This window comes from Eretmochelys imbricata, chromosome 4 (assembly GCF_965152235.1).
Source record: "Eretmochelys imbricata isolate rEreImb1 chromosome 4, rEreImb1.hap1, whole genome shotgun sequence".
In the NCBI taxonomy this organism is placed as follows: domain Eukaryota; kingdom Metazoa; phylum Chordata; order Testudines; family Cheloniidae; genus Eretmochelys; species Eretmochelys imbricata.
In genome coordinates this window covers 69,036,336-69,097,283 of record NC_135575.1, presented here as the reverse complement: position 1 = coordinate 69,097,283, position 60,948 = coordinate 69,036,336, and the positions used below count along the sequence as shown (strand labels likewise).

Genomic DNA, 60,948 nt, shown 5'->3' with positions numbered 1-60,948 from the left:
TGCCAAAACAGGTGAGTCACAGATAGTGCACTGTCCCACAGCCATTAGGCTAGAGATAACTATTCCCCATCAACCCATATCCAGGGGCTTGCACCCTGAAGAGAACCTAGAGTGGAAGAGGTAGGGGGGAAATGGAGATTTTCTGAAAGTTTTAAATTTTAAAGCCTTCATTTTTCTTTAAGTAAGCACCACACTGAATCTAACATGCTGCTTGCTGAAATCTCACTCCACAAATTAAGGCCAGGGTGAAGCACAACCAACTAATCAAATATTCAAGCCATGTCTTCTCAAATATAATTGAAAATACCAGCTTTATTTCTGCTTCCAGGGATCGTTCAAATAGGTTCCTGGCAGTCCCTTTCAGCTATTTTATCTTTCGTATCAGCTGGTGCTCATTAGTCTGTCTTTTGCTGCATCTAATTCCTCTTCAGCTTCCCCATTTGCCACCTCCGTCCTACTGCAAACAGCATTTTTAGTAGACACTTTTCTCATTTTAATGTTTGGCAGTTTCTTCAGATCGCCATCCCATTCTCTTAAAGAAAAAAGATATAATGAAAAATAATTAATGTTTAAAATTCAGAACCCAGAAAAATTAACTAATGTTGGTTACTGAAAAGGGTTTTCAGTCAGGTCAGGTAGAAGTATAAGTCTGGAACCAGAAAGGATTTGCTGCATTAGCCTTAGCCTCATATCAGTCCCAGTGTGCTCTGTCCTCTGCAAACCTTTACTGGTTCATGTGTGCGCAAATGATACATCTTTCTTCCACTTGTTCCACACTCATGCTGAAATCTGTAGGGGCGGGGGCGGGGCACATGTCCCTGGGATAGTATATCAGCAGGGGAATCTAAAAAAGAACCCCACGCCAGCAACTATCCAACTGGGAGACAAGAAAGCAGCAGGGAGAAGGTGTATACGATTAGCAGGAGTGGGGTGCTGGGTTAAGATAAGCAGATGGGGATGCTCAGGAGAAGTCAGTGCTTAAAGTGTTAACGAACCTAGTACTGACTGTATAGATTAAAGTTTGTTAAAATGCATGCTGCTGTATACCACACTAATTGCAGTGTTTACACATCTATACAGCATGGGACTCCAACATGGTAAGATCTCAGCCAAGAAAGGTCTGGTCTGTATTTTGATAGGTTATCACGAAGGGTTCTGCAGGAAGTGATACTGGCCATTTATAGCAGTGACTATCTTCTCTGACAGTTAGTACTTGCCCAGTGCACCAGCATGGCATATGGGGGGACGGTGACACTGTCTTTTTGATGAGGCATAAATCAAGAAACTTTTTAAAAGAACAGCAGCGTTAACATTTTTACAGGGGAACTGGATTAAGTCAAGCAAATCTGTCCTACTAATTTACACTATCAATTTAAATCCCCCCTGCAGTTTCAAATTTGATACAATGTTCTTCATTTCCTGCCCTGAACTTGTATACTGCTGCTGAGCACAACTAAAACCATTATGACTTTTCAACCCACATCTGGCTGCTTTCAGTGATGAATTAAGTGATTCATGTATCTATCTAGTTTGTAAAGTGCTTTAGAATTCTGTGGGATAAGAGACCCTGAAAAAATGTAAGTTAAATATTACTCATTCTACTCCTACTGTCAATTTCTATTCTGTACCCTTCTGACTATGAACCAGTTGGTTTTAGATTTGACAGACTTAACTCCTTTTGTGCAAAGTAATAACTGCAGTTGGATCAACTTCCCCATTTGGGTGCTCAATGTGCAGAGCTAATATTCCACCTACTGGAAAACAGTAGTTCATTATGATCTATGAGAAATGTTAAAATGTTGTATGAGTGATTCCAAGGAGATACAATGCATGTGTAATTTAAATTCACATACTGAATCTATTACTTTCTAAAGGCTAGAGGCTGCATAAAGGAGGAAGGATTCATTTAATAATCACATCAGGCCCAGTGTCGAAATTATAGATGTTTGACTATACTAAAGGCACTTGGTGGATGATTTTTCTCAAGGGCAACAGCCATTTTTTTTCCATTTTTTTTACATGGACAAATCTACTGTGGTTCTAACAAGGTAATACAACACAAACCTTCTGTCAGAATGTTCATGGTACGATAAGTCACTCTATGCATTCCTGAACTCATGGCAGTTGGAGGTTTAGTCCCTTTAAATTTAACTCCTACCACATAGATGAAATCCTCCAAAGCCTTCTTCCTAATGGACAGAGCAGATTGAGCTGTGGTAATTAATCCACTGCACTGCCCAATTCTTAAGATTTCTTATAGTTATTCCTAGATAAATGTAGCTCGACTGTATAGTTTGCCTTCAGTCTGACTGGATTATTGTTGCAGTTTTGCATTGCCATGGGGAAATGCTAGTTTATTATGCTGAATTTTAAACAAACATTTAAAATGCTGAGCACCTGTAACTTGCTCTGAGTAAAAAGGACTTGAAGGCGCTCAGCAGCTCTGAAAATCCATCCTTAAGGATTTCATTTTACAAATGGACACAGGAATTACCATATCAGATTGGACCACTGGTCCATCTAATCCATCATCCTGTACTCAGTATCAGGTCCGAGAAACTCCGATTATAGAATAGCCTGCTGTGGAGAAAGAGGGATTTATGTGTGGTATTTTTTTTTTTTTTTATAAATATCATATACCCATCAGACTGTCTGTAATATTTCTCCTGCCTCAATGCACAGAGTTAAATCTTTAGGATTGTTAAAGGAATCAAGCAGGAAAGGCAAAACAATGACACAGATAAGAATCCTCAAGGAAACAACAGGAAAATTGTTTACTGGCTCCATCTAGGCTACGAAGAGTTTACTCTCCCCCAGATTAGGCCTAGTTTGAAAGGGGATCCTAAAAATCTTTAAAATGCTAGCTTTGGTAGGAAGGAGAGGCTGCCCAGGGAGTGTCAGTGAGAGCTAAGAGAGACACCGAAAGAGAGCATGCTACGAGCAGGACAGTCTGCTTCTCCCCAGAAATAGGGATTAACTAGACTGAATGGAACTTGCAAATACTTGCAAAGGACTAAGGTGTAGGTATAGGAAAATAGGTATATAGGACTCTGTTGTTCTAACCCTTTGCTCAGCAAGCTCTGTGCCTTAGGATGAAAGAATAAATAATGTTTTGTTTTGAAGATGTTGTTTCTGTCACTGCAAACTTATATTGTCACAAGCTCCAGAAGGGAAACTCTTACAGATGCCAAACCCCGCAGAGCCTGTCACATTAACACAGTTAGGAAACAGGCTAAGGGGCTGCAGCACAGAGATCCAGTCCCAGAACGGTTGAACTCTGTGCTTCCACCCAGAGTATGCTGTAGAAGCCAGGCCTGTCACCTAACGGGTGCTCTGAAGAGGGACAAAACCAGTTTCACCTGTAACCATGACACCCGTCCATACAGAAAGTTTCTTCCCAGTCTCCATGACTTAGTGGCTGGCTCATGCTTTGAAATGTTATATCCCTCAAAAAATAAAAAATAATTTTTTTTTAAAAAAAGTTGTATCTCCTTTAATGTAATTGTCTGAGCCAGTTCTCATCCATATAAATGTCTAATCCCTTTACAAGGTCTTCTAAGTTGTTGGCAGGAATTATATTTTATGGCAGAGCATTCCGGGGCTATGCAAATCTTTGAAATCACATTGAAATCTTAGAGGGAAAAATCAACAACTGCATCTGGTGTACACATGTACGACTACTGATTTTACTGTATCTAGTTTGTATGATGCACCCACATATCAGAAGATAAAACAGTGCCCTAACTCATATTGGTTACTTAAGGGATATCTAAACAATACAATACTGAAACTACTGCATGATAAGATACATGAGATGCAGATAACTACTATTTATCTTTTTTGGGGGGAAGGGAGAAGAGTGTATGTGGCAGGTAGAAGTGGTGCTCGGATATCTTCCCATTTACCATTAAACTTTGTGCCTTGAGCCTATATATTGGCCTGCCCTCCTGGTTAAGAACTGGATGTTGGTCTCTCTGCAGCCAGAAGAGTCTCCCAAAATGACATTCAAGGTATGTTTTCTTCTTCAGGAAAGGAAGAATGCTAACTCTATAGTGCACCCTACTGAGCCGTTGCTGATGAATGGAGAAAAGAATCAAGCTCAGCACCATAACTCTGATCCCCTGAATCTCTCAACAGAGCATGGTCGAAGTTATTTGCTATATGAATTGCTAAAATATAGGCAGAGAATTTCCCATCTTAAAAGTTTGTTTGAAAATATCCAAAAAAAGTAGTCACTGAAGTTATATGAACTCAATCCTAACAGTCTCAGCATTTTAAACCTTACAATATTTCAATAATTGATTGTTACTAGCTAGTAAGTTACAATTTTTAGGCTGCAGTAGCTAAGAAAAAAAACTAGAACAGCAAAATACTGAGTACACTAATAATATGCCATCAGTTTCCCTTCAAACAAGAGAACACTGTCCTCCACCAACTGCTTTTTGTAGAATGCTGGGGTGGTTTGCTTTTTTATCCAAAAACAAAAAAAAATTGAGGAGACATGCCGTGCCATTTCTAGAGATGTCCAGTCAGGCACATACAGACCACAAATAATTAAATACAACAAAAAGAAACTCACCTGAAAATTTTAAGATGTTTGCCATTCACAATGTCAGGAATGTCTAACGGGAACAAAATTAAATACAGTTAGATTACCAGCTATAAAATATCCATAGCAATTCTCATTTCAGAGCAAACATTAAACTAGGACTTCAAAGACATATCAGGTATATGGTAGGTGAAGGACTGAACCCACAAGGTGGATACAGATCATACTGAGAATAGCGAGGTCCAATGGTAATAATCTAGCAGGAAGTCTACCTTTTCTCCCACAACTGCCAGGAAGGGGGAGGGTGCTGGGATTTCTAAAAGGTGCTGTTCCTGAGCCCATTTTACCAGGGTAGGGGGAGACTCTCCCAAGGTACTTTATCAACCTTTTAGCTGCCTCTAGTTGCTGAAAAGAAGCTACATTTTGTCTAAATGTTTGTGTTAAAACCGGCAAAAGATTTAGGCCCTTAAAAGGAAGCTGCAAATGCCATCAGTGAGATTAGCAACATAATTACGTTGTTTGTATTACAATTATACCCTAGAGTCCCCATTGTGCTATACATATATACACACACACACGAGTAAGAGACAAGCCTTACTCCCGAGAACTTACAGTTTAAACAGACAAACCAGTTAAACTATGGGAGAAGAGTTCCATTTCAAAACTGATTTAGGCACTTAGGCTCCTAAATTTCTGAATGTGGTCTGAAGATAGGACTTGGACACTTCTGAAATTTTACTTGAAGTGACTTTGAATCATAGAAGTGTAGAACTGGAAGGGACCTCAAGAGGTCATCTAGTCCAGCCCCTGCACTCATGGCAGGACTAAATATTACCTAGCCCATCCCTGATAGTGTTTGTCAACCCTGCTCTTAAAAATCCACAATGATGGAGATTCCACAATTTCCCTAGGCAATTTATTCCAATGTTTAATCACCCTGATAGTTAGGAAGTTTTTCCAAATGTCCAAACTACACCACCCTTGCTGCAATTTAAACCCACTGCTTTTTAACCTCTGAGGATAGGACAAGGAGAACAATTTTTCTCCCTCCTCCTTACAACAACCTTTTATGTACTTGAAAACTATTATGTTCCCTCTCAGTCTTCTCTTCTCCAGACTAAACAAACCCATTTTTTTTTTTTTTCAATCTTCCCTCATAGGTCATGTTTTCTAGACTTTTAATAATTTTTGTTGCTTTTCTCTGGACTTCCTCTAATTTGTCCACATCTTTCCTAAAATGTGGCGCCCAGAACTAGACACAATACTACAGCAGAGGCCTAACCAGCACAGAGTAGAGCGGAAGAATTACTTCTCATGTCTTATTTACAACATTCCTGCTAATACAGCCCAGAATGATGTTTGCTTTTCTTGCAACAGTGTTACACTCTTCACTAATATTTAGCTTATGATTCACTATGACCCCCAGATCCCTTTCCACAGTACTCGTTCCTAGAGAGTCATTTTCCATTTTGTGCATGTACAACTGATTGTTCCTCCCTAACTGGAGTACTTTGCATTTGTCCTTACTGAATTTCATCCTATTTACTTCGGACCATTTCTCCAGTTTGTCCAAATCATTCTGAAATTTAATCCTCCCCTCTTAGCTAGGTATCATCCACAAACTTTAAGTGTACGCCCTATGCCATTATCTAAATCACTGATGAAGATATTGAACGGAACCGGACCTAGAACTGATCCCTGCAGGACCCCAGTTGATTATTCCCTTCCAGCTTGACTGTGAACAACTGATAACTACTGTGACAGGGTCAGCCAGATGCCTACAGGAGCGTGACAGAAGGCAGATATATTAGCCCCAGGTTAAACAGGTCCCTTTCCCTGGGTAAGGTAACAAGGCAGTTCCAGAACAATCAGGAACTTGCTGGAACCAATTAAGGCAGACAGGCTAATTAGGACAACTGGAGCCAATTAAGAAGCTGCTAGAATCAATTAAGACAGGCAGGCTAATCAGGGCACCTGGTTTAAAAAGGACCTCACTTTAGTCAGTAGGGAGTGTGCAAGGAGCTGAGAGTGAGAGGGTGTGCTGCTGGAGGACTGAGGAGTACGAACACTATCTAGCATCAGGAGGAAGGTCCTGTGGTGAGGATACCGAAAGTGTTGGGAGGAGGCCATGGGGAAGTAGCCCAGGGAGTTGTAGCTATCACACAGGGGTTACATGAAACACTGTAGACAGCTGTGATCCACAGGTCCCTGGGCTAGAACCTGGAGTAGAGGGTGGGCCCAGGTTCCCCCCAATGTCCTATTGGATACAGGAGGAGTAGACCTGAACTGTGGGTCCCATCAGAGAAGAAGGTCCCTGGCCTGTTCTCCAACCCACTAGGTGGACCAGCAGAGACTGCGGGGTTTGTTCTCCTTCCTTTTCCCCATGCTGGCTAGTGATGAGGTTAGCTGAGTGAATGGCAGGTTTGAGCCACTAACAAAAGTGACCAAACTGAGGGCTGCCGTGAATCTCTGAGGCGAGCAAATCCACCAATAAGCACAAGACCCACCAAGGCAGAGGAGGAACTTTGTCACACTACTTTCTGGGAATGGTTTTCCAAACAGTTATGCAAGCACCTTATAGTAGCTCCATCTAAATTGTATTTCCCTAGTTTGTTTATGAGAAGATCATGCATGTCAGTACCAAAAGCTTTACTAAAGTCAAGATATACCAGGTCTACCACTTTCCACCTATCCACAAGGCTTGGTTCTCTGTCAAAGAAAGCTATTAGGTTGGTTTGACATGATTTATTCTTTAAATCCATGCTGACTGTTACTTATCTCCTTATTATCTTCTAGGTGTCTGCAAACTGATTGCTTCATTATCATTCTTGGTAATGAAGTTAAGCTGACTGGTCGGTAATTCCCCAGGGTGTTCTTATTCCCCTTTCTATAGACGGGCAAACACAGTGACCTTTTTCAGTCCTCTGGAATCTCTCCGATCTTCCATGACTTTTTGAAGATAATCGCTAATGGCTCAGAGATCTCCTCAGTCAGCTACTTGAGTATTCTACGATGTATTTCATCAGACCCTGGTGAATTGAAGACATCTAACTTGTTTAAAGAAAAGGAGGACTTGTGGCACCTTAGAGACTAACAGTCTCTAAGATGCCACAAGTCCTCCTTTTCTTTTGGCGGATACAGACTAACACGGCTGCTACTCTGTAACTTGTTTAAGGAATTTTTAACTTTTTCTTTCCCTATTTTAGCCTCTGATCCTACCTCATTTTTACTGGAATTCATTGAGTTGGATGTCCAGTTGCTACCAACCTTTTTGGTGAAAGCTGAAAGAAAAAGTCATTTAGCACTTTTTCTGTTATTGTCCCCCTCCCTTTCCCCCCATTGAGTAACAGGCCTCCCTTGTCTTTGGTCTTCCTCTTGCTTCTTATTTATTTATAGTATATTATCTTGTTACCCTTTATGTCTCTAGCTAGTTTAATCTCGTTTTGTGCCTTGCCTTTTCTAATTTTGTCCCTACATACTTGCGTTATTTGTTTATATTCATCCTTTGCAATTTGACCTAGTTTCCACTTTTTGTAGGACTTATTGAAGATTTCCTGGTTGAGCCAGGGTGGTCTCTTGCCATACTTCCTAGCTTTCCTACGTAGTGGGCTAGATACTTGTGCAATGTCAAACGGATCAGTTCCTGAACTGGGAATCAAACCTGGCTTTCCAGTTCAAATCAATTTTAAACACAGTTCTAAGAATGTAAAGATCAATAAAACATTAAGAAAAAATGGACATATATAAGACTGTATCTTCATGGAGGGGTATAATCATATCTTGCTGTTTGTCATTTGGATATCCGGGGGTTTAATCTCCCTGGCTATGGAACACACCATTTCCGCCACTGAAGCCATTCAACAGTCTTGGCCCCTATCAACATCTGAATTGCCTGGAAAACTTGAGGTAATGCCTGCTTGAGTGACAGGGCACCTCCACATCACTATCAATGTATCGGTTTACAGAGTAGTTGAAGTTTACACTGTTAATTATATATCATTATAAACAGAACTTTTGGTATTAAAACTGTAATTTTGCAATTATTGAAATTTCTATTTTTAAAAAATGCAGTTGTGTAATTTGTAATTTCAATGTTATGCTTACACAGTACATTGATATTTGTCCTCTTTCTACTTAAGTGATTTTACCTCTTGCTTAATCATAATAAATAGCAATAGCTTTTAACAACAAAAGCCCTTCATAAATAGGATGTAGTAATAAACTAGTAAAGGTTGGATAATGAGTGTAACAGAATGCAGAATATAGAATACAAGCTTCTTGTATATAGATGTATAGAAGAGATGCTTTTTCTAGTTTCTAGTTGAAATTACATGACCAAATTCTGAACTTTCTTGTATCCCTATGCATTCCTATTGGCATCAAGGTAGTTGCCCACGGTACAAATCAGTGCACGATTTGGCCAAGAACCTTTAGGAGGCTGCTTTATGTGACACACAGCCATTCCCTGTTTCTTGGCCATTTCTAAAATCTTACAGGTGACCTATTTCTCAAGCCATCAGTAATTGTGAACACTTTAAAGAGATTCTAATCCTCAGATGCTTTGAAGTTTTAGCACAGCTTGAAATGCCTTATCACTATCTAGAAACAACTATATAGATTTAAGGAGCAGAAAAGTGTCTCAACAAGGAATAATGCTACCTCTGTAGCATTAAATCTAAATTACTGCCTCATGTCATATAAATGTCACATTTCAGATGGCTCCCATGCAGTCTCTGATTGACCCTGAACGCATAGTGAAAGTTAGACGGACAAAGAATAGCTTCTATCAATTTTCTTCAGTCTCAAGGTAATAAGCCAGATAATACTATCAATACAGAATTACGTATCACATTTCTCCATGATAAAATATAGCATGTTACTTGCCTTGAGAAGTACTGGGCATTATCTCAACTGCTCTACCTATCTTGACTATTGCAACAGGGATATCTACACTACTCTACACAATCCCAAACCCTTGATTTTGGGTCCTGTATCCTAGGGAATAGCTTCAATGAGAGAGGAGTCCCTAAGGGAGTACTGACCCAAGACTTGTAAATCTGACAAATATCCTTGGCTTGTGAGAGAGTCATGAACAACTGGTGCTACTCTCGACTGAAAAGACAACATCTCATTCAGAGGTGGACTCTTCCTTTCCTTCTTCAAATATACAATAGTTTGACCAACACTGAAGAAACCCACCCTGGACACATCAGTTCTACCCAACTACTGCCCAATGTCAAACTTCCCATTCCTGAACAAGATCAAAGAGAAGCTAGCCAAAGGCCAACTACAAGATCATCTAATTGAAGCTAAAATTCTAGACATGTCATAATCTGGATTCAGGCCAGAATATGGAACTGAAACCACTTTAGTGGCACTCAGGAATGATCTCCTCCTGTCAATGGATAAAGGACAGATCCATTCTGATCCTGCTGGAGCTCGCTACAGCATTCAACATTGCTGACCATGAGATAGTGTTGTCTCACCAGGGAGAGGGAGTAGGGGTCCAGGGTAACGCACTAAAATGGTCTGAGCCTTCCTGGAGGGACACAAACAAGGAGTAGTGGTAGAGGAGCAATTTCCCATCACTAGACCCCTCACTTGTGGAGTCCCACAAGGATCAATTTTCTTCCCAGTCCTTTTCAGCATCTACATTTTCACCCTGCCATCTCTAACATAATACATAAAAACACGTATAGTTAAAAAAAAACAAACCAACCTAAAACCTTACCAAAACAAAGGCACTGCACCTTATTCTGAGGAGAGGATGAGAGAACAAACACTACATGACAGATGAGTAGTCACCTCATTGAATGTGAGACTGGATGCGGCTCACATAAGCATAGTATAAGGATGTTTATAGAACAGAATGATTGCCTCTGCTGCTGCTCCCAGCTTAACTGGACCGTAGCAAAGTGAAACTTACTCAACTCTAGTCCGTTCTTCTGCTGCTCACAGGCTTCTGAATAGCACCCGTGAAGACTCAAGATTCTGGTTAGTTTTCATTCTTTAGCTACTTGGCAGAACTCTGAGCATCAGAAGAGGCACAACTGTCTGAAGACTTAAGGTGACATCTCTGCATCAGTTTACATTTGGTTCATATTTAGAAGATTTTCTTCACGTAAGTGCTAAATTGGTTCTGGAGGGGGCTTTTGGTTTTGTTTTTTAAATGAGAATTTAGCTTCTTTAGAAGTAGACTGCACTGACATGCGAAAGCTTCCAACTTGTCACAGAAGAGTACATAATCCAAGCTTTTCTGGCTTATACAACATCAGTTGAAGATAAGTTTTGCCTTTTCCTGTATGTTTCATGGCTAACTCAAGTGCTTTACTCACACATTGTGCAACAACTGTTGTAATAATTGTCCCAGCAGATTTATCCTAATTGTGAACTCAACTGTAAAAAGTGAGTAGAAGTTTATATAGTGTCATAACCTATAATAAAAAGGTGCAAAAGGGAAACAAAAAGATTAAACTAGTCCAAATAAAAACTCCTGCGGATATCACTCAAGGACTGTAATTAAGATCATGCTGCTAAAGAAGTGAGAGTCCCAAAATCAACAGACCAAAATTGTTGTGAGAGTCCCAAAATCAACAGACCAAAATGGGGGTGTCAAAAATTAGGCCCAATATTGCCGGACCAAATAATTAGAGGACTGGCTATTCCACTCATCACTCCCTAACAGAGATTAGAGATGGGGAAGGGGAAGTGGGGAGTTTCACCATCATGGCTGCCACCCCTACCATCTTCTGGGACCTCAGGAGCCACCGTGACATTGCTGGGCTTTTGTCCACCTAATCCTGAGAGATGTCCTGACCAGTCAGGGCCAAGAGAGGGACCCAGATGACATCAACACCTTCACTGGCTCCAGCTACATCCCGAACACCATCTAGGATGTGAGACTTTGTCACACACACCCTGTGTATCCTTTTCCTGCCCCACCTTATTCCTTCTCTTTCCTATCCCTCTCTTTTTTCCTTCTGTTTAATAAAAGTCAGGCTTAGCCAGCCAGGACTATATATTTTGCAACACTGCTGTAAGCCTGTGACCAGAGAGAATAATGAAAGCAATTTCCTAAACTGCCTGAAGCTGGTGCAAGTTTACCAGGTCTCAGAGTGACTAATCAGACCACGTGCCATGCTGTTGTTTCTCCAGCAGTGAAGATGCTAGCGGAGACAACACAAAGACAGGCACCATTTTCTATTTTTCTTTTCCTGTTCTTTTTCATCCCTTCTTGTGTGCATTTGTCTTGTTTTGTCTTCTAGGAAACAGGATTAGTCTTTAACAACAGCTTCAGCTCATCTCAGCTAACTTTTTCTCTTCTCAAAAAAGGAGAGTTACCATCTAAAAGACTGTCAAAATAGGCAAGGTTTCCTTCTAAGAACTCTCTCCAGGGAAAGGGAACAAGAAATGTTGTTAAAATGAAAGCCTTACTTAATACTTCATTTTTCAAATGCTTTAACTGTTTTTCCCTCATTTTCTGCATCTTTAATAAAAGATTTTTAATGGTGTTTGCCATGAGACTAAGCAGGCTAAGGTACCTGTGTACCAAACACTTAAACCTTGTTTAACTCTGTTTAATGTTTGAGGGTCATGTTAACACTTTTGACTCTCTGGGCCCAAATTTTTCATCCATGTCACAGAAGATACTTTGTGCTTTGTATTTATAACAATGGGCGGGGGGAAGAGAGAAATGAATCATTTTCTTTTCTGGAAGAAATTCATAGCTAAAAAAGTCCCACATGTAGGAACCTACCTACTGTAGTACTGAGCATAGCTTCTGAGTAGCAAAATAGCACTAACAATGCAGTGAGTGGCTATAACCCTACAAAATTAATAGTGTAAAGTAATTAAATTATATTTGTACAGTTCTTTAAAGATCTAAAACAATACAATTAGTTTTGTACTATGTCAGATTAGTAGTTCAGGTAAATTGTGCAGCTATGCCATGATAATTTAGAGGGTCCCAATTCAGTAGTTTCCACACAAAATGTGTCTTAAATTTAAAGTATTCTCTGGAACCTAGAATTTTATTTATTCTATTACTCTGTCATTGAGAAGTGAAAATAGCTACTGCTGCTTTATTCTTGGGGCTGTGATTTTGCCACCAGTCCGCACAGAGTCCCTGAGGAATTAAAATTCACCTACCAGCCACTGGTCTGGGGTGCCTTTTTCACTCCTTTTAAAATTATCACAGAATTGTCTCCAGGTTCCTACTCTCCGTTAGCTTCCCTGGCAAATCGGGATTTAGTACCACAGCTCATAAGGCTCTCACTGGTTTGTTCAACTGCTTTCCAAACACTACCATCCCCACATACCCTTTGACATGCTTAGATTTGGGTTGTTGGGTTTCGGTTGTTTGGCTTTAAAAACCTAAAGACTGCAACAGCTATGACAAAAGTCCATGATTCAAAACACTGAACCTTTAGTATTTGCAGCCATCTGTAAAGAAGCAAAATTCAATAAACAAAACCCATTCCGAGAGCTTGCTCTATCAATTATGTTTAAAGACAACATAACAAACCAGACGGAAGTGGACTCAAGTGCTATAATACACAGAGGTGGCTAAGGGATGAGGAACCCCAATACTGGCCAAATAAAGAAATAGGCAGGGAAAGCAATTTGACTCTAAGATAGAAACATGAACAACAAAAGGCAATATGCCTTAGCATTTGTAATGAGAAAAAAAGAGCAGTGAACAGCACCAATAATTTCTTCTCCGGTGCAGGGATTTTTATATTCTAAGCACCAAACATGACAAATTGGGGCTTTTTCCGCTCCATTCTATCAGTTTTATTCCTATTCTTTATGGAAACAGAATTTGAGAGAGATGAAATAAATACGTCTCTACAGAAGTTGTTCTAAAATCTATAGGAGATTTAATAGAAAGTGAGAAACTTTCTAAAGGCTCTTTGAACCATCTATAACAGGGTATAATTTTCTTTCATTCTGATGGAATGGTTCAAAAACCTTTGGAAGTTTATTTTCTATTAAACTCTATAGGACTGTTCCATAAGGGACATGAGAAATTTCTGCTTCGGTGAAGTCAATGAAAGCCATGGGTATACACTTAAGGGCAAGATTTGGCCCTGAATTGCTAGTTATGGAAACATGAACAGCACTTTTAATAAATTAAAACATGTATCATGTTCAATTAATACCCTCCATCGAGTGATGTCTCAGCAGCAGTAGCAGAGTTTTCAAAGTGTGTATAACCAGGTCAACCATACAATACGACCAACTGAACAAGCCCACACACACAAATATTTCATGAGACAAATTTTCAAAAGTGACTAGTTCACATTTAGGTACCTACACTAAGTACTATGGGAGCTGCTAAACACTGAGTACTTTGAAAATCTGTTCCTTCCCTAACCCCAATTGAGGGTGCTCAGCACTTTTCATATACTGGTACGTTGTGTAAGAAACCACCACAATGAACAGGTCAGAATTAGGATTGTGTACTTCACTGTGATTTTCAGGTTTTATGTAGGAAACAAGGGTAATAGTATGTTGAATTGAAAGTGATTTGTATCAGAGTATTAGCATGTCAGTGGGGTAGAGTGTTGCAGTGGTACTAAATTAATGCTTGCAGATTGGCATTTTGTTATGTGTGTGTTGGCTTAATTTATTATTTCCTTGCCTTGTAGAGACCGAAGAAAATTAAATCTGTATGTTACGGAATCTGAATTTCCTGTGGTTTTTTTTTTTTTTTTTAATTTTAATGTAAAGAAATGTGTGGTCACAGCACACACAGCTGGAGACAAACTGATAACCTAAAGATGGGCGACGAAAGGATGTGGTATTGCAGAGCCATTAAAATAATCAGATTTCATTTGAAACTCTGCTTGACCAGTGGAAAAACCTTTAACATTCTAGCTTGTTTCTGGATAGAACTCAAAGCTTTTCATAAGACGACTGAAGACCCTGGCAACCTGAAAAACTCTGAGTACCAATCAGAGAAAGCTTAAGAAAAATTTTGCTTACCTTTTGATAAAAATGTTTCATTCCAGAAAAAAAATGCCATCTAAAATTTTACAATTCTAGCAGGTGGAGTGTCTTATTCTGTGTGGCAAAAGAAATGCTCTGCTTCACTTCAGAGTCCTCGAGCCATAGGAACAGAGAATTCATAAGCACCTTACAATTAAATTACTACCCCATAATTACTTGGTCAGACTAATCACAGAATCTATTACAATATACAGTTGGATAAAATAATATTTTAAATCAGAAAGTTAACCAAATACAGTTGTCGAATACATCCAAATAAAGTTGAATTTACAATTGTAAACACAGACTACAAATCTTCCGTGTTTCTTGGTCCATTATTTGCAATCTTGATCAATTCAATTACTGCCCTGTCCAGTATGTAAATATAAGATAATCCCATGTTTATTTGTGTTAAATAAAATCATTTCCTGAAAGACTGTGATAAAAGTCTGATTCATCTTGAATTGGAGAGAGGAGATTTGGTAAAAGATGAGATTTAAAAAATAAAATCTCAATCATTCCATACTCCTAATTAAAATGCTATTAAATGTGCTGGTATCTACCACAGCAACAACAGACATTTTACTTTTGTAAAATATAGGAAGCAAAAATCATTTAGATCTAGATTAACCTTATTCTACTACTGCAATATAATCAAAAGATTTATGGGCACCTATACACCTGGAAAGTGACTTAAGGTTTCCCAGGTTTAAAAAATGAACATCGGATCATCTACTGGAAGTGAAAGCACAAGGATTTATTGTTCAAAAAGAAAAGTTTTATTAATTAATAGGTATGCATCGTTAATAAGCCCATCAAAATAGTCCCTAGGCACGATACCAACACTACAGCAGTACTGTATTTTCTCACAAAAAGGATATACACTTGAGACAGACAGATGTGAGATCCGGGAACCATGAGGTGAAGTGTGCCAGACAGACATGGATTTTTGTGACAGTACATTTTAAAAATGTTTTTAGGTTCATGGCTTACTGAGATGTTTTCCTGGGGAATCCCTGAAGAGTGGTTAATGCAAGTTCTCCAACACAAGTTATACAAAAACTCAGTTTCTGAAGCTTCACCTTTTGAGGAGAGGGCCACTGACTAGTGTCACCTATTAAAGGCCCAAACTTCATAAAGAAACCCTTGAACTGTCCCAAGGTTGTTCTTGATCTGAAACCTGACATGAACTTTTGACCAAGAGAGCAAACCGGGCTGAGGGGTTTGAAAGACTAGCACCTTCCAGAGCCCTATTTGGAGTTGGGGGAGACCTCTATTAAGCTTTTAGCATGCAGGTAGTTCCTTTTATTGTGTTTTATATGTTTTCTCTATAATACTTTTGCCCTAAGAATAAATGTACTTTGCTCTGTGAAGGCTGACTGGTAACTTGTGTACCCTCCTGTAGCTCCTGAAAAAAGAGCAACCTAGAGATGCTGGATCTCAGTCAGACCTGATCCCTCCACAGTCTGTCTCTCTCTCTCTCTTTCCAGTCTGGAGGGAGAGACATGGGTCTCCATCCAAAAGAGGTGATGGCTAAGCCTGAAACCTTAAGAGAGTTACAACTGTGACAACAGGCCTTATGCTGTACCTTGAGGTTTACAGAGTAGTGCACCGGGGAAGGGTGGTGTGTATAGTCACGAGTCCTCCATCAGAAATGCCATGCCTTTAGATCTCAGCTGTTCAAATATAGGGTGTGTTAGCAAAAAACACAGAACACTATATGTACTCTTGATGGTAATATTAACCAAGATGTTTAATATTCTGTCTTACTAATGGATATTAACAAGATTTTTGAAAATGGATGCCTTAATTTTGGCTCCTAAATCCATATTTAGGCAACTTAATAAATGGCCTATTTTTAAAAAAATGCTGAACATCCAGCAGCTCCAACTGAATTCAATGGTTGCTTAGCATTTTTGAAAAGATCAGTTATTTTTATGTCTAAATATAGATCTAAGAATACATTTTTAGGCACCTTATTTTGAAAATCATGATATTAAGCTTCTGTTATAAATAAAGAGAACATATTTGGGGTTACGTTCAACCTAGCATCTTCCCAATCAGAATTTTTGATCCCATTGGAATCACAGATTATAACTTATATTATCTCCATCTATGCACCAACAAGATACTCAGTTCTGTACAGGACTATTAATACAGTCCCTTCCCAGAGAATTTATATTTTGGAAGATAAAGTGCACTGTGATATCTGGAAAAAGGAGCTACCTGAAGAATAAAAAACTGAAAACATCTAGGGAAGGTAAAAATACAACAGTAGTATTTTAACATAAGTATTAATAATGTATAGGTATTAATAAGGCCAATAAAGTCTTTACACACACAAACTTATATACAAATATACACAAATACACTCCTGAATGTGTCATCTCTTGGATCGCTGATTTAAATTTTCAAGATGAGCTCTGTGACAGGTATCCATCACATAGTGAAGATTTCTCACTGGAAATCATACTAAAGTTTTTCTGTGGAGTAACCTTAATTCTGTAATCTTACGAGGGTGTAATGTAAACAAAATACATTTATAACAAGAATCTAACACTCTCACCTCTTTTTGGCCTGGTTTAGATGCAATACAACTGATTTATTAATACCAGTTAATGTGATCTCTGAAAGGCTTTTTTCAAGATATCTGTTATACAAAAACAGACAAGGGCATATAACCTACAGTCCAATCAATTTTACACAAAAGCTATTTAAGTACAATTTTAACAGCAGCAGAGTCACCACAAAGGGCAACGTTCTGCCCTCAGATATGTACAGCTCCCAATAAACTCTTCAAGGGATAGCTTTTGAGCCACTGCTTTAGAATAATAAAGTGCCTACCCTTTGTAAATTAATCCACATGCCTTTACTTCATTTCCTTCAAATAATTTTTCAAAAACTGCTTAAATAAGTTCTCAAATTCTCCTTTCCCAGATTCATAGATTTTTAAGGCCAAAAAGGGCAATTATGAACATCTGGTCTGACCTCCTTCATAACACAGGCCATAGAACCTCACTCAAATTCTGCATCAAGCCCATAGTTTCTGTTTGAGCTAGCAGTGGTCCTCAAACTTCATTGCACTGTGACGCCCTTCTGACAACAAAAATTACTACACGACCTCATGAAGGGGACCAAAGCCTGAGCCCGCCTGAGCCCTGCTGCCCAAGGTGGGGGGGGCCAAACCCCAAGCCCCACCACCCCAGGCGGGGGAGCCAAAGCCGAAGCCTGTGCCCCACTGCCCAAGCAAGGGGCCAAAGCCCAAGGGATTCAGCCCTGGACAGGAGATCTATAATGTGAGCCCGCTGCAGAGGTCTGAAGCTGAAGCCTGAGCCCGGCCTCGCAGACTTTGGCTTCAGCCCTGGGCAGCAGGACTCAGGGTTCAGCTTCAGTCCCGGTCAGTGGGGCTCGGGCTTCGGATTTGGTTCCAAGCTTCGGTAAGTCTAATGCTAATCTTGGTGACCCCATTAAAACGAGTTTGCGACTCACTCTGGGGTCCCAACCCACAGTTTGAGAACTGCTGAACAGCATATCTTTTAGACTGCAAGTGATGGAAAATCTATCACATCTCTAGGTAAGATACTCCCATTATCAGTTATCCTCAGTGCTAAAATGTGTAGCTTATTTCTAGTCTGGATTTGTCTATCTTAACCTTCCAAACTTCTCAATATGCCTTTTCTGCTAGATTAGAGACCCTACTATCAGAATCTCTCTTCCACATAGGTACTAGTTGAGAATGATTAAGTTACCTCTTAACCTTCTCTTGGATAAAAACTCAACAGAACTGAGCTTCTTATGTCTTTTACTATAAGGCATGTTTTCCGATCCTCAAATTATTCTTCTAGCTCTTTTCTAAACCCTTTCAAATTTTCAAACTCCTTTTTGACGCATGGAAAGCAGAACCAGATACAGTTTTCTCACAAAGCTGGCTGGAAAATGGATATCCCCTTCCTGCAAAAAAAATTCCCAAGTTTGAAAATAAAATGCCCCAAACCTGGACAAAATGTCAAAAATGTGAAATTTTTAATAGGAAAGGCTTTCAAGAAAAAAATCTCTTTTGGGAGAACTGAAGTCCAGCACTCGTAAAATTGACAAGAGCCTTCCAGCCTGGCTGCCAGAGAGGCACAGAGACAGGGCTCTAAGCCACCCACTCAGCTTCAGGGCTGGAGAGGCCATTCAACTTGCACACCTTCCCCCCAGCTTCAGGGGCATGAGAAGCAGAGATTCCAAGTGCTCATTTGGGGCGGGGGAATAAGAAAGGAAGAGAAGGGAAGGAGACAAAGTCATGGAAGCTCAGACATGGCAGCCAGCTGAGAAAGCTTTTGTCAATTTCACTGGCAAAATGTGAAACTGACAAGGCCGGGGGGTGGGGGAGGGGATGGCAGATGGGTATCTGTTTCTATTTTCCCAATCAAAAAATTATGATTTTTTTTTTCTGAAAAACTGAAAATTTTCAGTAGAATATTTCAGTTTTGCATAAAGGGAATTTTTCATCCAAAAAAAAAATCATTCTAATGAAAAATTTTCAACCAGTTCTACTCACCAAAGCTCTACAAAGTAGTAATACCCCCTTCTCAGCTGTTTCTTGGTATTTCCCTGCTTATGCATCCAAGACTTACATTAGTCCTCTTAGCTTAGAGGTGGGCAAACTACAGCCCGCGGGCTGCTTCCAGCTCATGAGAAGTTTTTATCCGGCCCCTGAGCTCCCACCAGGCAGCAGGGTCGGGGGCTTGCCTCACTCCAGCACTCCCGCTGGGGAGTGGGGTCAGGGGGTTGCCCCGCTCTGCCAGGCTCTCCCCAGTCCCCGACTCACTGATGAGCACCATCTTCCTGGAAGATTCCTTCCAGCACGCAGAAGAGCCACACTGCGCAGGCGCAACTTAACCGCACTGTTTCCGGGATCAGAACCCCACCCCTACGCGGCAGGCCCCCACACACAGCAGCCCCACACACAGCAGAGACCTCCTGGTCTCCTATGGCCCCACCCTCGAGAGCCTCGAAACTGCCCAGGGGCTGCAGCCTCCACCCTTGGCAGTGCCTGGTACGGCAGCCTTGGTGTCACTGCCAGCAGGGCCCCTAGGTGTCCCAGGTACCGCCCCCGTGCCACACCCCATGACCCTTTCACCTTGGTAACATCCCTTACAGAGCCCCGCCGCACCACATCCCAGGAGTCCTCCCGCTCCACCTTGGTAACATCCCTTACTATGTAAACTTTTAATAAATACAACAGTGCAAACAGAACTCGAAGTACAACAGTAAGAACATTTCAAATACACCATTTTGGGGGGGAGGGTGGGGCACAAAGTTACAAGTGAGCTGACACCTGCCTCTGCCTCTTCTTGTCCACACAAGTTCTGGGATAGAGTGCCATGGCTCAAAATTATCGGCGGCACTGATGCCCAACAAATCCAGGCTAGAGAGCAGGCCCAGTTTTTTCACAGTGCGTGAAATCTTCTAAAACAGCAGTTTGAAATAAGGGCAGCAGTTAAGATTTTCTTTTCCCTTTCAAAAATGAGCGCTGCAAAAAAAAAAAAAAGAAAAATGGACAAAGTGTTGGGTTTTTAACAAAGACTGGAATGCAAAATATTTTTTCACAAACGTGAACTTAAAGGCTGTATGCCTGATTTGTCAGGAGAGGATCGCAGTGTTCAGGGAGTACAATTTGAATTGCCATTTTTCAACGAAATATCCTAATTATGGCAGTAATTTAACAACTGAGGAAAGGGCAAGAAAAGCTGAGAAACTCGCCACGTACTTAAAAGCTCAGCAAAATATATATGTGAGACAAGCTACAGTTCAGGAAGCCACTACAAAGACAAGTTATATTCTAGAGTTTAAATTCGCTAAACAAAATAAGCCTTTTATTAAAGGGGAGTTTTTGAAAGAATGCATGGTTCATGTTGCTGGCACGCTGTGCCTGGAATACCAAAACAAATTTGAGACCATTAGTTTGTCACAAAGAACTGTTACTCGCCGTTGCGAACGTTTGGCTTCTGAGCTGAACAAGAAAGCAGCAGGGCTTTACATTGTTTTTGTTAGCTCTTGATGACAAGTGGGCTATTATCAAGAGGAGGAAAAATCACTTTTGTAGTGGTAATCAGGGTGCCCCATTTCAAATAGTTGACACGAAGGTGTGAGTAACAGTAGGGGGAAATTAGCAAGGGGGAAATCAGTTTTTAGTTTTTGTAGTGACCCATCCATTCCCAGTCTTTATTCAGGCCTAATTTGATGGTGTCCAGTTTGCAAATTAATTCCAGTTCTGCAGTTTCTCATTGGAGTCTGTTTTTAAGTATTTTTGTTGAAGAATTGCCACTTTTAATTGCTCATTGATCTACAGTGCAATTCCACCTTGAAGAAAAAGTACAATTCAGAAAAAACTGATGAGTTTTATGCCTCCTTGAGTGAAACAAAGTTAATAAATAGCCACAAGGTGGCACAGAAAATCCTTGTTTTGTTCGGCTCCACCTGTGTGTATGAACAAACATTTTTCCTGCTGAATTACAACAAATCTCACTACCAACCAGCATCTCAACTCAGTATTACAGATTTCCATAACAAGAATGACACCGGACTTTGATGCCATTGTAAAGAAGGGTGACCAGCTGTATTGTTCACATTAATCAAAGAGGGCATGGAAAGGGATTAAGTTTAGTTTAATTATTGTAATATGTTGTTATGATGGTATATTTATAATAGTAAGTAAGGTTTTATGTTTATTTCCACTAAAACGTATTAAATAAGAGTCTATTTGAATAACTCTGAATTGTTAATTTTGGGAGCCTTTATGGCCCGCCATACAATTTCCATACCCAGATGCGGCCCTCAGGCCAAAATGATTGCCCACCCCTGTCTTAGCTACAGCACAGCACTGGGAACTCACATTTAGTTGATTTACCATCACCCTTAAGTCCTGTTCAATATCACCGCATTCCAGGACACTGCTACCCATTTTGTATGTGACCTACATTTTTTTCCTATATGCACAACCTTGCATTTAGCTGTATTAAAAGACATGTTGCTTAAATGAGGCCACTTCACTAAGCAATCCAGATCAGCCTTTCCATTGCTGTACATGAGTCTGAGTAGCAAGTCAAACAAAGGTGACTACATAATGTTTTTGGCAAACACTCTAGTCTATTAATATTTATGTGTATTGTAGTAGCACCAAAGGGTCCCAGCTGGGGAGCTACATTTTGCTAGGCACTGTACAGACATAACAAAATGACTATCCCTGCCCGGAAGAGCTTACAATCCAAGTTTAGAGATACCTACCTAATTTTAATAGTATCAGGTTCTGTAGAGGTCAGAATAGAGATTTATATAAATGAAATGTTTCTGAAAAATAAAAATCAGCTGTCTCTAACACAACTTTTTCCTCATTCTCTCAGACACACAGATTTGCACTAAAGGTTTCTGTTAAGTCTTACGAGAATTGGAATACATTGTTCTTGAACCCATATTCAAATCATGTGTACATTTCCTCATTAAGGAGTGGAGGAAAAACTCAGGAGAACAAGAGACAGTGTTAAAAATCAAGGAGCCACAAAGTGAAGTTGAGAAATGACTGGTCATCAAAAGAGGAGTGATCTCTTTAGACATGGACCAATTCAGCTGTACAATGGACTCTACCACAATCAGCAGCAAAAACTTCAAATATATTGAACAAACAGGACAGACACTAGCTATGCTATAATATTCTACCCTTATGTCTTCCATCCCAAATATTAAAAAAAAATTAACTCTTCATATCTGGGTATGTTTAACTTTGAGAGCTCATTGGACCAATTTCTTTTTCTAGGACACTTGGCTTCCATGTTCTGACAGAATCCATAATTAAAAGTTAGTCAGTTAACTAAACAACACGAAGTTCAGAAGAAATAACTACTGCTTGCCATTTTTAGCTGGAAACATGCACTCTCAATTCATCAGGGGGTTCCTGTCAACATCTGGGATGCCCCTTCAACAAGCTTTGGACATTAGCTATGAACACTTGAAAAATAAGTACTTTTCAGAAACACACAATGATGAAAATGACAATATGCCAGAAAAGTCAAACCTGTAGGAACCTGTTTAGTCATACAATTAAGCATAGAGGGAAAGGCAGGAACCAATGAGACACTACTAAAGAAACAACTTCCTTAACAACCTCACTGATTATAAGACTGAAGCTTCCTTTATTATTACTGTTCCTAGAAGAATCTGTACAACATTTACTAATTTATCTGAATACTCAGTTGCCAGTGTAGCTATTTAAGAACTTCTGCATGAAATTCAGCCTGTTATTGATCAACTAGTGAAGAAAAGTATATAATCTTGAATTTCTATTCATGCGAACGTGACTTTTTATACAAAAATGGTATACCTTGGGTGACTTTTAGAACTCCTGACACTTTTATATTCTAAGGCTGCTTCAACACAAAACATACAACACACAAGGGAAAATTCTGACCTCAGTAACAGAGAGAGACATTCAAATATAAAGTCAGTTTGAAGATATTCCCTTTTATTAGAGAAGCCTCTAATGATAATGATGAGATAGAGCCATTAAAGCACAATCTCCAGCTGACTTCACATTTTTTTCCTCCCAATTCCAATTATAGTATTTAGCAGCAACAATTTTCTCTGAATAATTTTCTCTGAGTTCTAGACAGACAGAACCTTCAACAGCTGCGATAACAAACGATAAATGATTTGAGGATGCATTTAACATGTAAAGGGGTACCATCAACTTAAAAAGGTCACAAATTGCAATTTTTAAAAACTTACAGCAATAGTAAGTAAAACTTGAGATTTCTATATACGAAAACACCTTGTTTCTTTATTTTTTACAGTTTGTTTACCTTGTGCATTTGATAGAGTTGTTTGCTAGCCTATTTCACTGATTTTTCTGTTTGCCTGGAACTTTCACACAGCAACAGTAGAGAAAAACATTTTTAAAAATAAGAAAACTAATTTTTAAAATCACAGAAATTGGAAGGAGGACTTCGTATTGGTGCACAACAATTGGAAAACAAGAACAGATTTTTAAAAGAGTCATACAGATTGCTTCCCTATTTCTGCCCTAGAAGAAATGCAAAAGAGGAAGTGAGGAGAAAGAACACTGGATTCCTACTGTGCACTAAGTCACACAGCAAACAATTCAGGGGTTCATGGCGTTAAGCTATTTCATGCAGAACAGGATATGAGAAGCTCTGGAGGATTAAGTACAGCTGACAAATATTCTGAAAACCTTTCATTACTCCCCTTCCCTCACCCCCACCCCATGAACATAGGAAACACTTGTTGCAAAGAAGCTAATTGGCCAAGATTTTACATTCCAAGCAGGAAACATTTTCCATTCTGTTAATGAACTTCCATATCACTATGAAAGTAGCACTGACTTTGAACACTACTACTTCTAGACATTAAAGTTAAACTGCTAATTTGGCTCCAAAAAGGCTGTCTATTTTTAAGAAGTAATATGTCAGGTCATTAAATTTGGTATTACTTTCTACCACATCCTCCACAACACAGCCTGGATCTCAGTCTCCACAATTCCTTTCCCCGTCCCAATTAGCCTTGCCCCACTTGATTCCTGCTCTTGCCCATCAGCCTAGTTCCATGTACATGATTTTCAGTCATTTCAGGCCCTCTCTCAAGCATAGCTTGTATTTGCATACGACCTTTAAAGAGAATACACCGGACCCTCGCTAGAACGCGGGATTTGGGATCCATGCGCAGTACCGTGTTAACGCGGGGACTGCATTAAAATGAATTGCAATTAAAGTAATTAAATTTGGGATTCACGGCCGCGACCGCATTGTATGTGAATTCGCGCTATATAGACGCACGTTCTAGTGAGGGTCCGGTGTATGTATTTCTAAAGGGATGCTATCAGTTCACTTAGGCTCAAATATTTCCATTCTTTAATGTTAATCCCATGCAGCATCCCTGACCGATACCTTTCATTGGTAATAATCATGCTGAGGTTCTCAAGATGCACACGGCTCTCCCCTGAGCTCTTTTTAAGGCATCGTGAGACACTGATGACAAAGGGGCAACTGCTATTTTTTCCCTGGGGAAATTTAAAAGTAAAGACCAATAATCATGTCTGGCAGTCTGACTTTATATGTATTTGTGATAGCAGCCAGTGAAAACCCTGAAACGTCAGATTAGAAGTTAAGATATTGTTCTGAGCTAACTGTCTATTGGACTATTATTATTTTTGTTATAAATTACAGCATTATTGTATTCTAAATGTTAGAGTTTTGTTTCAGGGGACTTTCGTTGTTAAAGGTTGAATGTTAGGGCATTTTTATAAACATACACTCTCAACCCTACTCCAAACATCCATGGGGTCAAAGATTCATCACCAGCTACACATTTGAAGGGGTCTTTCTGTGTACGTATCTCCTCAGCCTGATCAGAGTTTTTGTCTGCTGGTGCTGCACAAAGTTTTAGGTTGGGCCAGAGTGGAGCAAGAGACCTGTCAAAATGAAGCACCATACCTTGATGAGCCCCTACGTTTTAATGAAGAAATCTAGGAAAACCCAAGAAATTTAATTAAGTCTGGAGCTGTATTAATGCCCTTTGGCTCCACTGCATCTACTGCAGGAGCTCTGCTCCACCACAAATAAGGAGAAAGTGTAAATCCTGGTCCAGGCAGGTCCAATTGATACAGGACTATTCCTACCTCCTTAGATCAAGGGTTCTTTTTTTCTCTAAAGATCCCTGTGATTCATGGAGTGGGAAGCCTTGGGCCCTCTAAGTTTAGTAGGCTCCGAAATCCTCCCTCTTAAGTGGAGAACAAATAGTAAGCTTATGCAACGTGAACCTTGTAGAACTTTTCCCACTGGCCCATTCCTGTAAGAGGGAACAATACATGGGGTCCTCAGTGATGTTAGGTTTCTGTGATGTTTCATGGTACAAAGGTTTCATGGCATGAGTTTGAGATGGTCACCAGTGATGAATAATGAAGCCATAAGCAAGTAATGCTGGTCATTTCAAATGAGAGCTAGTAAAACCTTTATACTAACAAACATCATCATACGTATGTCTCTAAACATGTAATTATGCATTCTTTTAAAGAGGGGGCAACCTTTTGTTCAGGCTTAAAAAAAACCTTACCTTTTTAAAAAGAAACTGCACAGACAGGTACAGGATGCAATTCATGCTCTTTTGGGGTGCCTACATTAATATGCTTTAAAAACAGAAGTCAGACTTCATAGGAATATCACCCTCCTGTCAACTTTAGTAATCAAAATCTACATACACATATGCCTTAAAGCAACATAAAACATAAAGCAAAGTCTTTGCTCAAAGGCGATCACTGCATTCAAGGAAGTAAAATGAATTTCTAACTAGGATATTTCTGTTTGTTTTTACATCCACCTTAAAAGAACCTGGAAATCAAGAGACGTAAAGGAAGATTTATTTCTCTAAAACAAGAAACCAAAGTATCACCTAAAGACCTAAAGCTTTCCCTTAGGATTCAGGCCTTGTGAACGGGGTGGGGGGGGCGGGCGAGGAGGGAGGAAGGGAGTTGCAGCTATTGCAGTTTGCACAACAACGAAATAATAAGGCAGCCATACCTATCCCATATCCTTCATAGAGTTGTCTTTCATGCTCTATGGTCTGTTTGATTATTATCTCCCGGGAACTGTGCTGCCTTCCTTGTCTGCCTTTAATGCTGTTATGTAACTTAATTTGCTCCAGCTCATCACTGAATCGATGTAAATATCTGAAAGACAACAAGTTTAAGCTATGAGATGTCTCGTAATATTTTAATAAAACTATGCTGGTTTGGTCATTTGACAGGGAAATATTTCTTTGCCATCTGCGCAACATCTAAATATGCCACCGATGCAAATCTTGAATTTCGTGTGAAAAACTGTAATATTCTTCCAAAAGAGAAATTCTGTTTAGGTTGTGACCTCTAGACTCTTACCCCTCAGACTTAGCAGAGTATATAGCATGTCACCTATTGTAGCCAAAAATCCTCTGGGAGAAGGAAGACTAGCGCTGTACTGGGAGAACTTCCAAACGACTACAGGATAATGATGAGAGAGCAGATTTTGCTCCTACCTGTTTGTTATTATACGCAGCATTACCTGTTCCACCTATAGCAAAGGTCCAAGGCCAAAATGCCCTCTGTGATTTAGTCTGACCTCCTGCATAACACAGGGCATAGAACTTGCCCAAAATAATTCCTAGAGCATATCTTTTGAAAGAATATGCAACCAATTTAAAATCTGTCAGTGATGGAGAATCCACCACGACTCTTGGTAAACTGTTCTCACCATTACAAATTCATGCCTTATTTCCAGTCTGATTTTTGCCTATGTTCAATTTCCACTCATTGAATCATGTTATACTTTTTTTATTGATTAAAGAACCTGTTGAATATTTGTTCCCTATGTAGATATTTACAGACTATATTCAAGTCACCCCCTAACTTTCGTTAAGCTACACAGATTGAGCTCTTTGAGTCTATCACTGTAAGGCATGTTTTCTAAATCCTTTCATTTTTCTCATGGCTCTTTGCTGAACCCTCTCCAATTTATCAACATCTTTCTTGAATTGTAGGCACCAGGACTGGACACAGTATTGCAGCAGCAGTTGCACCAGTGGCAAAAAAACCTCTACCTCTACTTGAGAACCCCCTGTTATTCATCCCAGAATTGCATTAGCACTTTTAGCCACCGCCTCACACATGTTCAGCTGATTATCCTGGGAAGCAGTGACTTTAAAAAAGATTTGTGGGCTGTAGTGGATAGAGTCCCCATCCCTTAAGTGTGGCCTACATTCTTTGTTCCTAGATGTATACATTTAGCCATACTAAAAACATGTTTGCTTGTGCCCAGGTCACCATGCGATCTACATCGTTCTGAGTCAGTGACCTGTCCTCTTCATTATTTATCACTCCCCCAATTTGTGTGTCATCCGCAAATTTTAACAGTGATTTTATGTTTTCTTCCAGGTTACTGATAAAAATATTAAATAGCATAGGGCCAAGAATTTATCCCTGCAGGACCCCACTAGAAATACACTGGCTTGATGATGATTGCCCATTTATAGTTACATTTTGAAACCCATCAGTTAGCCAGTTTTAAATCCATTTAATTGGCACCATGTTCATTTTATATTGTTCTAGTTTTTTAGTCAAAATGGCATGTGGTACCAGGTCAAACGCCTTAGAGAAATCTAAGTATATTATGTCAACCCTATTACTTTTATCAACCAAACTTGTATCCTCATAAAAAAAATTACAAAAATCTAGTTAGTTTGACAGGACCTATTTTCCATAAACCCATGTTGATTTCCATTAATTACATTACACTCCTTTAATTCTTTATTAGGAGAGTCCTGTATCAGCCACTCCATTGTCTTGCCAAGGATCGATGTCAGGCTGACAGGCCAATAATTAGCCGGGTCATGCTGTTTACCCTTTCTAAATATTGGCACAACGTTAGCTTTCTTCCAGTCTTCTGGAACCTCCTAATTGCTCTAAGACTTACTGAAAATCAACATTAATGGTCCAGCAATCTTCTCAGCCACCTCTTTTAAAACTCTAGGAAGCAAGTTATTTCGACACACTAATTTAAAAATGTCTGACTTTAGGAGCTTCTGTTTAACATCCTCCAGAGATATTAGTGGAATTAAAAGAGCATTATCACCAGCATTTGATCAGACTATATCATCTGCTTTTTTCCCCAACTACAGAACAAACATATTTATTGAACAATTCTGCCTATTCTGCATTATTATTCATAATTCTACCATTTCCATCTAGTAATGGAACAATACCATTGTCAGAAGTTTTTGTTCCTAATATATTTAAAAAACTCCCTAGAAGATTTCTCCTTGTGTCCTTTTGCTTCCCTCATCAATTTTCTATAATTCCTAACTTCTAGTTTATATTCATTACTATAAACTTTCCCTTTCTTCCATTTGTTATATTTTATTTTTTATAGCTGCCTTCACTTCCCCTCTAAACCAGATTGGAAGAAGTACAGCCTTCTTCCTTGATTGCCTGACAATTCCCATTATAAGACCCTATTTTCAGTTGCTTATAACTTTGCCAAACTTTAATCACTTGAGCAGAAATTTCTCAGATCAGGTGTCTGCCTCAGGCAGAACTTTTCTGAATGTTTCAGCTAAAATGGTTTTGCCACTTCAAAGAGTGAGATTAGAGAAAAGTGTTATTTTGCCTATGTTAAACATTTGTACTATAATTTCTCTGAGAAGCTCTAGTGCCTCCATGCTTTGGAGCAAGAACTTGAAATTTGGTGGGGGTAGAGAGGCTGCCCTATTTTTGCCATTCGTGTGAAACAAACAGCCAAACCTGTCTAAGATACGAGCCTATGAACAGTGCCACCCAGAGGATTCAGGGGGCCTGGGGCAAAGCAATCTCAAGGGCCCCTTCCATAAAAAAGAGTTCGTTTTGCCACCCCAAGCGTCGAAGAAAAAAAAAAAAAAAAAGAAAACCCAAGTCATGCTGCCGAAGAAAGAAGAGGACAGGACGACCCGCTGCCAAATTGCCACAGAAGACTGAAGCGGAGCGATTGAGCTGCCTCCGAAGTGCCGCCGCCGAGGAAGAGAGGGACTGAAAGACCCGCTGCCGAATTGCCACCCCTGCCCTGACTGCGGGGCCCAGGGCCTGAAGCAAATTGCCCCACTTGTTCCCCCCCCTCGGGGCGGCCTTGCCTATGAGAAAAATCACTGTTTTTTGACTTCCAGTAAAGATTTGTTAAGAGTTTGGAAGCTAAATTTTCCAAAGACTCTGTCAGTACTCCAGCATGCTCGAGCCAGGGCTGTACTTAAGGACTATCAGAATGGTTATACACAAGGGAGCCAAATTAAAGTTGCACAAGCAATCATAATTCTAGCATTTCCTAATTTCTGGGTACTTGACTTCACAACCACAACGCTGTTGTTTTAATGTAGTGTTTTCAATGTGAATGTTTTTTTTTTTTAAACTTAGTGTAACCTGTCTTAAAGTAACCGCTCTGCAACCCAGGAAAAAAAAAAAAATCATACGTTGCCTGCTATAAGTGGTCTTTCGCTAAAATGTCAAACTAAAGTACTCTGGATACATTGAGGATATTTTAAAGTCTCATGCCATCATTATACTGCAAAGACTTTAAAACATAAGATGGCAGTAGATCCTATAGCATATACCAGTGATGGATCTGCCCCAGAGTAGCACTGGAGATGCTCCTCAATAATGCAGGTTTCATTGAACTGCATACGAAATATGCCATAAATACTGAGGGTAAAAGGAATTTACCATCATGAGACAGGCATAACCTAGCAAGAGATGTAGCTGACAAATTGGCAATGGGGGCAGCCTTTGGTATATGTAGTCTTATGTATAGTAATGATATAGTCCCCATACAGGCCCCCACTTTTGAAACAGCTCTGGCGCTGTTCAGCAGGCCTTCCTAAAACAGAATGTGACAAAGCTAAGAAGTGGGGCTAAGTGAAGTAGAACCTGTAGATTGCACTTTCACCAAGAAATGCGACTAACACCTCATGCACTGGGGACATAAAACATTTAGATTGCTGATCATGCGGTTACTGGAAAAGATATAGGTGTACCCATTTTAATTTGAGTTTGCCTTCACTACATATGCAGAGATATAATACTTGAGTGGGTAAGTCTCTCTGGATATAATCTGACCTCATCCAGTAGTTCCAGAATAATTATGATCTACTTATGCTAATGCATAATATCTTCACTATTAATAAATCAATGAGATTTCTAATAATAAATACAAAAGGGAAATATTTAGTTTATTAAAGATTCATCTTAATTTTACCAGTCAGTAAGTCAATCTTATTTCCATCAAAAAAGAGCCTTTTATATTATTGTATACCCCATTCTTACTTTTCAATTAGTTCACAGGCTTCTTTCTTTGTGTAGTCTGCTTTGCTGGGATCAAGGTGACTTTGAAACCATTGCAATTTTTCTCCTACAGGAACGAAGTGTGTATTAATTATTATAGTAGCACTAGCATAGACCAAAGCCTATCAATGTTCCTGCAATAAATCCCATTTTTCAGGGGTTTAAAATTCAGTCATAAAAATTTGCCTCACTATGGTACAAGTACAAGGTCTCAGTCTAGATATTAAATTAATACAAAGAATAGGTTTCATCCAGTTATTTTTAATTTGGAGGAGAAGGTAGAAATTGTTTACAGATGTTTTCCATCCTCCTTTACTAAAAGAATAAATACATACATACATACATACCTAAATTGTTTTGAAGTACTAGAAATCAGGAAGAAAATGTTCAATTTATTTTTCTTAAAACACAACCCAATTTTTCAGCAATCAATATACACAGTATAATTTTTTCAGATAGTACAGTGCAGAGGAATTAGATGAACATCTTAAAAATTGTTAAAAAATTTTCTGTAAGTACTGCTTGTGAAATGTTTAAAAGTACCAAAAATCACTTTCAGATCATGTTATATTAAGACATGATTGGGGGGGGGGGGGACGGACAGAATCACCATATTGGATCAATATCAAGATAATCAAATATGTAATGGAGAAATGGTCAAATTTAGCAACTTGGAGTTGCAGTCTGAGAAACTGGCCTGAGGCCTTTTCATTCCCTGACTAACAGATCTGCATAATTTAAGAGTAAAGTAAACTAACAAGGTAAAAATCAAACTCTTTAAAACACTGTATCAAACTGTGGTCTGAAATCTACCAGCCTTCCCAGTTGCTGCCTGGCATCTCTGCCAGTTCACAAACATCTACACGAGATGATACAAGTATAAACTTCGGAGAAGGCTACATCTAATCATATAGATTGACAAGACTTGGTGGTATTAATGAAATAAAGGTTTGTTCTGTAGTATGCCAAGTTGCCTACTGCTACAGTCAGCCACGTGATGAACTCCACGTGTGTTGCAAAGAAGTGAAGTCAAGAAATCCCATACTCCTCTTAGCTCTGATTTCATTTGCAGTTGCCAGGTTGAAGTGAGAACATCCATGATATTCTTACAATTTTATACACTTTATTAATAGATTATAAAGACAGTCCTTACCCCAAACAGAGAACAATTGGATAGAATTTCTTTTCCCACAAAAGTCTGTAAGACCTAAGTTATAGGACAAACCTTAATTTTGATTTCAACCAAATAGCTTATGATACTCACCTACAATACTCAGACGCAAGGCTTTTTCATTCTTCAACCTAAAAGACAAAGTGCACACTCCAGTCAACCATTTCCCAAGAGAAAAATCAATGGAAAAGCTGGGTGAAAACATGTTGTAGCACAATTCCACTTCTAAAACCTGCCGATGTCACAACTTCTGATTTCCCTTTTTATATGAGAGCTCCAGGCAAACCAGTTAATTCAGATTTTAGTAAACTATTTCCAACATTTCGCTACTGCGTTGTTTAAAGAAATGGTGGAAGGGAGGTGAAGGCAGAGTAAAAAGACCTCTTGATATTTATTGGACCCTACAATATAAACATTTTATTGTGACAAGTAGATATAAATAAGTGTTTTGATATCGTCACAAAGCCAGCCAATGGCTTTTACACTAAGATTTTCTTCATCTGTTCCCAAAGAGTTTTTCTCTTTCTCACTCTCTTTGAATTATGGGTTATATACTGAAACCTCATCAACGCTGAAGGATGCATATATAACCTGTTGTTCAGTATTTGTTAAATGCCCCACTCTAGTGGCTGGTTTACAAAAGATTCAAGTCGCCTAGAGCTACTACCCGAAGGAGCTGCTCAAGTACAGTAGTAGAGATTCATGATTTTACCCCTGGAGAGCTCAGTCCAATCCCCAGCAATGACCCACATCAGTCCTAATTTTGTTTCCAGCAAGACAGGGTAAAATATACAGAAGTGTTCTAATTATTTGTTACTTCGGCACAGAAAAAACCATTATAATAATGGCAGATTAACACAGCAATGTTAAAGCTTTATTAGGTCTTTTAAAAACAGTATTACTCCGTGTGATGGAGACTCTCCAAAAGTTATACATGGGAGAAGAGTCTGATTAAAATATACAAAATAAAGGAGCAGATCCTCAGCTGGTATAAACTTATAGTGACACTGACTTCAGTAGTGCGAATGACAATTAACACGAGCAGAGGATCTGCCCCAAAATGCCTAGGGCATCCTCTACCTGGGATGGACACTCTTTTTGTGTAGTAGAGTCTAAATCTAAATAAATTAGTTTAGCAGGGGGTAGGAGAAGTTGAAGTTATTTTTATTTCTTTAAATATTTCACAAGTAAGAGCAATTTTATAAATGCCAGCTAAAAGATGAAAATGCTTAAAGAAAAATGAGTCAATGGAATTCATTTGAGTGTAGGATTTGCAGGATGAGCAGACTTTAAATTAGACAAATCTGGAATGTGATGAGCACAGAAAATGTAAAGGAAGGGAAGGAAGGATTTAATATTAAAACAAATTAAAATGTGAGTTGTACCTAATGTTTGAAATAGAGACTGCTGTAGGAAAAGAGGGAAGGAGTGCAGTGCACAGAATTGGAAGTACGTGGTGAGAAGCAAAGCAAAGGGGGAGGATTTTGAAGGAGGAGAGCACAGAAAAAAATCTCATTCCATCTGTAGGTAACAGCATGAAAAAAAAACCACCAATGAAAGGAGAGGACAAAGGAAATAGCATGGGCAGATGATACAGTTTTTACAAAACAAAATTGTGTGCTTCAAATATTTTTAATAATACAAGTCAGCCCATTATTTTACATATTAGTTATAACAGACGCTTTGCATTTTTATTTAGTCATCTTCAGTGTTTGCCATACCTTACATGACAACACATACAGACAATAGTGCATGTCTACAAAGTGTTGCCATGGAGAAAATTGGGACGTCAGACAGACAAGCAGCCTAACTAAACGTGTACGCTATATAGTTTCACCCTGCCTGTAAATGCTGCATATGAGGTACATGTTAGTTTGTAGTACGTTACTATCCAAAAACCACTAAAAATTTTTGTTGTTTCTTTTTTTCAGGGGTGGGCAGGTGAGTGCTTGAATGCACACAGGCATTATTTATGTGTGTGCATTCATAGAAACTCTTCACATTAACAGATTTTCATGAAAAAAGTTAGCATAGAACACGTTATTTACATGATTGGCACTGTACTCTGCAAGAGGAGATTGGAGTGGGTAGAGGTTAAAGCCATGTAGATCCCAAACGAGAAAATATTAAGCTCCTGGAAGGATATCACTTTCATTTTGTGAAATCACTAACGGGGGAGGGATGAGGGGACTCCTAGAAATTAAAGTAGCATGTTCAATCAAGTCAATAGCTTAACACAAGGAATTCTTCCAGTGAACATTAGGGCTTGTGGAAGTTGTTGCAGTGACAACAAAGGAGCTTTTATCCACAAAACTAGCAGCTTTCTCAAACTGGTCCACCATTCTGAATGCAGGATTGAGCCATGAGGAACTTCACAAGTGAGAGCTTGTGGGAATGAGAAACAGTTGCCCATCACAACAGGCTGCAGTCTGATAAAAATGCACACAAGTTAGCCACTCCAACAGTCCCCTCCTCATGTCTTAAGGTATGTCTACACTGCTGTTAAACACCTGCAGCTGCATGTGTCAGCTGACTTAGGTTCACAGGGTTTGGGCTATCTGGGGTTGTTTAACTGCAGTGTAGACATTCGGGCTCGGGTTCCAGCCTGGGCTTTGGGACCCTGCGAGGGGGGAGACTGAAAAGCAGCGGTAAAGGTGATGGCTTTTTTTTTGTTTGCAATATGGGTATTACCCGATATTATTATTAATTTGTACTATTGTCATACCTACGAGCCCTAGACATGGACCAGGACCCCATTGTGCTAAGCGCTGTACAAACTCAGAACAAAAAGACAGACAGCATATGGTGGATGGCGAAGAGATGAAACTGAGATTCTACTCTGAAAATTGAGACTAAACTTTGGTTCTACTCTGCAAGTTCCATGTTTGTGTCTCAGATTCCATGTCAAGAGGTTTTTTCTCTCCTATAAATTCCATCCCTGGCTCCAAAGGTTAAGCTGGGTTCTTTGATCCTACCTTAAAAACTACAGTTGAGTGGATAAATTTTCCTTCGCTTCCTGTTTCAGGCTGTTAAACAGCTGCTGTTCCCCACCCATACCCAACTACGTTTGCGAAGCTCTGGGCTGGGGTGAGGGATGAGGCTATGGGGTGCAGGAAGGGGCTTGGGATTTGGGGGGGCTCAGCGCTGAGGCTGGGGATTGGGGCAGGGGCTTACCTCAAGTGGCTCCCAGTCAGCGGGGGTGCTAATGCAGGCTTCCTGCCTGTCCTGGCACCGCAGACCGAGCTGCGCCCTGGAAGCAGCCAGCAGCAGGTCCAGCTCCTAGGCAGAGGTGTGCAAGCAGCTCCGCGCGGCTCTCGACTGCAGGCACCACCCCCCCAGCTCCTGTTGGCCAGTTCCCGGCCAATGGGAGTGCAGAGCCGGTGCTTGGGGCTGGGGCAGGGGCAGCATGAGGAGCCTCAGTCGGTCACCACCACCACCCCCCGCCTAGGAGCCAGACCTGATGCTGGCCGCTTCAGGGCACAGTGCAGTGTCAGAACAGGTAGGGACTAGCCTGCCTTAGCTGGCCAGCACCATCGACAGGACTTTTAATGGCCCCGTCAGCGGTGCTGACCAGAGCCGCCGCGACCCAGTGCTGGGTCACAACCCGCAGTTTGAAAACCACTGACAAAGGGCCACAGGGAGGGCAGTTCAGGGGACTGGGGAGGGAGTGCAGAGGGCTGGGTTGCAGCCAATGCATAGGGGACAGACTTTATGTGGGGAGGACTGGTGGCAGTCCCTGAATGGGGGATAGAGACCAAGGTACAGTCCCGAGATGAAAGGGTTGAGTGCTGGGGGACTGGGTGCTGAAGGCAGTTGCTGGGAGGTAGTCCCTAGGTGGGGGAATGAGTGCATGGGGGGCCATTCCTGGGTGGGGGACTGGATTCTGGAGGTGGCAGTCCCTGGGGAAGAAGGGCGTCAGTTCTGCCCTGGACAGGGCACCCTGTCTCTGTATCGCAGGCACGTGTCCCAGCCCAGTATTGAGGGGGAGGGTCTTGATGCTGGAGGGGATAGTCCCAGGGGATTGGGTGATAGAGGAGCATTCTCTGTCTGGGAGGGGTGGGGGTCAGTCTGGGAAGAGGTGGGGGGCAGTCCCTGGATGGAGGGTCTGGGTGCATGAGGAGCAGTCCCTGTCTTGGGGGGCACTCCACACCAGGCAGGGCTCCTGAACTTTGCAGGCAGGCTCCGGGTGCTCAGCCCAGCCGTGCCGCCAGCAGCAGTTTAGAATCGAGGGTGGCAATACACCATGCCATGACACCCAAATTAATTAATTTTAAGAGTTAATGTTTTCACTTATTTTGCTCATTTAAAATGCTCTTGGTAGACATTTGCCAGTGTTGAAATGAAAGGTATTATATCGGGCTGAATCGTATTGCTAAATACTAAGCCTTTTTTTGGTAGATAGTGTGTGGTTGTGGCCCGTGTAACACACAGAGAGCTGCATATGCAGCCCGCAATGGTAAATAGGTTGAGAACCGCCTGTGGCTCACGAGCCACAAGTTGGCCACCCTTGCTCTACAGTGCAGACAAATGCAATAATTCCCTGGCAACAGTGACATGAATAGTCGCTATCAAGCTAAAATATCTTTAGAATTATTTAGTAGAACTGCAAAGCTGCCCAAGACCCTAAAGGTCTATATAGAGAGTAAGAAAAGTATTTTTGGCAGTACATACCGGAGGCATGTTATTTTTAATAAAACATAGGGGAGAGAAGAGGGTGCATGTCATAGGTGCCGATTCTGTGGGTGCTCCAGATCTGACAAATCAGACTCCTGAAAAGGGTACAGTGATCTGTAGAGGTTGAGCACCACTGACTTCTAGCATTATTCTGGTTCCATGTCTCACTGCCTGGAGGACCCACTCACAATAGAAGGGTCCATCACTACAGAATTGGGATTCAAAGGCATTCTGCCTGCACTATAATACAGAGAGGCTCAAAGAAGACACTTTAGTGAGTGCAGATTCTCCCGAACTGCATAGTGTTAGGAGACAGAAGCACTTCATAAAACTTCTCTAAGACATTTTTGTGCACTGTAGTCACTTCAGCACATCAGCCAGATAATACTTACCAGTGTTTGTTGCCTTGGGAACAAGCGTCGGCAAGTACTGTTGTCTGGTTTGTTGAATTATATTATAGTCTAATTAGGTCAGTCTATTGCTACATCTTCCTCTGCTAGCTGTAGAAGGTGTTCCTGTGCTTGGACGGCTACAATGACCTCTCATTATTGCAATATGAAAGGTGTCAGGCAGATAAATTACTGGTTTACAGAAGCTGGTTTGTCTCCTGCATTCTGACACATGTGGCAGGGTTTCCTATATCAGGTGCAGCACAGATATGCTCATGTAACCTTTAACAGGTGCCTAAGGCTTTGTTGACAGGACAAAGGTTTACTGGTAATACTATACAACCCTCCCTATTTACTCCCAATATAAAAGTGTCTTTTCTTGGTTTAGTTTAAACCTGTTCCCAAACAACAATAGCTAAACTGAAAGAAGGAGCACACATACCAAATCAGAGTGTCTATACCAGATTATACTGGTATAATCATATCAGTTTAAATTCACACCTTAATTTATACCAGGATAATTTTCCTCTGTAGACAAGCCTCAGACTGGGCAAAGTAGGTCTAAGATCATAATACAGTCTCAATCTGATACTGATGGCAGTGGCAGTCTTGTGCATTACTTACGGTTCACTCGCGGTCATTCTACAGCATTTTTACTTTTCTAGTATTTGTTACTTTCTCCACTGCATACTTAATTGATGTTTGCAAAGCACAGTGAAATCCTTGGTTGGCAGGCATAAGAGACAAGTATAATTTTAGTTGCATCTATATACACTGCACTGGCACCTCTATTTGAAGATTTCCATTTCCAAACCGATATTATTAGTTGGGCCTTTGGTTTTACATAAACATTAATTAAGCCCTAGAACGAAGATACCTGACAATTTTTTAAAAGCGTGGAACATATATTTTATCTATTTAAAAATGCTAAGACAGCTATGAAGATCCATGTGTTCCAGTCTCTAGGATTTCAGCCACTTCTCATTTCACATCTGTTCTCTCTACACAGAGCTTGTACACACTACCACTTATGTCAGCATAACTTCTGTCAGTCAGAAGGGTGTGACTAAGCCACACGCACACCCCACCCTCCGAGCAATGCAAGTTACACTGACCTAAGTGCCAGTGTGGATAGTGCAATGTCGGTGGGAGAGCTTCTCCCGCTGACATAGCTACCGCCGCTTGTGCAGGTGCAGTGATTATACTGACAGGAGAGCTCTCTCCCAACAGCATAGAGTGCCCTCACCAGACGCACTGCAGCTGTGCGGCGGTAGTGCTTCTAGTCTAGACTAGCCCATACCGTATGCGGGCTTATGGCACTCACTGCTACAGGGGGAAAAACGAGAAGTACTAGGCTGAGGAGAGCTGGCTGACATGAGCAAGAAAGGAAGAAGCAGACACAATAAGGAAGCACAGGCAGAAGACAGCAGCACAAATTCAGGAGACTCAGTTAAATAAACCGCAATAAGCTATTTTTAAAAAGTGGCATTTTATTGAAGTGGGAGTTTCACTTAAACCTGCACAACAGAATACTAGTTTTCAAATATTTTACAATTATTTATTTCCAATTGTCTTGCTCCTAAATTAGTTTTTAAAAAACCCTAACCTACACATATACCATTAATTCAAATCATGGTTAGAACACCATAGTTCTTAAACACAAATATTGGAAAGAAAGGAAATTCATAGTCAGAATTCCACAAATATCCTTAACTCAGCCATAAAACCCTACTTCTGCGCGTGGTTCCACAAGAAGTGTGGTTTCCGTAACACTTAAAGCACATACTCTGGAAACAAAACCAAATTAAACCCAAGGGTAGTATGTAGTCATATTCTGGTTATTGTTACTCTATTTATTACCATCACTTACAGCCTGTGATGGGGCAGACAGGCCCCATGCTGGCAAGGAGGGGATTGATGAGGATCTGTAGTTCCAATTGGCCCTGCACCTCTATACCTGTAGCAGATGTCAGGAGAGAGGAGGGGAATTAAAAGGAGGTGGCCCAGCTCAGTTTGGGGTTGACAAGGAAAGAGAGCAGCGCTCTACTCCTCTTGGTAAGGGAAGCCTTGTTTCAAGCAAGAGTCTGAGAGAGCTTACTGCATGGATGAACCTCCAAGCAGATGGGACAACCAGCCCAGAAAGACTAATTAAAAGGACTGGTTGCATGAAGAGAAATCCTGGGCAGGGTGGGGTGTGGCTCTGTCAAAGACTTAGAATCACAGAATCATAGAATATTAGGGTTAGAAGCAATGTTCCCTCTAATTGTTGACAGGCCGTGTGCGCAAAAAATTTCTTCTGTGCAAATTTTTGACAGGCTGTGTGCGCAAAAAATTTCTTCTGTGCAAATTTTTGTGCGTGCGGTGTTTTTCCATTTGCAAGGGGTTTATGCACACACATGCACAGCTTAGAGGGAACAGTGGTTGGAAGAGACCTCAGGAGGTGATCTAGTCAAATCCCCTGCTCAAAGCAGGACCAACACCAACTAAATCATCCCAGCCAAGGCTCTGTCAAACCGGGCCTTAAAAGCCTCTAAGGATGGAGATTCCACCACCTCCCTAGGTAACCCATTCCATTGCATTGGAACTTCTCAGATTACCCTGGATTTGAGTTTGTAATATTCATGTGTTTTTGGACTCTAATACCCTGGAAGAGATGGAGTTAAACTGTGACCTGCCTGAAGGGCAGAGTCATGGGAAGACGTGGACCACTGGAGGACTAGTGTGGCTGTTGGGGTGCCAGATGGGGAGAGAGTTGCCAGAAGGCGCTGCAGCGGTGAGTCCACTCTTTTTTACATTGAAGTTTAATTTTCCTGGTTGGTTACTATTGTCTCATAACCCTAATAACATTTAAATATAGTAGTTCGTGAAAAGCCAGATTAACTGTCCTGGTCATCTCTAACCACACATTTAATAGATAAAACGTGCAGTAGCAGAGAATCTCCCAGAGCTGTTCTAATATATATTGACATTTAAAATGCCAACAAGCAGACCTCTAAAGCACGAAGCAACCCTAAAAAAAAGTTCCCAGCTTGAGGAAAAGATTTGTTCCCAGAAGAGAGAGGCTGTTATGCCAGGAGATCAGATTACCATGGCACAAAGGAGTTTCAGCAGTAGGGACAATCAGAATTCTTCACCAAATGTTCTACCCTGCCTGCACTAGGCAAACTCTATCCCTCTCACCACAGTGCCCTTGGCTAGCCCCACAGAAGGGGGGTGGGGGAAGATCCCATAAAACAGCAGGATAAAAGATGCAGGGACCACCTCTAGAGATGAATTATTCAGGCTCTATTCTCATTCAGTCTTTCCCTCCTTTTGCAAGGCTACAAAATATGCCAGCTATCTTGGTGTTTTCTGTCATCTGGACACTTGTAGTAAGAAACAGAATCTGAACCAAACTTATTGTCAATGTCAATTTGTAGTAGATTCAAACCAGGTGAAAAGCTCCATGTCAATTACCAGTCACGTGTTAATCAGACTCATTTTAAAAAGTACTTTGGTAAATAGATTGATAGTGTAAGTAAAAGTTCTGAAAATAATCTGGCAGAATTTGGCATTACGTTCAAGTTTTATGCAATGATCTTACATTTTAGTTAATCCTGTTTACTTAATCCTGTCTCTGTGCAAGGGCATTGACTAGATGATCTCTTCAGGTCCCCTCCAATCCTACATTCCTATGATTCAGCACCTTGACTTTCTAATAAATCAGGTTGTCTAATTTAATTTTACATTATTCCTGTGCTGAAGCTTCTATCAGCTTCCAAGCAATGTTATTCTACACACTAACAGTCTCACTATTAGGAAATAATGCCTAATATTCAGCCTAATTATCTTTGTTTTAAATTCATCTTATTAATTACTCCTAGTTTTAACCACTTACCAAAAAAGTTTCCAAATTTCGTGTTCCCCACTTTCCTGAAATTCAGACTCAAAATAATACTTTTAAAAAACACAGAATTAGTCTCCCTTTCCCCCACATTGAATAACATCAGTAAAAATTAACTCACTTTTCCTTTTTTTCCTGTTTGTGTGCTTCTCTCGTAAGCTGAGCAGCCTTTCTGCTGTAAGGATGGATGACTTTTTTCTCTTGCCCTCCTCCTCTGCCCTTTGGTACTTTTGGCTGAAATGAAACACAACAAGGAATAAAATGAGACACTTTTCAGTTTCCTTCACAAAGTGTCTCATAAGCTACTGCAACCAGAGTAAAAGACTGCTCAAAGGGAAGCCAGCAGCACCTTATCTTGAGTGACTCTCTTTGAAAGAGCATGCATTGACACCTCAGAAGGTCCAAAATTCATACAGTGGGTTTAGGTGGGCTTGTATAAGTTACATTCTTGTTACTCCTTGTGTTACTGAGAATAATAAAATGCAGACTCCCGAGTTCAGATTCCAACACAGCACATGCAATATGAAAATCAGGCATACAAACTGATGGCTGAAGCAAGCATGCAGTTATAACACACATCAACTCTGAACTAAAAAAAGATATAAATTTTGTTACAGGCTGCTACTCTTCTACAAACAGAAAATACCTTCCTTCTTACAGAGCTCAGTGGTGAGGAAATTTTAAATTACCTCTCCTAACAAGGACGCAATTTCCAGTATACCCTAATTTAAACTTTGCCCAACTGACGGCTCCATTTAAACCCTTATCAGGAACCCATTTAACTTGCACAGAAGGAACCAGATTGCAGCTGCCACCCACAGAGACTACATGTCATATTTTTTTTTTTCTTTTTGCGAATACAGACTAACATGGCTGTTACTCTGAAACCTGTCAAAATACAATGCTCCATCTTGGTCACTTCTGTACTAAAGGACTTTTACAAATAGAGATAAAGTTATAGCTTTCTGCAGTGTCAGTGACTCAAGTGCATTTGTATATGTTCTAAAGAAAAACATCTTAAACAAACATTCGGGTTACAGGAAGGGGCTCTGTTTGAAAAGGAATACATCGCAAGCCTCATCCCCACACCACTCCATTTCTCAGTTCTCAATTTTTTGTTGTTGGTTTTTTTGTTATGAAGTTTGAAGGTTGCCCCAAAAAATTAATGGAAAGACTACTAAGGAGTGTGATATTGAGGAATATATAGGGAAGAAAGAAAACAAGAGTAAGCTTGGTCATAAAGTAGTGATCCTGCACTAGTGTTCACAAGTTTATTACTGTGATGATTTAAATTTGCATACTCTGCTTCCTCTAGCACTTCTTGAGAAGACACCCTGAAGCTCCACTAATTTAAAGAAGGTATTAATAGCCAACTATTGTTGCTCATGTGACTTCAGCCCAATTTCATGCCAAACTGGAAGCAACAGCAACATAAACAAGGCAGGTTTTTTTGTTTTTTTTTTTTAAATCATGCCATAAGCAGCAAGGAATTTTCCTCTTGAATCTTACGCACACCACTGTGCCATAATAACTTACTCGTGGCCAAAGAGCAAGTTATATTGTATTCTATTTGGTTACATATATACAGGGCACTTAAAAACATACTGCAACATGAACTTGTTTTGTAACATTACAGAAAAACAAACATAAATAGGAAGCTCTGTAGTTTCCATTGTTGGGGGCATCACAATGTGGATCAGGCAGAATCTGTACTAATGAACTACTGTATATGCATTCCAAATCTAGCTTGAGGGCTTCAACACCCTCTGCTACCACACAAGTGACATTAGCATCAGGTGATCAACTACACACTTGCATGCTTCTGTCCTAAGTCACCGTGCTGCGTAAGGGCCAAGAAGATAAAACATAGGAGAAATTAAATGTTTAAAACCAAGAGTTGACCAGAACCCATGGTGCTGAACTCATTTTTAATATCTATTTTCAAAATCTGAAACAAAAAGTTTTTCTGGCTTTGAAATGGAATTGCAGTTTGATGGCCTTATTCTAGTCCACATCACAAAAATGTGATGTAATTTGGCACAGCCTTCTACCCACAAGACTGGAACAGAAATTTTTCAGTTTAGGATTGCAGTTTCTAAACAGAATAGTGGTGGGAAGTCTAGAAAAACATAGATAATTGCTCTCGTCAAGTCACTGCTAACAATCCTAGACTCATTTGCCCATCCAGTTCAGAAACACACTGAAATACAACTGTGAAACAGCAATACACATACAAGCCGACTACTTGCTCAAAACTTGAGCCAAAAGTGTCCAGAAAAACAGATACGTTTCAGTTGCTGTACCTTGATCAACAATGCAGAAAGTACAAATTAAAAACTTTCACCAAACGCTTTCATATCTATTTATCTTAACTAATTCATCCAGACAACTCCCTGCAGATACTCCTTGAAATGGACTGATTCAGAAGCAGTAAACATATTTACTACCACTTGTTAGTTTTTCATTCTCCCTGTTTGGTATGCGTCTTCTACAGATAGAGAAGACGTCTAGCTGCAATCCTGTTTGTTATGTTCATTTAACTTTTGTTTGTTTATAGTCTCTATAACAGAATGATTTTCTGTCCTGTTGATTTAACGTAGAAAAGGAAAGAACCAATTTACTACCTGAGCATTTAACAGAACACTGATCCTATTCCAACTTCTGCAACATGTTTTAAATTGCCTTTTCTGATGATAGAACAGCTTAAAAATGGCCTGGTTAAAGAACCTGCAATTAATGGAAGAGTTTTTAAAGTACGCTCTGCTGTACAACAACAGATTTTATTCATGGCTAGAATCAAAAATTACTAAATTTTTTTTTTAAGTGGAGAAAGAAAAGTTTGCAAATTGGAATGTGTGTCAGTGGACACCATTAAATGTATAATTTTATTACACTAGTTTCCCTAGTCCCCACACTTACAGTAGGAAAATCAAATACACCTGCTGAATTTGCACATGCCAAACTGCAGGTACAACTCTGGGGGCGGGCTATAAGGCTATTTTGAATATTTGGCCTTGAAAGCTAAAACACCTATTTTAGAGGAATTCCCCATAAGCATATAAACAAAATAGATTATTATCTTGACTTTAGTAAAGCTTTTGATACTGTCTCACAGGAACTTCTCACAAACAAACTAGGGAAATGCAACCTAGATGGAGTTACTATAAGGTGGGTGCAAAACTGATTGGAAATCCATTCCCAGAGTGTAGTTATCAGTGGTTCACAGTCACGCTGTAAGGGCGTAACAAGTGGGGTCCCGTAGGGATCAGTTCTGGGTCCAGTTCTGCTCTATATCTTCATCAGTGGTTTAGATAATGACATACAGACTACACTTACAAAGGGTGAAGACGATACCAAGCTGGGAGGGGTTGCAAGTGCTTTGGAGGATAGGATTAAAATTCAAAATGATCTGAACAAACTGGAGAAATGGTCTGAAGTCAATAGGATGAAATTCAATAAGGACAAATGCAAAGTACTCCATTTAAGGAACAACCAGTTGTACACATACAAAATGGGAAATGGCTGCCTAGGAAAGAGTACTGTGAAAAAGTATTTGGGGGTCAGAGTGGACCACAAGCTAACACTGTTGCAAAAAAAAGCGAACATCATTCTGGGAATATATTAAAGGAGTGTTATAAGCAAGACAAGAAGCAATTCTTCCACTCGACTCCCCGCTGATTAGGACTCAGCCTGAGTATTGTGTCCAGTTCTGGACGCCACATTTTAGGAAAGATGTGAACAAACTGGAGAGAGTCCAGAGAAGAACGACAAAAATTATTAAAGACCTAGAAAACATGACCTATGAGGGAAGACTGAAAATATAGGGGTTGTTTAGTCTGGAAAATAGAAGATTGAGAAGGGAGATGATAACAGTTTTCAAGTATGTAAAAGATTGTTACAAGGAGAAGGAAGAAAAATTGTTTTTCTTAACCTCTGAGGATAGGGCTTAAAGAAGCAATGGGTTTAAACTGCAGCAAGGGAGGTTTAAGTTGGACATTAGGAAAAACTTCCTGTCAGGGTGGTTAAGCACTGGAATATATTGCCTAGGGAGGTTGTGGAATCTCCATTATTGGGGATTTTTAAGGGCAGGTTGGACAAACACCTCTCAGGAATGGTCAAGATAATACTTTGTCCTGCCTTGAGTGTAGGGGACTGGACTAGATGACCTCTCAAGGTCCCTTCCAATCCTATGATTCTATGACTTAAATCATTTGGACTGCTTACATTAGGCATGTAGAAAAACTCAGCAGAATAGAAAGTAAGACTTACACCTAAACCTTACTCCTTTTTCTGTAATAAAAATATATATGCAGCAGTATTTCTAATTGTTATTAAAGGAGTAAAGATTTTGAAAAGAATATAGTCCCAGGGTATACCAAGTTATGCTATAGATTTATTAGTTCTCTTATCCTGTAGTATGTTGAGGTAAAACAATATTTTTATGAATACAGCTGAAATGAATTATCTATTACAAAATGTGTGCATTGCACAGCTTTGTATATTAAACACAAACTTTGCAAGTTTGTACTTTTAATAATATGGTGTAGCAACAGACTCCCAACTCTATCTAAGCAACTTGGATATTTAATTTCTATTAGAAATCAGTAGGGATTATATGTCCAACACCCCCACCTGATTTTGAAAAAATCTCATCTATAGTCTTCATATTGAGCTAAACAAGTCTATATTTTGGTATTTTAATATGCTGGAAATGAATCGATTGAAAAGAGGCGTAACAAGGGCAGCATGTTAGGATCTCCTGATTACTTGTTATTTTGGTCTTTGTTTGTATATATATTTTCAAATTGCAGTGGGGAAGGTTAAGAGTGGGTGTGCCGGGTAAGGCAGGTGGAGCGAACAGCGGGTAATGAAGGACTGTCTGGCCGCAGGGGAGCGGCGGGATCCCTTAAGGGAATTCTTTGCGGAGTTCCCAGGCTTGAATGATTTCAAAGCGCAGAGTAACCGTAAGGGAAAGTAGATTGTTGCAGGGCACCAGGTGGAGGACCCTGACACACAGAGGCAACGAACGACCTTTCCAGACACCCCAACGCCCCCGTTCCAATGTAACCTGCCAGCAGCCCCACGGCTCCTCCCTGCCTCCAGCACTGGCTCGAGCCCGCTTTAGAGGTAGGCAGAGGGGCCCGTGACGCGGGCGCTGGGGAAGGCACCTGCCCCCGGGGAAGCTCCTCGCTCGCTCCCCGGACAGGCGGCGAGGCTCCGCGGTTCTGCGGCGAGCGCGGACCTGTTGGGCTTCGATGTTTGTGCACGTGGCTCCGCACGTGCTGGTTCCCCCGCAGGGGCCGAGCGCCACGGACCCTGGTGTCGCCCCGGGGCGGGTGCGGGTGCCTCGCACAGACCCCGCTGCCCACCCCGGCCGCTCTGCGCGCCCCCCGCTGAGCTGGGGCCCGGCAGCGCAACAGGCGGCACCCCCGCACTCACCATGGCGCGTCCGCCGAGCGAGCGGCGCAGGCAGGCCACGGCGACCCGTGCGTGGCGCGGGAGAGGGGGGGGGGGCACCTCTGCAAAAACCGGAACTAGGCGTCCGGTCCGCCGGGAAAAGAGCCCGGCTCGGTGCCTCGCTCCCGAGCGTCCCGTTCCGCCCGCTCTCGGTGATTCCGTCGCTGGCCCGGCGCCGCGTCCTGGTCCTCGCCAGCGTCCCCAGGGGCTGCGGCCTGGGCGTTCCGGGCGCGTCGCCCCAGCGGGTGATGGGCCCGCCCTTCCTGCTCACCCCCAGCCGCGCGCTACCCAGAACAGGGCTGGAGGAAAAAGCAAGTCACAACGCCGTGCGCGGGTGTGGGCCAGCTCCGGCCCGCAGAGCACCGTTTTCCTCGAAAAATCTCAAAAGGAAACCAAGATTTATTAAGGACGTTGTGGGAAACTGTTGCCACGTGACTGATCCCCCATCAGGAGCAGCAGTTGATAATACAGTAATAATGGTCAAAAGCAAATGTGTCCTTAACACTAGCAAACAGACCGAGGAAGTCAGCAGTTCTCAGTGCTTTACTTCTGCACTAAAAAATTAAAAATTCTGTGCACAATATTTCAAAATTCTGCAAAATTTTATTTATCAAATAAATGTGGAGGCTCCAGCATCGCATTGGGGTGCATAGGCCACTGTGTTACGAATTATACCTGATAGGACACACACACAACTGCTGCGAATTATACCTGATAGGACACGCACACAACTGCTGTGAATTACACCTGATAGGACACGCACACAAATGCTATGAATTACACCTGGTAGGACACGCACACAAATGCTACGAATTATACCTGATAGGTCATGCACAGTTCGAATCTAGGCTGAGGCACATAAACAAAGTCCACAACTGCAGAGTTCCCAAAAACACCAGGTTTATTACACTCGAGCGTGGTGCCCCCCTGCTAGCCAGGAGGGGACCCCGAATACAGATTATACAAAGGTTATATACCTCTTAGCAAAGCATGTTGCCCTCGTGCATTGGAAACCTTAGCCAATAAAAAAACCCTTTTCTTACCTACCACCTATCCCTCGTGCTAAACTAGTATGTTAATTACACAGCATGGTCCTAAAGCAATGCATCAGTAACTTTTATTATCAGGATGGGAGGCCTCACGTCAAAGGCCAGGAGATAGGGAGTTAGGGACAGACAAAGAACAGATACCGGGAGTCAAGGCAGGCTGGAGACAAGGAGGAGGATTTTCACAGGAATGCAGTATCTAAGGAACACTCCTTCTGGTGCATGATGTGCTTGCTTTTAGACAATGGTGGGCCCCAAACCAAAATGGAGTCACATGTGCTAACTTTTCCATAACAACTGGCTGCACAGAGATGGGTGATCACTGTGCAGCCCCCCCCTCCCCCCCCAAGGACTCAGTGGTGAGGCTGAACCCAACCCTGACCAGGCCTGCCCCAGAAACACCCCAGGGCGCTGCCCCTCTGTGCCAGGTGCGGGCAGGCAGCCTCAGCAAAGCAGGATGCAAGTGTGGAGGGGCTTAGTGTGTGGGGATCCAGGTGTAGGTTGTGGGTTCTGTGTGGGGCAATCTGGGTGCAGGTGACTCAGTGGAGGATCTGGGTGCACGGGCTTGTTGGGATGATCTGGGTACAACGGTAATTGGACTGGCTGGGATGATTTATTTGGGGATTGGTCCTGCTTTGAGCAGGGGGTTGGACTAGATGACCTCCTGAGGTCCCTTCCAACCCTGACATTCTATGATTCTATGCAGGGGAGTCCAGATGAAGGTGGTTGTGGCTCAGCAGGGGGGTCTGTGGGGGATAGAGCTTGGCAGGGGGGTCTGGGTGGGGTGGGGCTCAGCAGGGAATAAAGATGTGGGGGAGTAGGGCTCTGTGGGATGGGGATCCAGGTGCAGCTGGTTGAGGCTTGGTGGGGTGCAGATCCTGGTGTGGGTGGCTCATGGGGGTGGTCCAGGTGCAGGGGGAGTGGGGCTCATTGGGGTGCAGGAGGGTTCTGAGGCTCTGCAGGAGGGTCTGGGTAAGAGGGGGTCTGGATCCATGGAGCTTAGGCGGATGGGGGAGCATTTCCCTATACAGGAATCTTTCCCCCCTGCAGCCGAGGAGCAATGGGTGCAGGAAGTTGGGGGAGGGGAGTTCGCAGAGCTTCCTGCGGCTGAGGGAGAAATCTGGGGGTGGGTCTGACCCAGCCCTGGATGCAGTGCAGGGGAAGAGGAAGTCCTGTCTCCCCAACCCAGCTGGAACGAGCAGCTGAGCCCAGCACAGGGTAGGAGCCACCAACCAGGTTTTCCCCAGTCCCACCCTCTGCCTCACAATAATTTACCTCTCTGCGTCTGTCCTAAGCACCTAAAACATATTGCTGGGGAGGAATGCATGACTGCTCTTGTGACTTCCCTTTACTTCCCTGTCAGAAAGTCATTTTTTCTGCAGGGAAGCAAAGAAATCTGCAGGGGACATAAATTCTCAACATGTGTAGTGGCACAGAATTCCTCCAGGAATAGTGCTTCCACACAGCAACACAGTTCAGTGCCCCGGACCCGCATGCAGGCAGTCAGGTCAGCCAGATTTCAGCCTCTTCTCACACCTGGCCCCAGGTCATTTAATGAGGTGACTATTCTTTCTGAATGTTTGGGATTGAGGGACTACTATAATGCTGCTTCTAAGTCCCAAAATAGCTCACTGGGTTATAGGTCCTATCACAAAACATAAATGCCAACAACCATGACTGGCTCTCTCCACTAGCCAGTGGATAGAGTCCAGAAGTAAAAGTTTTAAAATATTTAATTTCTTACAGCCTTAGTTTACCCATTTGTGATATGGGGATGATAATAATACCCATCTGTGTAAAGTGCTTCAAACATATAGCATTTAAATAGCATTTTCAAACTAAGTACTACCAGGGGTGCTGGAGCAATTTTTATAGTGGGGGTGCTGAGAGCCATTGAATCATAAATCCCCATATATGACAGAAACCACTTCAAGGCAGGGATGCAGCAGCACCCCCAGCACCCTTAGTTCCGGCATCTATGAGTACTACTATAACATTCGTCAGGTATGTCAGAAGAGCATCCTGATAGATTAGCTTGGCAACTGCATCCTGATAGATTACTTTGGCAACATTATGCCAAGACACCATTCATTTAGTCTGTCATGGCGGCATTTATCTAACGAAGATATTATAGCTTCAGTGTTTGTGTGACACTTATGAGAAAAGTCCTTAATCACACTGGTAGCCCAGTTGAAATCAGTGGAACTATGCGGGCATGAGGACTACTCCTACTTTTTTGCATAAGAGCTGAAAGGTATGGCCCATAGCACCTACAACAGTATGTGGATTTGAAATAATACAGAATATGGGGTAGTATGTGACTTCAATATGTAATGACTATACTGGGGAATGTAGTCTTTTTATTTGCACTTATTTCCCATTTATGATACATGAGAAAGAATGAGGTTATATTGGAAAGATGCTTCCACAAATTATTTATATATATCCTAAATTATTTATATATATTCTGAATTATTAGGATTTTACTGGATGTAAGAATTTCACTGGAAATTCTTACTTTCACCTGTGTGGCAATGAGGATCAAACACCAAACAAGGCTAATAATATAATGTAGCCAATATGACAATTATATTAGAAATAAAATAGAAATACTATCTAGTTACAAGTAACTTCTCCCAGACACAACCTGCAAAGTCTGTTTTTCTGTCTGAGACAAAGGAAATGTATAAAGATGTAGGAGAAAGATAAAAGTGTATTATCATAATATTTTTGTATTTATTTTTTTTTAAAGAAAACAGAATAAGTATGGAAAGGGACTAATTTTCCTCCTTATACACATTGTTTCCAGAAACTGCAGAAAAGCTTTGAGTCACCTTTGGACTTCACCTTGGCAAGGTGCATTTATTTCAATGACAACTAAATGTGGTTATTCTGAAGAAAGGCAGAAATGACTGTATTAATAACTTGCTTCTTATTAAACAAATTTTGCATTCATATTAATACAAAATATTCTGAACATTTAATTCTTATGTTAATTTTTCAAATTATTATTTTTAAGGTATCGAGGAATTAAGTCTTCTCTCAATTAACATTTAATGACCAGCTACATGGGGTCATTTACACTACAGACAAGCAGTTTAGGAAATCCAGTTACCACAGAATTGTCTCCCAACATAGTTAAACACAATACCATTTTGTAAAAAGAAAAGGAGTACTTGTGGCACCTTAGAGACTAACCAATTTATTTGAGCATAAGCTTTCGTGAGCTACAGCTCACTTCATCGGATGCATACTGTGGAAAGTGTAGAAGATCTTTTATACACACAAAGCATGAAAAAATACCTCCCTCCACCCCACTCTCCTGCTGGCAATAGCTTATCTAAAGTGATCACTCTCCTTACAATGTGTATGATAATCAAGTTGGGCCATTTCCAGCACAAATCCAGGTTTTCTCACACCCCGCCCCCCCCCACACACAAACCCGCTCTCCTGCTGGTAATAGCTTATCTAAAGTGACCATTCTCCTTACAATGTGTATGATATCTAAAGTGACCACTCTCCTTACAATGTGTATGATAATCGATTATCATACACGTTGTAAGGAGAGTGGTCACTTTAGATAAGCTATTACCAGCAGGAGAGTGGGTTTGTGTGGCGGGGGGGGGGGGTGAGAAAACCTGGATTTGTGCTGGAAATGGCCCAACTTGATTATCATACACATTGTAAGGAGAGTGATCACTTTAGATAAGCTATTGCCAGCAGGAGAGTGGGGTGGGGGGAGGTATTTTTTCATGCTTTGTGTGTATAAAAGATCTTCTACACTTTCCACAGTATGCATCCGATGAAGTGAACTGTAGCTCACGAAAGCTTATGCTCAAATAAATTGGTTAGTCTCTAAGGTGCCACAAGTACTCCTTTTCTTTTTGCGAATACAGACTAACACGGCTGTTACTCTAATACCATTTTGTAGCGTACGTTGATCCTAACCAGGCCTGATTCTCACCTCGGTCACGTTACCTTATGCTAGCATAACTCCCTCGACTTAAATGGATTTTTACCATATTACACCAACGTAGCTGAGTTGAAAATCAGGCCCAGCTGCATTTTAACTCTGTTTCAAATTGTGCTACAGCCTTGGACAGAACAGGCTATAGCAACAGTTCTCAAACTGTGGATTGGCAACCCAAAGTGCATCGTGAACCCATTTTAATGGGGTCACCAGGGCTGGCTTAGATTTGCTGGGGCACAAAGCCCGAATCCCACCACCTGGGGCCAAAGCCGAAGCCTGAGCCCCACTGCCTAGGTCGAAGCTAAAGCCTGAGGGCTTCAGCTCTGAGTGGTGGGGCTCCGGCTATAGGCCCCCTGCCTGGGGCTGAAGCCTTTGGGCTTCAGGTTTGGCTCCCCAGCTGAGGGAGGTGTGGATCAGGCTTTGGCTTCCCCGCCACACCCAGGGCTGCAGGGCTTAGGTGGGTTCAGGCTTTGGCCCCTTCTCCTGGGGTCATGTAGTAATTTTTGTTGTCAGAAGGGGGTTGCAGTGCAATGAAGTTTGAGAACCTCTGGGCTATAGCATTTCAAGGACAGTTGTGACCTAGGAACCCTTGGTGCCAGTTGGCAGAGGTCATGGGGGTAATAGGGTTTTACAGGGATCCCCTGGGTTGGATATCTGCATGGTAGTTCACCGAAGGATGGAATGTGAGGTCTCTAACAAGAGTCAGTAGCCTACTGGTCATCATAATCATTGCAAAATGTATGTGTGGGTAATATTTAAGGAGTTATATCTATACTGAAAATTATGTGCTTAAGGTCTTGGAGTTAAGGTTGGTCACCAGAAAGGTACATACTTTGAAGAAGTTTCTCTCAGGTAGGAGGTAACTGACACACATCTCCCTGGCTGACCACCTCTATATCACATGCTTCACCCTGTATGCCTATTTTCACTGAGCCGGGTGTGAACTGACAGATTGTGAAATCTACAAAAGAGGAAATCTGTAAGAAGAAACAAACAGCAGTAGGGAAGGGTCCTGTTTATGAATCAGGACAAAGGATTTGTCTGATATATCTTGGAATGCAAAGAGACACACTGACTCCTGCACCTAGGAGTCAAATTGACAGTGTGCACGTCTCATGAAAGAAGAGTCACAGCCTGCCTTGCTGTAAAGCGCTGCAAGGATTTCAAGTGAGGATTAGATATGAGAGTATCTTGTTAACGAAGTCTAGGCTCTAGAATGGAGTGTTTATTATTTTATTTTATATGTAACCATTTGTTTCCAATACTGCTACTTGTTACCAGTTGAATCTTTATACTTTGTTTAAAAAATGTGATTTCACCATAAGCAAATCTAAGTGTTGTGAGTTAAGCGTAGCAGTAATCTGAGGTGGAACTGGTAAACTGGGGTATACTGTTTCTTTGGAAGCAGTGAATCGGTGGATATGGTGAATATCCAGTGGAGCAGAGGCTGGTCCAGGGAGATACTCTGAGGACTGAACTGTGCCTGTTGTTAACCAGCAGAGTGACAGCAGGATCTGTGAGGTATAGAGAGGAGTGCTTGTGTGGCCAGTGCGGATGGGGAGCTGACTCAGAGCCAGCCACAGACAAGGCCTCACATTAAGGGCAGGTGGTAGTGAGGTGCTTCACAACCCTGGGTACCCCAAGGAAGCATCACCACAGTTATACAGCTGGATGCCTCCCATGCTGTAACACAGTACTATGCTTTAACCATATGAAGAAACAACTGTAACCCAATATGTTATTTGTACAGTGTGGATGAACCCAAAGGGAACATAAGCCTCTCTGTCAGGATGGGGAGAAAAGAAGAGAGTGGATAACTATGAAGAAAGGAGGCAACTTTCTATCCACATCCACTATGCAAGAGATAACAAACTCACAATCCTTCCTTCCTATTTTCCCTGTTCTTCCACCACCCATACTTTATTCTGCAAAGGTAGACCGGTGAACCCCCTCAGTCACTGAGTCATTTAGCACACTTTGGGAATTTCCTTAGTCATAAGAGGCCTCTCTTGCCTTTCAGCACTTTACCCATCCCACACATTGCTTATAGAAAAGCTACTTTTCACAAGAAATGCACATCATTGTCATGCATCAGAGACTAAAACCTAACATAACATCATTTCTGCTCTTCCAGAAGAAGACTGCTACAGTGATGGGAGGTGCAGTCTTTTAGGCTGTTCTAAAACTAACTAAACAGAGATTTTTGCAGTAAATACTGGAGGAAGGATGGTCTTGTGATTAAGGCTCAGGGAAGTTTGAATAGAATGGAAATAGAACTAAAATGAGTCAGGGTACCATTATGTTATCACTTTTGCTCCTTCATCTATATTTTTTGGATAATTTACACAGGGTTGCTTATCCTCTTGTTTTAATAACATGCACCTTAGGCCACATTGATGTTAGATGAAGATAGTTACTGATCCACTGAAGTCCCAATTCCTTGTACACCCAAAACTGCCATTGATCATTCTCAGTTGGACTTTAGGTCTGCAACGAATGCCAAAGGGCTCCCAGAGATGAAATTGCACAGATTCCCCTCTTGAACTCAGAACACTTGTAAAAGCTGCAGTACAATATAATAGGGAAGGGATTTTTTTTAACCAAATCACTCAAAAGAACTCTAATGTAACAAAAGTTTTGTCACTGAAACAGTAGAATAATCTAGTAGTTTGAAATGTTCTCTAAAGGCTATTCAAGTGCTATCATGTATTGAGGATCAAAATAGTGAGTTAATTATCTTGTCAGCTACTGAACTAAAATAGAAAATTGTGCACAGCACATATCTTACAGGTGCTAAGGGAAAGATACTAGTTTCACAGATGGATTAAAAAGTATATTGTAACTGAGGTGTTACGGCAGTGGTTGAGATGCAGCACATGGTAGTTTCTTAGTTTGTAGTGCAAATAATCTCCGTAAATATGAAAACTTCCATCTTGAACAGTTGTTCATGCTGATTGTAGGGTGTGTTTTGTTTATTTGTTTTTAAACTCCACTATCTAACTGATACTCAGATCTGAGCCATACACAAAATTTGTATAGAACTGTAACAGGGTTGCTTGCTCCTTTGTGGTCCAGAGGCCTGGGCCCAGCCAACCTTGATTACTGAAGAGGCATAACTGAAGAGAGCAGCTGGTCCCCTACAAAGGAACAGCAAGCTGTATTCAGGGAGCTGAGCAGGTGAGACAGGGAAGACTCTAAAACCAGGGGGAGTTGCTAGGAAGGGCTGGGATTAGCCTAAGCCAAGGCAGGAAGGGACATGAGACACCAAGGGAGCTTGGGCCTTTGCAGAGCCTTAGGCTGTGGGGAAGGCCTTTGTGTTACATTTTAGTTTAAGTGAATAAACCAGACCCAAAGGAGAGCTGTTGTTGCACTTGTAAAATCCTCATTTGGAGATAATTTGAGGAAAGGGGAAAGTGAGGTGAAGGACTGTTCACAGGGTTGCCTGAGGCCACAAAAGGGTACCTGAGACAAGGCCACATGTTGACAGAACCAAATTTTATTTTTATAATGTTCTGATTTATTTACTCACCTGAGACCCTTATCAAGTTAAGGTTTACTTGCAATTTTTATAGCCATTGGAATATTTGTATAACTCACTTAAAAATTAACATAGTATGTAATCATTCTGAAGTGCGCTCGCAGAAATGAAACTAACACTCGAAATAGTGTCAGTCACATCTGGTATGTGTCAAAATCTGTCCTGTGTGGGTTGATAGACTAGCCCAGCATTAGAGAGCTAAGACATCATGTACTATATAAGCAATAATTACAAATTATAATGGGTAAGAAAATTTGGATTTAATAGTAATGCAATGTAAAAACAATGTCATTAATTATATGACTGCATGCCAGCTGAATTGAATCTAAAATTGCAATTATTTTGTGATTCAGAAAAAAGTACATCTGTTCTACTCTATGTGGGAGAAGGATAGACTTGGGAGATAAATATGAGTTTAGGCTGTTTCTTTTACTGTTGGAGTTGAATTTAAAATTTTTAAAACGTCCTGGAAGAGCCCTGATTTTTTTTCTCCACTGCCTACCTCCTTATGCAGTTATTTACACCTGTGCAGTGTGGGTGTGAAATACTACCAGAGCAGAATTGTTGCATTTCATATGCACTGTATAAGGTATACTTAGGTATAAATGACTACAAATACATCTAGATAGAAATAGGCCCACAGATGTATGTTCATATCTGTCACTATCATTAACATGAAATACTAAGCACTTATACACTATGGTGATGAGGGACATATAAATGTCTAGTTAGAAAGAATGTGGAAGAGCTACTAGTTATTGGGGAGAAGGAACATATATTTTACTGCAGAAACTAGCTGATCAAACTGTTCTACATCTCTACTGAACTGAGTGGAGAGACCCTTTGTGTCGAGTTCTATAACCTTTATCGCTTTGTAATTGTTTCACATCTTGTTTTCATATCTAAGGACCATTTATTGACTGAAAATGTATGAGCCACTTTAGAATATTTCCTGTTCCTTTACAAGATCAAGTATGGGATAAAAATCCACTTTGCAGCATGTAGCTTTCAAAACCTGACATTTCTTCCTAAGATATCACCTTCAATAGACATAAATTCATAATTTCCCTATCTCAAGGGCACTTGCCAAAGACACTCAGGATAGGGTCATTGATAATACATTACAATATTTTCTCTCTTTGAATAGATTAGTGGGCTCTCAAACCTAGCAATGTTTCAGTACATTGTGTGATTACCATACTATCTAATCTACATAAGATCAAGGTCCTGAGTATTATTGGATAATATGTCACAGCTGAACATTTGCCATTCTTAAGGTTATGGAGAGCAAATGGAAGCATCTTAGTTTGTAATATGATTATGTGTAACCTCACAACATTTCCATGTATCAGAAATCTACAAGGCTGAAAGATGAGGTTTCTTTTAACTGTATCAAATCAGTTATTTATTCATTTGCATTGTAGTAGTTGCTAAAAGCTCCAATCCGAGTCCCTACATTCAAGGCTTTTTTAAATGTATATGGGTTTTAATTTCCCTTTCTATTTAGTTAGCAATGACATCCCTTTCCTCACAAAATTGCATGGGAGAAGGAAGTTATTCAAAAATCTCCATGCATTAAAGTGTTCTGAGCTGGGTAAAATTTTTGAACAAATATTTTATTCTTAAAAAAATCTGCTGTTTAGTGTCAAATTCAGTACACAGTTTCAGCCCCCCAAAATTTAAAAAAAAAAGTTAAAATGTTTTGTTTTGACCATTTAGAAACAAAATATTTCAATTTTTCCGTTCAAAATGATATTTTGCTTTGAAATTTGCCTAAATAAATTTTTTTTAAAGTTAAAATATCTGAAAGCAAAACATTTCATTTTGGGTTAACAGAACATCTCTGTCAATGTAAAACCACTTTTTTTGTTTTTTTATTTTGCTGAGAAAACTGAAAAGTTTTCATTTTGGATTGACTCAGAGACCTAAAACATCTGTTACGTGCACAGCTGAACAAGGGTTTCCAAGGCATTGCCTTCTCAAGGAGAAAGGTTTGAGGTACCACACAGACAGAGGGCATTTGTCCAAATGCATTTTTTTTTAAAGAGGAAAATCCTCTGATTTTCAGGAAACAATGTCACCTAGTATGGCTGGTCCCCAGTTATTCCAGCCCTCCAAAACACAATGGCAGCCCACATTTGACTTGACTAGACTGAGAAGCCATCTCAGTTTGTTGGAATGGTGGGGGAAGGATGATGTTTAGGCTTTTCTCTGCCCACACCCTCTTCTGTGCTTGCTTGTCATTTGGTTACTCTCTTTTGGTTTCCTGTGCACCATACATTGGAAGGGATGATCAATATCAGTAGCTATTAAAATGGCTTTTTCCCTTCCTTTCTGCACAAATCCAAGGATGATTCTTCTCTCACATTACTTTTATAGCACCATAACACCAATAACATAATGCAGTTACTCATGATTTACCCAAGTGTGAGAGGTGAATCAGGCCCAAGATATATACAGTATAGGCTCTGATCTTGTAAAGATGAAGTTAATGGGACTGTGTGCAGCATGTAAAGTTAAGTATATGAGTTGGGCTACCTTTCTCCTCATTGCTTGAACTACCATTTAACTGACAGTGGAAGAAAAGGATGTGGCAGGAACATATGATTTTTCTCCAATGCTGTTGGAACAGATGGGTTGTGAAGCACATTGTGGAATCTATCAAGAACCCTTAGAACTTCAGGGAAGCTACCTGAACCCTGAGGATGTTTCAAACCAAGTCAGACCATCACCTAAAAGAATCACTGAGTATACAGCAGGCATATTTGAGAAAGAAATTTGAAATGCCCCAGGAATTGATCAGCATGAAACTGATGAAGTTGAGTCACCTGGACCATGAGCAAAGATAAGATACTGAGGACAACAATCCCTGGAGAAGAGTCGCTGCAGGAAACAGTGGGAACAACTGCTGGAATTGTGTTAGGCCTAGTTCTCCAAAACACATACAGCCATTCTGCTGTTTTATTAATGTTTCAAAAAGGAATACAAATAAGAACCTAATTGAATAGGGGGGAAATGATTGGGTTATTGTGTGAGAATGATAACTCTGATGTAAATACTGTAGAGATGAAGACCACTTTCCATTTATGTTGTCTTTAAAAAATTATCAATACCTTACACAGCCATCTCTATACTTCAACCACTCTGTTACCTCTACCAAATTCCCCTCTCCCAGTTACTCCATTACTCTTAGCCCATATTCTTTCATTCACTCATTTAGTCTTCTCAAGTTGAGTCTCAGGATTCAATCTCTATTGCTTTGAAATTTAGACACAGTACCACTTGACTCATGCTTTGAAAGTCTGCCAAAAGTATCCCACAGGCCACCTTTTAGTCCTCGGAACAGTCAAGTTTTCCTGTACTGCACCAGGAACAAAGGTCTGGCGCACCACATTGTGAGAGGGCACAGGAAGTCTGGGATACGAATGCTTGGACTTGGGCCTGCATAATGAAGTATAGATGCTGGAGCCCCAGGTTGGGACCCTAGGTTCAACAATTTGTAACCTGGGGTAGATGAGCAAGCCTAAGATTAACAAATCCAGGGTTTGGTTTCAGAGTGGTAGTTGTGTTAATCTGTATCAGCAAAAAAAATGAGGAGTACTTGTGGCACCTAAATTTGTTAGTCTCTAAGGTGCCACAAGGTACTCCTTGGTTTTTTTTGCAAATCCAGTGTTTGTTCACTTTAGTTCTACTAACCCTGATCTTACACTGCAGTGTAGACATATCCTATGTGATCTAAGACATAAATGGAACAATTCATGAGCATAAAGTCAATAAAGCTTCTCACAGGTCTAAAGTTAAGCACGTACACAATTGTTTTCATGATTGAAGCTCTAATTTGTAAACTAGCACACAAGAAGCAAAATGAATGGAGAATCAGACACAGTGACTATAGTCAAACTATAAAATCTAAAACATGGAACCCTACTTCTAAATAATTACACCTTTGCAGCATCCTACTTTCCCTTCATTTCTAAACAAATAACCCTAATGTACTACTTACACTCTTAACTTTACACTACCTATCTCTTTCTTACTCTAGGTTTTTGGATCTCCATATCTTCCTTTCCTTTCCAGTTACATTACAGCCCTGATCAATTGCCTCTCACTAACAAAAGAAGTAAAAGACCATTTATCCTTTCTGTCAGAGGTTTTTAGGCTATTGCAATTAGCTGGCATATCCAGCCACTCTAACAGTACCATTACCTGTATACAATTAAGGAACTATCCCTTAACTTATTTAGATTATATTTTAAGTGGCTCTCATCTTCTAGCTGCTGATAAATATGTTTTAAAATATTTAAAAAATAGAATAGCAAAAAATCAATACCAATGCACACAAACTTATCCATTCAACTCAAAACCATCTGCTTTTTTCCCAAAACCAGCTAAGCAATCCCCTCACCATAATGTAGTAACCTCCCACAGAAAACTGTCCAAATCCTTCTATTCATGCCATCTGTCTGAGAAAACAGGTGAGCCTTTCAGCAACCCTAAAGATTGCCCAGTCTTGGGCTGTTGGACTCAGGGGACCTGAGAACCCTCTCACTAAGAAGGCCCTGCAACCAAACTATGGGATACTGGTGTAACATTGTTTAATAAACTCAGGGGATCTCTAGCAGAGGAAACCTAGGGACTGATTCTCCTCTCACATATGCTAATTTTCCTTCCATGTAACACCATTGACTTTAATTGCACTATTCCTCATTCACATTCATGTAAGTCAGAGGAGAATCAGGCCTATAGTTTCTTGTATTGTGTCGTTGTGCTAGACTCTGTACAGACACAGAAGAAAAAGCGCTTAAAGGTAATAATTTGTCTAAATGTATAATATAACATTTGTGTATGTTTATTATTTGTTTCACTCCCCAAGGGCTCCCTGCGAGGCAGAATGAAGGCAGTGGGTTGTGTAAGAGCAAAGGCCGGTCCAAAGGATCTGCTCACTCTCTCTCCTCCCAAACCACTGCCTCTGTGTTGCTTTCGGCTGTGCAAGATCAACCAGGAAGCCGCAGGCAGTCTCCAGGGGGAGTATCGCCTCCTTCTGCCTGTACAGCTACCCAGCCCCGGGTGCAGATTTTTTTCTAAGGCTATTTCTACACTTAAAACTCTACCTGTGCTGCTGTGGCACTTCTCCAGCAGTGGGATGGGTTCTCCTGGCCCTGCAGCTAATCCACCACCCCAAGTTGCAGGAGCTGGGTCAATGGAAGAATCCTTCTGCCGACCTAGCACTGTCTGTATTGGTGATTAGGTCAGCATCTCTCAGGGGGTGTGAATTTTTCAAGCCCCTGTATACATTGGGGTTGCGTTCTTGAAAAGGGCGATGGGGAATTTTTCCCCAAAAGAAATAATGGAATAAGGGAGGTGGGAGGGAGGCATTCACAACTTCACCACACTCGCCTGTGTGCTCTTTTCTCCTAAACCACGGGTGGGCAAACTTTTTGGGCCGAGGGTCACATCTGGGTGAGGAAATTGTATGCAGGGCAGGGGGTTGGGGTGCAGGAAGGAGTGTGAGGTGTGGGAGGGGGTGCGGGTTGCAGGAATGGGCTCAGGGCAAGGGATTGGGGCAGAGGAGGGGTGTATGAGGGGGCTCAGGGAAGGGGGTTGGGGTACAGGAGGGGTGCGAGATGCAGGCAGGGAGTTGGAGGGCAGGGTGCAGGAGAGGTTCAGGCTCCGGCCCGGCGCTGCTTACCTAAAGCGGTTCTGGGGTGGCAGTGGCATGCACCAGGGCAACGGCAGGCTCCCTGCACGCCTGCCCTGGCCCCACACCGCACTGTTCTGGCAAATGGCCTGAACCACGTCCCTGCGCGGCCCCTGGGGCGCGGGGGGGCACAGAGCTCCACGTGCTGCCCTTGCCACACCTCCAGGTACCTCCCTTGAAACTCCCATTGGCCACAGTTCCCCGTTCCTGGCCAATGGGAGCTGCGGGGGAGCGGTGCCTGGAGGCAAGGGCAATGCACGAAGCCCTCTTCTCCCCTGCCCCCGGGGCCCCAGGGATGTGGTGCCAGCCGCTTCTGAGAGCGGTGCGGGGCGTGCAGCACCATGGGGGGCAATCCCACGGGCCGAATCCAAAGCCCTGAGGGGCTGGATCCGGCCCACGGGCCATAATTTGCCCACCCATGTTCTAAACGGTGTGCTTAAACAGTGTACCTTTTTACGACAGGCTATACAGTACACATTTTACACATAAAACGTTGAATAAAATAATGTAGAATCCTACTAACACCATTCAAACACATAGAACATTTTAATACAGTAAATACAGTACAGTAGTACAGTATAAAACAGTGTCAATTACGCTAAACGTAGGTAGGGGTGGTGGCTGGGTTTTCTTGGTCTGGCTTTTCCATGACTGGCTTTTTGGTTGCAGAAATCTTTAAAAAGGATTTTACCAATGT

At 41.2% G+C, this 60,948-nt stretch overlaps 1 protein-coding gene across 2 annotated transcripts; it reads right to left on the bottom strand.

The window, feature by feature from the left end:
- Nucleotides 1-292: 292 nt before the first annotated feature.
- Nucleotides 293-46,135, bottom strand: TMA16 (translation machinery associated 16 homolog). Of its 2 annotated transcripts, XM_077815426.1 has the most exons (7): nucleotides 45,982-46,135; nucleotides 40,664-40,776; nucleotides 31,690-31,727; nucleotides 30,408-30,492; nucleotides 26,110-26,258; nucleotides 4,580-4,622; nucleotides 293-532 (listed from the first exon to the last, which is right to left on the bottom strand). In XM_077815426.1, exons 1-7 carry the CDS (start codon nucleotides 45,982-45,984, stop codon nucleotides 382-384), a joined length of 582 nt encoding a protein of 193 aa, XP_077671552.1. In that variant the 5' UTR covers nucleotides 45,985-46,135; the 3' UTR covers nucleotides 293-381. The 2 variants fall into 2 exon arrangements, with proteins under 2 accessions (XP_077671552.1, XP_077671553.1); XM_077815427.1 differs by lacking the exons at nucleotides 293-532; nucleotides 4,580-4,622 and adding an exon at nucleotides 19,884-20,057.
- Between the last annotated feature and the right edge of the window lie 14,813 nt (nucleotides 46,136-60,948).

Coding starts and splice junctions, on each gene's coding strand:
- TMA16 (XM_077815426.1), bottom strand. Junction 26,259..30,407: donor GCCTGTGAACTAATTGAAAA/GTAAGAATGGGG, acceptor GTTGTCTTTCAG/ATATTTACATCGATTCAGTG. Junction 4,623..26,109: donor CTATGAAGGATATGGGATAG/GTATGGCTGCCT, acceptor TGTTCCCGTTAG/ACATTCCTGACATTGTGAAT.